The sequence below is a fragment of the Myxine glutinosa genome, chromosome 6 (assembly GCF_964187855.1).
Source record: "Myxine glutinosa chromosome 6, kmMyxGlut1.1, whole genome shotgun sequence".
Classification (NCBI taxonomy): Eukaryota; Metazoa; Chordata; class Myxini; order Myxiniformes; family Myxinidae; genus Myxine; species Myxine glutinosa.
In genome coordinates, this window is record NC_136266.1 from 106,157,296 (window position 1) to 106,229,384 (window position 72,089).

General features: G+C 52.1%; 1 protein-coding gene across 1 annotated transcript; it reads left to right on the forward strand.

Moving 5' to 3' along the window:
* Positions 1-1,808: 1,808 nt before the first annotated feature.
* MRPL34 (mitochondrial ribosomal protein L34) lies at positions 1,809-44,376 on the forward strand. The gene is made up of 4 exons (XM_078780333.1): positions 1,809-1,863; positions 39,465-39,533; positions 39,859-39,952; positions 43,042-44,376. Exons 3-4 carry the CDS (start codon positions 39,912-39,914, stop codon positions 43,235-43,237), a joined length of 237 nt encoding a protein of 78 aa, XP_078636459.1. The 5' UTR covers positions 1,809-1,863; positions 39,465-39,533; positions 39,859-39,911; the 3' UTR covers positions 43,238-44,376.
* Positions 44,377-72,089: the final 27,713 nt, after the last annotated feature.

Below are 72,089 nucleotides of genomic sequence, written 5' to 3' on the forward strand. Positions count from 1 at the left end.
ATCAAAGACAGCCCTATGGTTTCATGTCCTGGTTGCTTTGAAGCAGCAGCAACCATCCCATCAAGCCCTACGCCAGTTTTCTATACTAATTCTTTGCTCCACCGAATTTGATTTGCATCCTGGTGAGCCAGAATAAAGTTTTTGAAAATAACAATCTTGAATACATGTTTTTTCCCTCTAATTTGTTACTAGAGCCTTGTGAAAATATATTATTTAATGGGGTGTGGGTCCATGGGTAATACTTGAGGATCTAGGGAGGGGGGTCCATAGTTTCAAAAAGGTTAAGAGCCACTGATTTAGAGTTTAGACCTTTCATGGTCTTTACAAGGCTCTGCTGGGAAAGAAAACGTGCAGCGAGAAGGTACGAATGCCTTTCCCCAAAATGCTTGATTAGATAGCCAGGTGTGGGGGGTAAGGGGATGGGTGGAGCGGGGGGGTAAGCGGGTAAGGGGATGGGTGGGGAGGGGGGTAAGTGGGTAAGGGGATGGGTGGGGAGGGGGGTAAGGGGATGGGTGGGGAGGGGGGTAAGGGGATGGGTGGGGAGGGGGGTAAGGGGGTGGGTGGGGAGGGAGGAAAGGGGGTGGGTGGGGAGGGGGGAAAGGGGGTGGGTGGGGAGTGGGATAAGGAGGTGGGTGGGGAGGGGGGTAAGGAGGTGGGTGGGGAGGGGGGGTAAGGAGGTGGGTGGGGAGGGGGGTAAGGAGGTGGGTGGGGAGGGGGGTAAGGGGTGGGTGGGGAGGGGGGGTAATGGGTGGGTGGGGAGGGGGGTAAGGGGTGGGTTGGGAGGGGGGTAAGGGGTGGGTGGGGAGGGGGTAAGGGGTGGGTGGGGAGGGGGTAAGGGGTGGGTGGGGAGGGGGTAAGGGGTGGGTGGGGAGGGGGTGAGGGGGGGGGGTAAAGGGGTTGGTGAGGGAAGTAAGGTGGTGGGTGGGGGAAGTAAGGTGGTGGGTGGGGGAAGTAAGGTGGTGGGTGGGGGAAGTAAGGTGGGTGGGTGTGGGGGGGGGGGGATAAGGCGGTGGTGGATGGGAGAGGGGAGGGGGTGGGGGCCACGCCCACAGAAAATGATGCAACCAGCAGCCACACGAACCACTAGGCACTACCTCCGATTAGATTAGCTATAAATCAAAGGGAAACCTGCATGGAGGTGTTGATCAACATTGGAGAGTCAATATTCCATCTGAAACGAGGCAGAGAGTAACTTGGATGTTTACAAAAGGCTCTGCTCCTCTCCCATTGGCTCCTGGCTGAAACTGGAGGTCACTGACGAAAAGTTGAACTCGAGAAAGCTATCTCAGTTATAACTGACATTCAAAGACCTGGCAGTCTTTTGGTCAACTATAGTCAATACTACCTTATCGGTTACAACTCTATTCCCGTATAATTTTACTTATCACTCAAAACTGACGTGTGTTGTCACGCACAATCGTATCAGACCAGTTAGAACTCACATTGCCAACTTGTCGGGACGAGGACGACTAAAAAAAGGAAAAGGCTGCACACATTTGAACAACTCGACTCGCAAAATGTGTCGATATCGAGAGTGCGGACACGAAACTGACGATATGACGAAACGCGTAGTTTAATTCCCGCGCCACGTTCACCACTTCCAATGGATTTCTTGTTTGGGGTTAGAGGTTGCATTGGTAATTTCGTAGTTAACTAATGATTTATATTTTAAGACTAAAACGATTATTAAACAGGAATAAAAGTTACGTCTTTTTTTTGATCCGCAGATTTCGGGAAATAATCATGACAGCGTTTCGAACGTAAACATTTCGGGGCCCTGTTGCTAACTGAACGCCATGGCCACTTTCGGCGGAAGTATCGCTAACGGAGTACGGAGGCGCCCGCGGAACTACGTACCTTCCGGTTAGTGCAACCTTCGCGACAACAGTCACGTGATTGGATCACGGAAGTATATAATAAACCTGGACCCGCAATGCGCTTGCTTGGCTGAAGTCAGAGCGAGTCTGACACAAGTAATACCTTGTCAGTGGACTCACTCCGATTGAGAGGAGTGGTCCAATTGTATGACCATGCATTGTGGTCCTTCGGGGTCACGATGCATGTGTTTGAATGACCATGTGCTTCAGCCTTTGGGTTGAGGTGTATGTATGTGTAATGTTAATGGGACAGCCTTGATAGACGTGGCTTGGCTATGGGGTCAAGGTGCACGTCCAATGCTGTTCAAATGTTTGATTTTTTTACCTTTTTTATTTAAAAAAAACGCAGGCCTTTATTGCTGGCCTCATATTGCAGTAATACCTTGTCAGTGGACTCACTCCTATGGACAAAGTGCACGTCCGAGGCTGTTCAAATGTTTGATTTTTTAAACCTTTTTTATTATAAAAAAAGGCAGGCTTTAGTGCTGGCCTCATAAGCGCCATGTTTGTGTGATACTCGCTTGTAAACAAACCAACGTGATAACGTGGATGCATAGGTCAGGGAAGCATATTTTCTTGCGGCCAACATACTACCACTACAACTAACTACTACTACTACTACTACTACTACTACTACATACTACTGCAACACTACTACTACTACTACTACAACATACTACCACTGCAACATACTACATACTACTACTACAACATACTACCACTGCAACATACTACATACTACTACTACAACATACTACCACTGCAACATACTACATACTACTACTACAACATACTACCACTCAGGGGCGCTGTAAGGGGGGGGGGGGGGGGGGGAAGTTAGGATGATTCCAAGGGCCCTGCACTGACGGGGGCCCTAAAAATTATGAGAACATTAGGTAAAAATGTGCGCGTGTGCTTCATAGGGGCCCATTGTGATATCTTTTCATGGGGCCCAAAATCCCTGGTGGCGCCCCTGCTACCACTACAACATACTACTATTACTATAACATACTACATTACAACATACTCTACTACTACAACATACTACTACTACCACAACATACTACTACCACTACAACATACAACGACTACTACAACATACTACTACTACTATAACATACTACCACGACAACATACTACTACTACTACAACATACTACCACTACAACATACTACTACTACAACATACTACTACTACAACATACTACTACTGCAACATACTACATACTACCACTACAACATACTACCACTACAACATACTACTACTACGACAACATACTACATACTACTACTACTACTAAAACTACAACATACTATGACTACTACAACATACTACTACTACAACATACTACATACCACTATGACAACTTGGCACGACAACTACTACTATTACCACTACATACTACTACTACCACTTCATACTACCACAACATACTACTACTACCTACATACATACTACCTACATACATACTACCTACATACTTACTACCTACATACTTACTACCTACAAACATACTACCTACAAACATACCACCTACACACATACCACCTACATACATAATACCTACATACATAATACATACATACATACCACCTACATACATACGACCTACATAAATACTACCGACATACATACTTCTTACATTCTTACTACATTCTTACTACATACTTACTTACATACTTACATACTACATACATACCACAACATACTTACTATCTACATACTTACTATCTACATACTTACTACCTTCATACTACATACTACCTTAATGCTTACTATCTACCTTCATACTACCTTCATACTACCTTCATACTACATACTACCTTCATACTACATACTACCTTAATATTTACTATCTACATACTTATTACCTTCATACTACATACTACCTTAATACTTACTATCTACATACTTACTACCTTCACACTACATACTACCTTCAAACTACATACTACCTTCAAACTACATACTACCTTCAAACTACATACTACCTTCAAACTACATACTACCTTCATACTACATACATACCACTACATACTTGCTATCTACATACTTACTATTGTAGCGGTTACCGCTGGATGTACATAATCGCCTTGCACCGGCCAGAACACGGCCAGACGCGCCTCTCCCGGGCATGCCCGGACTCACTGTTCCCGGGCACGCCCGAACCTCCCGGGCACGCCCGGTCTCGTCTTTCCCGGGCATGCCCGCTCTCGCCTTTCCAGGGCTCGCCCAGAGCGTCCGGGCATGCCCGCTATCGCCTTTCCAGGGCTCGCCCAGAGCGTCCGGGCATGCCCGCTATCGCCTTTCCAGGGCACGCCCAGAGCGTCCGGGCATGCCCGCTATCGCCTTTCCAGGGCTCGCCCAGAGCGTCCGGGCATGCCCGCTCTCGCCTTTCCAGTGCTCGCCCAGAGCGCCCGGGCACGCCCAGCCTCGACTTGCCAGGCCGCAGCCAAACACGCCCGGGCAGGTCCAGACTCGCCTTTCCAAGGCTCGCCCTTGATACCCGGGCATGCCCGGTATAGCTTTTGCCGGGCAAACTTCCCGACATAAATGTGTATATATATTGTTGCCCGAAAAACGGGCTTGTGAGAATACCTGAGCTGTTTGGTTTCAATAAAGCAACTCGGACGAATTCCGTCTTTGGTCGCGTCAATTCTTTCGACTCGCGTTGGAGCGCAGTTCCTTCATTGGTGACCTACCGACATGGATACGGCAGTGACGCTTAAACTGCCTACCTTCTGGGAGACTCACGCGGCTGTTTGGTTCGCCCAGGCGGACTCCCAGTTCGCCCTGCGAGGCATCACCGCGGACGACACCCGCTTCCACCATGTTGTGGCGGCGCTCGGTTCCACCACCGCGGCCCGCGCCTTGAGCCTCCTCCAGCACCCGCCGGCTGCTGACAAATACGACGCGCTGAAGACGCTCCTCCTCGGCGCTTTCGCCCTCTCACCGGCAGCACGCGCACGGCGCCTGCTTGACCTGCCCGAGCTCGGCGACACGCGCCCGTCCGAGCGCATGGACTATATGCTCTCGTTGCTCGGCGAGCACTCTCCGGCATTCCTGTTCCGGGAGCTGTTCCTCCGTCAGCTGCCTAACCCGGTACGCCTCGCCCTGGCTGGCACGTTGATCACGGATTCCCGCGCCCTCGCCAGGGAAGCCGATAAGATCTCGGCGGGCCAGCACATCGGCGTGGTTACCTGGAGCCCGCCGCCGTCCGAGGCGACGCCCACGACGCCCGAGCGCCCTGCGCGGTTGGAGGCCGAACTACCGGTGCAACTGGCGGCCGCCACGCCGCACCGCCCGCTTCCGACACGACGGCCGGGGCCTCCACCTGACCGGGCGTGGTGTTATTACCACGCCAGGTTCGGACACAAGGCTCGGACGTGCCGGCCCCCGTGCACTTTCGGCAGGTCGGGAAACGGCCGGGCCGGCGTTCATTCCCAGCCATGAGCGCCTGCCACTCGGGCAACTTGCTGTTTATTCGGGACAAAGCGTCTGGACGGCGTTTCCTGTGCGACACCGGCGCCCAACTGAGCGTCATACCTGCCTCCGAGCAGGACAGGCTGGACGCAGTTTGCGGCCCCTCTTTGGTCGCTGCTAATGGCTCGGCCATACGCACTTTCGGCCCACGCGTCGTCACCCTCTGCTTCGGCAGCCAGCGCTTTCAATGGACTTTTGTTACCGCCAGCGTCCCCGTGGCTTTGCTGGGCGCCGACTTCCTCTGCGCGCACGGGCTGCTGGTCGACGTCAAACGACGTCGCCTTGTCCACGCCGAGACCTTCAGCTCCCTGGCGTGCACAATGAGCAGCTCCGCGCCGACCGAACTGGCGTGCGCCCTCCCGGCAACGAACGAGTTCGCTCGCCTGCTCGTGGAATTCCCGGCCCTCACGCGGCCGACGTTTTCGGCCGTCGCGGTGCGGCACGGGATCGAGCACCACATACCCACTACGGGCCCGCCGGTCTACGCCAGGGCCCGCCGCCTCGACCCAGCCAAGCTTGCCGTGGCAAAGGCCGAATTCGACGCGTTGGAGCACCTCGGCATCGTGCGGCGCTCCGATAGCGCGTGGGCCTCGCCACTGCACATCGTGCCAAAGCCGGGGGGTGGATGGCGCCCGTGTGGCGACTACCGCCGTCTCAATGACGCTACCACCCCCGACAGGTACCCGATCCCGCATATTCAGGACTTTTCCGCCCGTTTGGCGGGACGGGTTATCTTTTCGAAAATTGACCTGATACGGGGCTACCACCAGGTACCTGTCCGGGCGGCCGACGTCCCAAAGACGGCCGTCATCACGCCGTTCGGCCTGTTCGAATTTTTGCGGATGCCGTTTGGCCTCAAGAACGCGGCCCAGGCGTTCCAGCGCTTGATGGACGGCGTGCTGCGCGACCTGCCGTTTCTTTTCGTCTATCTGGACAACATCCTCGTCGCCAGCACGTCCCGCGCCGAGCACCTCCTCCACCTCCAAACACTGTTCGGTCGCCTCAGCGAGCACGGCTTAATTGTCAACCCGGTCAAATGCCACTTCGGCGCGACGACCGTTGACTTTTTGGGCCACCGCATCACCAAGACCGGGGCCGTGCCGCTGCCGACCAAGGTCGAGGCCATCACCACGTTCCCGCGTCCCCGTTCCATCAAGGCCCTCCAAGAGTTCCTCGGCATGGTGAATTTTTATCACCGATTCGTGCCCCGCGCTGCTCAGCTCATGCGGCCCCTTTACGAGGCCCTCCGGGGCAAGCCGGCCAAGCATGACATTGTTTGGTCCGCGGCCATGGACGCGGCCTTCGCCAGTGCCAAACGGGCCCTCGCCGACGCAACGCTGCTGGCTCACCCGGTGCTCAACGCGCCCATCGCCCTCACTACGGACGCCTCCAACTACGCGGTGGGCGCCGTCCATGAGCAATGGGTGGACGGGGTTTGGCAGCCACTCGCTTTTTTCAGCCGGCAACTCCGGCCGAACGAGTTAAACTACAGCACGTTCGACCGCGAGCTGCTCGGGCTATTCCTGGCCGTTCGCCATTTCCGACACCTCCTGGAGGGCCGCCCGTTCATGGCTTTCGTCGACCACAAGCCGTTGGTCTATGCAATGGCTAAGGTCACGGAGCCGTGGTCGGCCCGCCAGCAGCGCCACCTCTCCGCCGTGTCGGAGTTCACCACGGACATCCAGCACGTCGCCGGCAAAGACAACGCCGTGGCCGACTGCCTTTCGCGGGCCAGCGCGAACGCGGTCCACCTCGGCGTGGACTTCACGCTCATGGCGGCCGACCAGACCACCGACGCCTCGGTGCAGGCACTCCGCGTGGCGGACACGGGCCTCCGCCTGGCCGACATCCCCTTCGCGGGCACCGTCCTGCTCTGCGACGTCTCCCAGGGCCAGCCTCGCCCCATCGTGCCCGTTTCCTGGCAGCGCCGCATCTTCGCCTCCATCCACGGCCTTTCTCACCCGGGCCGGAAAGCTTCTCAGAAGCTGGTGTCGGCGCGTTTCGTCTGGCACGGCCTTCGACGAAACATCCGCGACTGGGCCAACGCCTGCACGGCCTGCCAGCGAGCCAAGGTCCACCGCCACACCCAGGCCCCGCTGGCACCTTTCGCCGTGCCTGAACGGCGTTTCGACCACGTCCACGTGGACCTGGTGGGTCCCCTGCCCCCCTCGCGGGGGTTCACCCACCTGCTCACCATGGTGGACAGGACCACCAGGTGGCCGGAGGCCATGCCCCTCACCTCCACCACCACCGCCGACGTGGCGCAGGCGTTCATCGCCACCTGGGTCGCGCGCTTCGGCGCACCAGCGGACATCTCGTCCGACCGCGGCCCACAGTTCACGTCTGAGCTTTGGGGCGCGGTCGCCCGTTCGTTGGGGGTCACGCTGCACCGCACCACGGCCTACCACCCCCAAGCCAATGGGTTGTGCGAGCGGTTTCACCGCTCCATGAAGGCCGCACTCATGGCCGGCCTTCAGGACGACGGTTGGGCCGACCGGCTGCCGTGGGTCCTTTTGGGCCTTCGCACGGCCCCCAAGGAAGACCTCCGGGCATCCGCCGCCGAGCTCGTCTACGGCCAGCCACTCCGCGTCCCGGGCGAATTCGTGCCTGACGCTACCAGTCCCTGGTCCGCCGCTCGCCAGCGCTCGGACCTCCAGGAGGCCGCCCGACGATTTGCCCCCGTGCCGACGTCCCGCCACGGTGGCCCCCAGTCCTACGTCCCCCCGGCGCTTCGCACAGCGGAGTACGTCTTTGTGCGTCATGACGCGCACCGGGGGCCACTCCGGCCGCCGTACGACGGGCCCTTCCGGGTCCTGCGACGGGGCGACAAGTCTTTCATCGTCGACTTCGGGCGGGCGGCCGGACCGGATTTCTGTGGACCGCCTCAAACCGGCGCACATGGACGTCGACCGACCACCACGGTTGGCCCTTCCTCCGCGGCGAGGCCGCCCCCCGTCCACAGTTCCCCCCGCTCGACCACCCACCACCACGTCAGACCCCTCCCCACGACCCTCCAGGGGTCGCTTCGGCCGGGTCATCCGGACCCCCCTTAAATTGACCCTGCCGGTGCAGGTCGATTCTGGAAGGGCGTGTGTAGCGGTTACCGCTGGATGTACATAATCGCCTTGCACCGGCCAGAACACGGCCAGACGCGCCTCTCCCGGGCATGCCCGGACTCACTGTTCCCGGGCACGCCCGAACCTCCCGGGCACGCCCGGTCTCGTCTTTCCCGGGCATGCCCGCTCTCGCCTTTCCAGGGCTCGCCCAGAGCGTCCGGGCATGCCCGCTATCGCCTTTCCAGGGCTCGCCCAGAGCGTCCGGGCATGCCCGCTATCGCCTTTCCAGGGCACGCCCAGAGCGTCCGGGCATGCCCGCTATTGCCTTTCCAGGGCTCGCCCAGAGCGTCCGGGCATGCCCGCTATCGCCTTTCCAGTGCTCGCCCAGAGCGCCCGGGCACGCCCAGCCTCGACTTGCCAGGCCGCAGCCAAACACGCCCGGGCAGGTCCAGACTCGCCTTTCCAAGGCTCGCCCTTGATACCCGGGCATGCCCGGTATAGCTTTTGCCGGGCAAACTTCCCGACATAAATGTGTATATATATTGTTGCCCGAAAAACGGGCTTGTGAGAATACCTGAGCTGTTTGGTTTCAATAAAGTAACTCGGACGAATTCCATCTTTGGTCGCGTCAATTCTTTCGACTCGCGTTGGAGCGCAGTTCCTTCACTATCTACATACTTACTACCTTCATACTACATACTACCTTCATACTACATACTACCTTCATACTACATACTACCTTCATACTACATACTACCTTCACACTACATACTACCTTAATACTTACTATCTACATACTTACTATCTACATACTTACTACCTTCATACTACATACTACCTTAATACTTACTATCTACATATTTACTACTGTAGCGGCTACCGCTGGGTTTTCACAATCGCCTTGCACCTATCAAGGACGTGGAGCGATCACCATGCCGGGCTCGTCCAGGACGCCCGGGCAGGCTCGCCCTCAACTTGCCAGGCCGCAGCCAGGACGCTGGGCCACGCCCCCTCTCGCCTTTCCTGGGCAAACGCTCCGGGATAATATGTATATATATTGCTGCCCGATAAACGGGCTTTTCAGAGTGCCTGAGTGTTTGGTTTGATTAAAGCAACTCGGATGAATTCCAGCTTTTTGTCGCGTCCATTCTTCCGATCGACGTGGGAGCCCCAGCTCCTTCATTGGTGACCTACCGACATGGACACGGCAGTCGCCCTTAAACTGCCTACCTTCTGGGAGGCTCACGCGGCGGTTTGGTTCGCACAGGCGGATTCCCTGTTCGCCCTGCGAGGCATCACGGCCGACGACACCCGCTTCCACCATGTGGTAGCAGCGCTCGGTTCGGCCACCGCGGCCCGCGCCCTGAGCCTCCTCGAGAGCCCGCCAGCCGCTGACAAATACGGCGCGATTAAGAAGCTTCTCCTCGACGCTTTCGCCCTCCCATCGGCGGAACGCGCACGGCGCCTGCTCGACCTGCCCGAGCTCGGCGACACGCGCCCTTCCGAGCGAATGGACTACATGCTTTCACTGCTCGGCGAGCATGGCCTCATCGTCAACCCGGCCAAATGCCACTTCGGCACGACGGCCGTTGATTTTTTGGGCCACCACATCACCAAGAACGGGGCCGTGCCGCTGCCAACCAAGGTCGAGGCCATCACCACGTTCCCGCGTCCCCGCACCATAAAGGCCCTGCAGGAATTCCTGGGAATGGTGAATTTTTATCACCGCTTCGTGCCCCGCGCTGCTCAACTCATGCGGCCCCTCTACGAAGCCCTCCGGGGCAAGCCGGCCAAGCACGACATCGCCTGGTCCGCAGCAATGGATGCGGCCTTCCAAAGCTCAAAGCGGGCCCTCGCCGACGCAAGACTGCTCGCTCACCCGGTGCTCAACGCTCCCATCGCCCTCACCACGGATGCCTCCGACTACGCGGTGGGCGCCGTACATGAGCAATGGGTGAACGGGGTTTGGCAGCCACTCGCTTTTTTCAGCCGGCAGCTCCGGCCGAACGAGCTCAAATACAGCACGTTTGACCGGGAGCTCCTCGGTCTACACCTGGCCGTCCGCCATTTCCGCCACCTCCTGGAGGGCCGACCTTTCACGGCGTTCGTCGACCACAAGCCGTTGGTTTACGCCATGGCCAAGGTCACGGAGCCGTGGTCGGCCCGCCAACAGCGCCACCTCTTCGCCATGTCGGAGTTTACCACGGACATCCGGCACGTCGCCGGCAAAAACAACGCCGTGGCCGACTGTCTTTCCCGGGCCAGCGCGAACGCGGTCCACCTGGGCGTGGACTTTGCGCTTATGGCGGCGGACCAAACCACCGACACCACGGTGCAAGCCCTCCGGGCGGCGGACACGGGCCTCCGCCTGGCCGACATCCCCTTCGCGGACACTGTCCTGCTCTGCGACGTCTCCCAAGGCCAGCCTCGCCCCATCGTGCCCGTCACCTGGCAACGCCGCATCTTCGCCTCCCTCCACGGCCTTTCCCACCCGGGCCGGAAAGCTTCCCAGAAGCTGGTGTCGGTGCGATTCGTCTGGCACGGCCTTCGTCGGGACGTCCGCGATTGGACCAGCACCTGCACGGCCTGCCAACGGGCCAAGGTCCACCGACACACCCAGGCCCCACTGGCACCTTTCACCGTGCCAGAACGACGTTTCGACCACGTCAACGTGGATCTGGTGGGCCCCCTCCCCCCGTCACGGGGGTTCACACACCTGCTCACCATGGTGGACAGGACCACCAGGTGGCCGGAGGCCGTTCCCCTCATCTCCACCACCACCGCCGACGTGGCGCAGGCTTTCATCGCCACCTGGGTCACCCGCTTCGGCGCACCGGCGGACATCTCGTCAGACCGCGGACCACAGTTCACCTCCGAGCTGTGGGGCGCGGTCGCCCGCAACCTGGGGGTCAAGCTCCACCGTACTACGGCCTACCACCCCCAAGCAAACGGGTTGTGCGAGCGATTCCACCGCTCCATGAAGGCCGCGCTCATGGCCGGCCTTCAAGACGGCGGTTGGGCCGACCGGCTGCCGTGGGTCCTTTTGGGCCTCCGCACGGCCCCCAAGGAGGACCTCCAGGCATCCACCGCCGAGCTTGTCTATGGCCAGGCGCTACGCGTCCCGGGCGAATTCATGCCCGACGCTACCAGTCCCTGGTCCGCAGCTCACCAGCGCTCGGACCTCCAGGAGGCCGCCCGACGGTTTGCCCCCGTGCCAACATCCCACCACGGTGACCCCCAGTCCTACGTCCCCCCAGCACTTCGCACAGCGGAGTATGTTTTTGTGCGTCACGACGCACATCGGGGGCCACTCCGGCCGCCGTACGACGGGCCCTTCCGGGTGCTGCGACGGGACGACAAGTCGTTCGTCATCGACATCGGCGGCAGGTCGGACCGGATTGCGGTGGACCGCCTCAAGCCGGCGCACGTGGACGTCGACCACCCACCACGGGTGGCCCTTCCGCCACGGCGAGGCCGCCCCCCGTCCACGGTGCCCCCCACTCGACCGCCCACCACCACACCGGACCCCCTCCCACGACCCGCCAGGGGTCGCTTCGGCCGGGTCATCAGGACCCCCCTCAAATTGACCCTGCCGGTGCAAGTCGATTCTGGGGGGACGTGTGTAGCGGCTACCGCTGGGTTTTCACAATCGCCTTGCACCTATCAAGGACGCGGAGCGATCACCATGCCGGGCTCGTCCAGGACGCCCGGGCAGGCTCGCCCTCAACTTGCCAGGCCGCAGCCAGGACGCTGGGCCACGCCCCCTCTCGCCTTTCCTGGTCAAACGCTCCGGGATAATATGTATATATTGTTACAGACGCGGTGGTGGATGTTAGTTTACCGAGCGGTTTGGTATGACCACGTCTGCACAGTTTACCCGATTATGCTCGAACGTTGACTAGTCGCGCTACGCTAGATCAATGAAGGAAAAGGACACAACGGCTGGATTCAAATGACACGACACCAAGGGTTCAGTTCTCAAGACCTCCGGAGGAGGTTATATTCGTTCGGAAGGTTAGATTACAACTACAAGAGGGGCAGCATAGAAAGACAAGCACTTAGACACACTCTTATATTAACCCCAACAGACGACAGATAAACGGGACAAAAGGCTGACTCACACGGGGATTGATGGCAAGGAAAGGCAGGCAGTCGATGGCTCCAGGTGCACCTGGGCTCAGGGCAGAATCGACCCGGTTCGGTCCGGTCCAAAGATGCGGGGAGGTATCGTCGCGCTGGGGGTGGCGGTGGCTTCCTCTGCTCTCCGTAGTGCAGGCGCATCTTACCTCACATCCGGTAAGTCGCCGCGTATATCCGGCGGGGAGTGACACGCCCTCGGCTCATTAGCTCCGCCCCAGATGGAATCGGCACGTTGCTTCTCATTGGGTGCGTGCGGGGGGGTTACCGGCTCCACCCTTGACGAGGGGCTGACAAGGAGCCCCTTCGTGGTAACCCCGTCGGAGCGCATGGTCATGGCGGCTAACCGAGCCGGTGTGAGGACGCACACTCCCCCCGCGCGCCGTTGTTGTAGTTGTTGTTGTTGTTTCATGGGGAAGATGGGAGGAGGTATGGGAAGGTCCTAAACTCACTACTGGTGCCATATAATCACATTCTGGTGCAACGAAGAGTCAGAATTAATGGAAACGAGTCCTTAACTGACATAGACTAAGAATAACTAGCAAGATGTCCGAAAGTTGTCTACGTGAGATGCGGTGGACCTGGGCACGACATTTAATGGGGGAAAAATGGGAAGGTCGGTTCTACAGAGTGTTGTTTACAGACAATGGGACTAGGGAATGGGGGATTGGGGATAGTTGGGGAGTATTGGGGAAATAGGGGAATATTTACAAGCGGATATGGAGGCCAAGTCCCATATCCGCAACATTGCACCCTTCTCTACCCTCGGGGCGTCCCGACCCGATAAATTTTTACCTATTTTAGTGTGGCACTCAGATGTAGTTCCCTCTACTATTAACTCTACCCTGAGTGCGACAGTTTTACAGATATTCACAAATGAGTAAATATGTCCCCCTGCGACGTTGCACCCTTCTCCTCACAGAAACACACGCACAGGATAACCGAATCCGGAAAGAATTCGCAAACTAAACATACAGCCGGTAGGGAGCATTATTTACAAGACTACGCTGATATTTACACTACGATCCAGGACCTGTTTTTGGAGGGACACATGCAGATGTTATGCATAGAGAGCGCACGCATGCCAGCATCGATACACCAACCCACGAGTGCTCTGTGGCCTACGGCCTTTAATAACGTGCAGAGCACCCTTTCCCAGCACGAAAAGCACCACCCCATCATGTACAGTCAGCACCATCCGGTGCACCAATAAAGTGTCGATAAATCACCAGTGGTGTCGCAGCCGGCCGATGTTCTGCCGCTGGTCTTGCCTTCATGTGGTGCACTTGGCCTTCTTACTTCCTTAGAAAAATAAAGAAAGGCGCCAACCGCGTCCATTTCTTTATTGTGGCCGTCAGGGGGCCAACTGTTAGTGGTTCACCTTGTATGGCATAGGTGCCACGTTGACCCATAGGTCCATCCATGGGTGGTGCTTGGCCGCATAAGAACTGCGGTCCATGGTGGGTGGCCACAAACATTGCGGTCCATATGGTGTATCGATCCAGGCAGCAAGCAGCGAAAGTGCAGGCCCACAACTGCGAAGCCAGCACCTCTCTCTCCTCTCTCTCTACCCCAAAGCCAGATCCTCGGAGGTGGGAGACAAAAGAAGAAGACAAGTGAGTAAGGTGGTAAGGGCGCAAAAGTGCACGCAATGTAAGGTAATGCACACTGGGGGCACATGGGAACCAGGTGAGACAGGTACGTTCCTACCGTACGCCCCCCCCCCCCCACCAGGTAACCTACATGGCCCCTCCCTTACCCCTTACTGTATCCACAAAACACAACACTACCCATAAACATCTACTTTACTAATCAACAAACGTCCCTACTGTCTTCCCCGTTCCTCCCATAAACCAAATTCGTCTTCTCTCCCTCCTAACCAATCAAATTTGCCATTTTCAACTCTCATCAAAATTTGCCATCTCCAACTCAACATCATAATTTGCTATCACCAATTCATCATCAGTCCCTCCTAAGGAGGGAGAGATGGAATCACCCCAATGTCTCATCCACGTCGTGATGCGTCTCACCAATCCACACAGCAATTCTCATTTCCTGCACACAGAACAAAGAAAACACAGGTGTGGAGTCCTCATCATCACCACAGGTAAGTGGCTGCGTATGGTGCGACAGGTTCATCAATCCTAACTATCTCCTAAATGACTTTAACAACTTTACACTACCCGGGGTCTTTCTCCGGCCAAACCATTGGCCCTCTTACACTATGGGTTCTAAAAACCAATTCCCATTGGCCAAACTGTGGTGCTTTTCAATTTGGGGTCTCACTCCCCCGATTCATCTCCCGGTGCCCTCGCACAATTTCTGGGCTGTGGCGTGTACCTCTCCTAGCGGGTCTACCCACCTGCACACCTCCACCACTGCAGTTGCCTCCGAGCTTACCTGCTCCTTACCCTAACCTAACTACCTGGGGAAGGCCCTCTGGCGCTCTCCCCACTCGGTGCCCTCTCTGGCACTGGGCTGCCCGATCCACACCCGGGATCCTCAGGCACCCACTCACAACTACCGGCTCCCAGAGCCCACCTGCGGCCTCACCTGGCCGACATCCTCACAGTGGTGGAGTGCCCAACCAACTACACACACTAACAGGCTACACGCCCAGCCATTTCCACGACACTAATGCACCCATCCACAACACCATTCTGCAACCGCACCACAAATGCCAATATCCAACCACAATTTACCTATACCCTCTACCTAACACTTACACTACCCGCCCCGGGTACTCGTGAAAGGGGTCCACTCTTCCCCCATCCACACCTTCGCACCATGCACACCACTCCGTACCACTTACTCCAACTCTCTCCACACCACTCATTCTCTGCTCCATGTATTCCACACACCTGTGCTCTCACACCTGGTGCCACCTGCACCCTTCTCTCCCCAAGCGCATTCGCGCTGATCCACACACTCACTACTCATCCATTGCTCCACACACCCGTCCAGTTGCACACCTGTGCAATCACACCTGTTCCATCCTCACACACACGGCATCATCTCAGCTAACTACTCCCTTCTGAAACTTGCGCTTCCCAGTCGTCCCTTTAAACTATTGCGCTCCCACGTCATTATCATCCACACTAATCTACCTGCGTCCCCACTACAGGTATCAGTCACTAACTAAACTTAACGTTACCTACTGTCATCTTCGCTAGATCCCTACTAATAACCTAACCCACCCGGGCTAGTTTCCACTGCCATCAACCCCATAAGCTATTGCTCCTTTGCCCCCACCATGGGAAGGGTGGCAGGGATGCCAGCCTTACCCACCGGGCCCATCGCTCACTACCAATTTTGCACATCAAATTTCAACAAATCAAAAATTTGCCAATCACTGCCCATCATCTGCCAATCACTACTGCCAATCCTTTGCCAATCATCAAATTTTGTTTTTCTCTAATTTCGGGGCCAAAACACTAACCTCATCACCCAGTCTACTCACTAATGCCTCTCGGTGCGCCAATTCCCGTCCAAAGCCCGGCTTCGTAAAGCCAAGCCATGAATGCGGGTTGTTCTGTGCCAGCGGCTGGATACGTCCCGCATTCGGTGCAGGGAAGGAGGTTTACCCGGGCCGAGATCCCACGCACCATCTCGGCACGGAGCCATCCCATGGCTCGATCTCGACCTGCCGGAATGCCTCAACAAAAAGTGGTCGCCATGACGACCCTTTCTATCGGGCTGCCCGCTCCGCCTAGTGGAGCACGGACACGGCCGTTCCACGCGAGGCCCAGCACGCACCGAGGGCCCGCTTCGGCTAAAAGTCGACCTAACCTCTAACCTGGTTACCGTCGATGCTTCACCTGGATTCTTACACCCCGCAGCCCGTTCCTTGCTCACACATCCAGCCGTCTCCATGCTCCTCGTCGTACCTTTCCTTACACACCCAGGTACTCTCATTCCACTCACAGACTTGGTCACACACCTGACCACCGAACACCTTGGCACACATTCGTTGGTCGCACACCTCACCAACACACCTCTTCGCGCCCCTCCTCTGTCACCTCCTCTGTGACAATCACAGGTGTGCTCTCATTCGCACACCCAACCACGTGCCTCACTACCAATTCCAGCGTGCATTCCCACTCACGCTCCTTGTCACTCTCACTCCTCTCACCACCACTCTTGACAACGCACTCACCCTTACTCATGCACCTGTCCGTCACACACCTTTCTCGCGCACACTCTCCCGTCACACCCTTTGTAACACTTACCACACCGCGCTTCCATGTGCCCCCTCGCACACGCGCTACGACCGACTCACTCTCGCCAGCACCCTCACTCCTTGGCACGCACTTTTTCCTCACACACCCCCAGAGTCGGACTTTCTCGCACACCTCCTTTTTCGCACACCAGACCTGTCGCACACTTCACCAACGGCCTCTCACGAACACCCGGGTCCATCTCGACCCCCAAGCTTCTTAAATCCCCTGGCGCATCATACGCACGACCATATTGGTCACCACTTACACCGGGTCCCCTTCCTCTTCGCTTCTCCTCCATCACCTGCGAATCCCTCATCCGGTTAATGAGCACATCATCACGATCCAAACACAGACTTTGGACCAATTCTTTTACTTCCTCCTTTATCTCCTTCTTATCCCCTCTCCGTCGCTTCTTAATTTCGCTCATCCCTTCTTCCACTTCTTCTAATTTCTGCTTCACCTCTTTTATTCCCCGGTACGTCTCCTCAAGCTCGTCCTCCAAGGCTACCTTGACCGTTTCCATGTGCGTCCTCACCTGCCGGTCCTTCGTCTCCATTACCTCTATCACCTCGTCCAGCCTCGTTGTCAGTCCCTCACGTACCATCTGACATTCCCTCTTCGTCGCTACCAAGTCATCTTTTAGTTCTTTCTGTGTCGCTTTTAAACCTCCTAATACCGCAGTGTTCCTTTGAACCTGCTCCACTAACTCCGTCTGTCCCACCGTCAGCTGCTCCACCTCCTGCGTCAGGTCCTCTATGTCCCCTTGTAACTTTACAGTCCCCTTTCTCACCTCCTTCTCCATGTGCTCCTTACAGTGCCTCACCTCCTCGCGCACTCCTCCGACCTCCTCACTCACTCCTCTTCTGATCTCCTCTCCCATCACTTGCATCTCCTGCCCAGATGCCACCCTCACCTGCTCCATTTCCTCCCTGTGAGCATCCAGTTTGGTTTCTACCCCCATTCTGACCCCCTCTATCTGCTGCCCCATTTGTTTAACTTCCCTTTCCGCTTGGTCCCTCATGTCCCTCAATTTGCCTTCCATGGTGTTTTCTAACCCCTCTAACCCTTTTTGCATCCCTTCCATTTGATTCTCCTGGGCAGCCATTCTATTTTCTACCCCCGTTAACCCATTTCTCACCTCTTTTATCCCGTTGTCTAACCCCTCAAAATTATTGTCTAACTTCCCAAATTTCTTGTCTAACTCCTTAAAATTATTGTCTAACCCCTCAAAATTATTGTCTAACTTCCCAAATTTCTTGTCTAACTCCTTAAAATTATTGTCTAACCCCTCACCGGTACCCCTCGCTTCGTCCCTCATTACCCCCATTTGGTTTCCCATTATCCCCATTTGGTTTCCCATTATCCCCATTTGGTTTCCCATTCGCTCACTCTGAGCCCTCATTTCCTCCCTCATTTCCTCGCTATTCTGGGCCATAAGGGCCTTCATTTGTATAAAAAAAAGGTTCAAATCCACCAGGAGCGCTGCCACGGTCGCGGGCGCGGTGACCAGCGAGGCGCCATTTTGCGCTCCCGCAATGTCGGGCACAACGACGCTATTTTGTGCGTCTGCTACCCTCGCTGCTTCGCTCTCCTCCTGTCCCTCAATTTGGTCCTGGACCGACCCTGCCTCACTCTCCCCTACCGGACCCCAGCTGTCTTGATCCGCCATAGCGCGACTTTCAAAATTCGGGTTTTTATTTTCGTAAAACAAATTCAAATTTCGCCGTTATAATTTCGAGCGGGAAACGCGCTCCGGGTCGAATTCTACCTCTCCAACACCAATTGTTACCCTAGTGGTACAATTGGTGTTCCAAAATTTGGGCCTAATAAATTTAGTCCCGGGTCCGAATCCCACTCCTGACACCAATTGTTACAGACGCGGTGGTGGATGTTAGTTTACCGAGCGGTTTGGTATGACCACGTCTGCACAGTTTACCCGATTATGCTCGAACGTTGACTAGTCGCGCTACGCTAGATCAATGAAGGAAAAGGACACAACGGCTGGATTCAAATGACACGACACCAAGGGTTCAGTTCTCAAGACCTCCGGAGGAGGTTATATTCGTTCGGAAGGTTAGATTACAACTACAAGAGGGACAGCATAGAAAGACAAGCACTTAGACACACTCTTATATTAACCCCAACAGACGACAGATAAACGGGACAAAAGGCTGACTCACACGGGGATTGATGGCAAGGAAAGGCAGGCAGTCGATGGCTCCAGGGGCACCTGGGCTCAGGGCAGAATCGACCCGGTTCGGTCCGGTCCAAAGATGCGGGGAGGTATCGTCGCGCTGGGGGTGGCGGTGGCTTCCTCTGCTCTCCGTAGTTCAGGCGCATCTTACCTCACATCCGGTAAGTCGCCGCGTATATCCGGCGGGGAGTGACACGCCCTCGGCTCGTTAGCTCCGCCCCAGATGGAATCGGCACGTTGCTTCTCATTTGGTGCGTGCGGGGGGGTTACCGGCTCCACCCTTGACGAGGGGCTGACAAGGAGCCCCTTCGTGGTAACCCCGTCGGAGCGCATGGTCATGGCGGCTAACCGAGCCGGTGTGAGGACGCACACTCCCCCCGCGCGCCGTTGTTGTAGTTGTTGTTGTTGTTTCATGGGGAAGATGGGAGGAGGTATGGGAAGGTCCTAAACTCACTACTGGTGCCATATAATCACATTCTGGTGCAACGAAGAGTCAGAATTAATGGAAACGAGTCCTTAACTGACATAGACTAAGAATAACTAGCAAGATGTCCGAAAGTTGTCTACGTGAGATGCGGTGGACCTGGGCACGACATTTAATGGGGGAAAAAGGGGAAGGTCGGTTCTACAGAGTGTTGTTTACAGACAATGGGACTAGGGAATGGGGGATTGGGGATAGTTGGGGAGTATTGGGGAAATAGGGGAATATTTACAAGCGGATATGGAGGCCAAGTCCCATATCCGCAACAATATATTGCTGCCCGATAAACGGGCTTTTCAGAGTGCCTGAGTGTTTGGTTTGATTAAAGCAACTCGGATGAATTCCAGCTTTTTGTCGCGTCCATTCTTCCGATCGACGTGGGAGCCCCAGCTCCTTCACTACCTTCATACTTAAGCGACTACCTTCATACTACATACTACCTTCATACTACCTTAATACTTACTACTTTAATACTTACTATCTACATACTTACTACCTTCATCTACATACTACCTTAATACTTACTACTTTAATACTTACTATCTACATACTTACTAACTTCATACTACATACTACCTTCATACTACCTTAATACTTACTACTTTAATACTTGCTATCTACATACTTACTACCTTCATACTACATGCTACCTTCATACTACATACTACCTTCATACTACAAACACACAAAATATGTCAAAGTACGTTGAACACCTGATGAACAAACTGACTCGTTTCAAGTTTCGCAGGGCGGAGGAGTGTCACACCAACATGGCCGCCAGACTGCTTCCGGTGACTTCATGAGCTTGCATGGGAGAAATAGACGCATTGCGGGTCCAGGTTTATAATATAGACGTCCGTGGATTGGATACGTTGAAAACAAACCACAAAAGGGCACGTGTTACAGCTTACTTCCGGTAGTCTCGCCCTCACCTATTAAAATAAGCCATAAATTCTCAATATTAAATAATGAATTGAGGGAGATAATCAATATATATATATATTTTTGTTTGTTTAATTCATGCCAAAATATGTATTTTGGGGGCGATTCTGTCCAAATTGTCACAAAAAAACTATGCAAATAAAAAAAGTGATTGTGGCGGGCACATGGAGCAATAAATCCGCGCACCAGTGGGTGGCGCGAGCGCCCAGGCGGGGACCGATGGCACATGCCCCGCCCTTCGACCGAGCGGCCACGCCCGGGGACGAGGCGTGGCCTCGGCACATATATGCGGGCTCTAAGCTCGAGCCCGCCCAGTGCTGCAGTTCGAGCTTTGATAATAAAGACTTTTGGTTTTATCAAACGCGTTGTGGCCTACCTCTTTGGCAAGCAAGTTGTGTGCGCAGCACCACACTTCACTGGTGACCCCGATTGGTTCAGCCGTTGCTGACCACCGAACGCGCCATGGCCAACAATGCCGTCGCGGTACAACTCCCAGAGTTTTGGGAGGCACAGGCCGATGTGTGGTTCGTGCAGGCCGAAGCGCAATTTCAGCTTCGAGGCATAACGGTGGACGAGACCCGTTACTACCACGTGGTCGCCGCCCTCGGGCCCGGCACGGCCGCCCGAGTCGTGTCCATCCTGCGGCATCCGCCGGTCGACCACAAGTACGGGGCGCTCAAACGTCTCCTCATCGCCACGTTCGGCCTCACGGAGATCGAATGGGCCGACCGCCTCCTGGACCTTCCCGAACTCGGCGACACACGACCATCCGTGCGGATGGATTATATGCTGTCGCTGCTGGGTGACCAAGCCCCGGATTTCTTATTCCGGGCGCTTTTCCTATGCCAGCTACTTCTACTGGTACGCCTCGCGCTGGCCGGTTCCAACATAAGGGAACCCCGCGGCCCGCGCCGTGGCCGTAGAGGCCGACAAGTTCTTCGCGGCTTGCGACACGCGGTCTAGTTATGGTGCGGCCATCGTGGATCCCGAGGCAGATGCTACTGCGTCCCTCGTGGCCGCTGCCGCACCCTACCCACCACCACCGCCGCCGAGAAAACCGCGGACGCCGCCGCCCCCGCCGCCGCAAGCCTGGTGCTATTTCCACGCCAGGTTCGGCCACAAGGCTAAGAGGTGTTGCCCGCCGCGCTCGTTTGACAAGTCAGGAAACGACCGGGCCGGCGCTCGGTAGCGGCCCTGAGCGTCGGCCATTCCGGCAGCCTCCTATTCATCACGGACACCTTGTCCGGGCGCCGTTTCCTCTGCGATACGGGAGCGCAGGTAAGCGTCATCCCAGCCTACACGTCCGACAAGCGAACCGCAGGCCAGGGCCCCGCGTTGCTTGCCGCCAACGGTACACCCATCCGCACGTTCGGGAAGCGCTGCCTCTCCCTGCGGTTTGGAGGGCAGCGCTTTCAATGGTCGTTCGTGACCGCCAGCGTGCCCATGGCATTGCTCGGTGTGGACTTCCTATGTGCGCATGGGTTGTTGGTCGACGTAAAGCGCAGACGGCTCGTCCAGGCCGAAACCTTTAGCTCGCTCGCTTGTTCGCTGAGCAGCTCGTTGAGCGGCTCACTGAGCGGCTCACCGAGCGGCTTGCCAAGCGGCTTGCTGGACGTTTCCGTCCCGGCGAGTTTGCTTTGCACGCTTCCGGCAGCGGATGACTTTACCCGCCTCCTCGCCAGTTTCCCGGCCCTCACGCGGCCCACCTTCTCAGCGGTGGCTGTTAAACATGGGGTGGAGCATCACATCCCCACGGTCGGGCCGCCGGTCTATGCCTGGGCACGCCGACTCGAGCCCACGAAGCTCGCGGTGGCGAAAGCGGAGTTCGCCACGCTGGAGCGGCTGGGTATCGTGCGGCGCTCCAACAGCGCTTGGGCTTCCCCGCTGCACATCGTGCCGAAGCCCGACGGGGGATGGCGGCCGTGCGGGGACTACCGCCGGCTCAACGATGCCACCACTCCCGACCGCTATCCAGTCCCACACATTCAGGACTTTTCCGCCCGGTTGGCCAACACGACCGTGTTTTCAAAGGTGGACCTCATCCGGGGCTACCATCAGGTCGCCGTCCAACTGGCCGACGTCCCGAAGACGGCCGTCATCGCCCCTTTCGGCCTCTTCGAATTTCTAAGGATGCCCTTCGGGTTGAAGAATGCGGCTCAGGCGTTCCAGCGGCTTATGGATAGCGTCTTGCGTGACTTACCTTTCCTGTTCGTCTACCTGGACGACATCCTAGTCGCGAGCGCGTCCCGGGAGGACCACCTGCTCCACCTCCGCACGCTTTTCGAACGCCTGGGCCAGCATGGCCTGATCATCAACCCTGCCAAGTGCCGTTTCAGTGTCGCCACCATCGACTTCTTGGTGCACCGCATCACCGAGCACGGGGCCGTCCCTTTACCGGCCAAGGTGGAGGCGGTCAGGGCTTTCCCGCGGCCCCGCACGATCAAGGGGCTCCAGGAGTTCCTGGGCATGGTAAACTTTTACCACCGCTTCGTGCCCCACGTCGCCCGGCTCCTCAGCCCCTTGCACGAGGCCCTTCGGGGCAAGCCGGGCAAAGGTGACATCGCATGGTCGGAGCCGATGGCCGCGGCGTTCACGGGCGCAAAGCTGGCTCTGGCCGACGCCACCATGCTGGCGCACCCGGCGCCCGATGCACCGATCGCCCTCACCACCGACGTGTCGGACTACGCGGTGGGCGCGGTGCACGAGCAATGGGTGCGTGGTGCTTGGCAACCGCTGGCATTTTCTAGCCGGCAGCTTCGCCCGCATGAACGCCGGTACAGCACCTTTGACCGCGAGCTGCTCAGGCTCCACCTGGCGGTCTGACACTTCCGCCACCTGCTGGAGGCCGCCCGTTCACGGCCTTCGTTGACCACAAGCCCCTTGTGTTTGCGATGGCCAAGGTCGCTGAGCCATGGTCGGCACGGCAGCAGCGCCACCTCTCTGCCGTGTCCGAGTACACGACGGACATCCGTCACGTGGCGGGTAAGGACAATCCGGTGGCGGATTGTCTTTCCCGGTCCGTCGTGCACGCGGTCCACCTCGGGGTCGACTATGCCCGGATGGCGGAGGCCCAGACCGCCGACCCCGGCATCCAGGCCTTGCGGACCGCCGTCCCGGGCCTCCGCGTCACCGAGGTGCCGTTCGACGCCGCGGGCACGGCCCTCCTATGCGACATCTCCCTCGGCCGGCCTCGCCCCATCGTGCCCGCTGGCTGGCAGCGCCCGGTGTTCGACGCCATCCACGGCCTGTCCCACCCTGGCGCGAAGGCATCCCAGAAACTCGTCGGGGCGAAGTTCGTCTGGCATAGCCTCAGGAAGGACGTCCGCGACTGGGCCAGGACGTGCCTCGCGTGCCAGCGCGCAAAGGTCCACCGCCACACCCAGGCACCGTTGGCCCCGTTTACGGTGCCCGAGCGGCGGTTCGACCACGTGCACGTCGACTTGGTGGTACCTCTGCCCCCCTCGCAAGGGTTCACCCACCTCCTCACCATGGTCGACCGCACCACGCGGTGGCCGGAGGCCGTCCCATTGGCGGCGACGTCTGCGGCTGAGGTGGCGCAAGCCTTTATCGCCACTTGGGTTGCCGGTTCGGTGCCCCCTCGGACATCTCGTCCGACTGCGGCCCCCAGTTCACCTCGGAGCTCTGGGCCGCAGTGGCGCAAGGACTCGGGGTGAAGCTACACCACACCACGGCCTACCACCCCCAGGCCAATGGCCTGTGCGAGCGCTTTCATCGCTCCATGAAGGCCGCGCTCCGGGCCAGCCTCCGCGACGGCGGCTGGGTCGACAGGCTCCCCTGGGTCCTGCTGGGCCTCAGGACGGCGCCCAAGGACGACCTGCGCGCGTCCTCGGCGGAGTTGGTCTTCGGGCAACCACTGCGGGTACCGGGTGAATTTATCCCCGACTCCACGGCTCCTTGGTCCACGGCGCAATAGCGCTCCGCCCTTCAGGAGACCGCCCGGAGGTTCGCCCCGGTGCCAACGGCCCACCACGGTTGCCCGCCTTCCCACATCGCCCCAGAGCTTCGCACGGCAAAGTACGTGTTCATCTGGCACGACGCCCACCGGGCACCGCTACGGTCCCCGTACGACGGGCCCTTCCGCGTGCTGGAGACCGGTGACAAGTTTTTCACGGTCGATATCGGCAGTGCCCCGGATCGCATTTCCGTGGACCGCCTCAAGCCGGCCCACCTCGATCCGGACCACCCCCCGCCGGCAGCGGTGCCTCCGCGTCGAGGCCGCCCCCCGGCGGTCAGACCCCCGGCACCCCCGCCAGCGGCTCTGCCTCCGCGTCGAGGCCGCCCCCCGGCGGTCGGTCCCCCGGCACCCCGCCGGCCCGCTGCCCCCCAGCCCTGCACCCATCGCCAGGGGGCGTTTCGGCCGGGTCATCCGGCTTCCCCGCAAACTCACCCTTCAGGTGCGCGGGAATTCTGGGAGGGCGCGTGTGGCGGGCACATGGAGCAATAATTCCGCGCACCAGTGGGTGGCGCGAGCGCCCATGCGGGGACCGATGGCACATGCCCCGCCCTTCGACCGAGCGGCCACGCCCGGGGACTAGGCGTGGCCTCGGCACATATATGCGGGCTCTAAGCTCGAGCCCGCCCAGTGCTGCAGTTCGAGCTTTGATAATAAAGACTCTTTTGGTTTTATCAAACGCGTTGTGGCCTACCTCTTTGGCAAGCAAGTTGTGTGCGCAGCACCACACTTCATGATAATTGTTTCATTTCACCTTAACATCCATTGCTGGGAAGATTATTTACAGGTGGTACAGCATTTTATTATCATAACATATATGAATACTGAATACCACATACCTTTCCAGGACTTTTAAAACACTAGTGGGTCCGTTGATCGATTGGTGCAAATTTCCATTGGTCTTCGCAGCTTTGTGGCATACCTGCCTGCCTATACTGCTTGAGCGTAAGCTTACCTTTCACTGAACCCAGATGTGCTTGGGCCAGGGCAGGGATTATCCGTTCGTTATTATTATTCCCAAATTACACGACTCTTATTATTGTTTTTTTTATATTATTGATATTCTTAACATTAATTAATAAATGTTTTGTTACAATGTTATCATTGTTTTTGTTATTACCCTCGCTAGAGAAGAGGGTATTGCATTTCAGTCCGTTTGTTACTTGGCAAAAAAAAAATTTTTTGCAAGTATGTTGATCAATCCGGTGTGTGTGTGTGTGTGTGTGTGTGTGTGTGTGTGTGTGTGTGTGTGTGTGTGTGTGTGTGTGTGTGTGTGTGTGTGTGTGTGTGTGTGTGTGTGTGTGTGTGTGTGTGTGTCTGCTCGCTTATACTTGCCTACAGGACACAATTTTAAACCGATCTTCACGAAACTTTACCAAATGGTAGATAGTTCGTGGTCTGAAAAAATCCTATATATTTTTGGGGTCAAAAGGTCAAAAGGTCAACATAGGCCAAAGGTCAACCACTTTTTTCAAATTTCTAAAATCCTCAATTTTCATCCGATTGACTTGAAATTTGAATAGGATATACATATCGGCAAACTGAATTCAACCACCAACTATTTTTGAGATCAGCATACGCCAAAATGTCAACATAGGCCAAAGGTCAACAACAATTTCACATTTCTAAAATCCTCAATTTTCATCCGATTCACTTGAAATTTGAATGGGGTTTACATATCAGGTCACTGAATTCAACCACCAATTATTTGTGAGGTCAAAAGGATGCTCTACTAGTCTACTGAGTGCCATTCTGCTTTGTTTTATTTTGCCAAGTGTCGCTCTATGAGTGATTTTTCATCTGTTTGTTTGTCCGCACAGAATAAATATGATTTTCTCTGCAACCGTTGGTCCGATTGACAGGAAATTTTCACCATAGGTGCAACTCCACCTGTATATTCTTTCATGATAATTATGACGTCATTGGTCAAGTGGTTCGGCCACCATATTGAAAAAACCGAAAAACGTTGCACCTCCATATCTCAAAAAGCCCTGAATAGAAAAAATTGAGACATGGCTCATTGTAAAGAACTCTCCATGGGGAATAAAATATGTTAATGATGTCATAATTCGACAAGTACAAAACTTCATCCAATCAAGATGAAATTTCTTGAGCATAATCTAGGAATAAATTAGTTTAGGAAAAAAATAATGATGACGTCATCGGTCACGTGGTTTGGCCGCCATATTTGTTTTAACACAAAAACCTTAAAAACCACTGAAAATACATCCTGGTGAGGGTTTGATCTCTGATTGCTCTTTCTTGTTTATTTTCTAATTGGAATGCCGTGCTGTGGAAGGACCTATTTAGCTGTTCTATACACCTTACCATGGCGTGCGTTTAAAACACGGGAATTCTTCCGGATTATTTATAGTTAATTAGCCTAATCAACTCAGGAGATTATGACGATCATTTAGTTGCATCACATTTCACATCAGAAAGCTCTAGTAGAACTCCACAAAACGCATGCCTCACACACACACGCACCACAAACCATCAAAACATACACGCTCTCTCTCTCCCTCTCTGGGGAGTGTCATGCGTCACATACTGGAGCGGTTCCCTGACACTTAATGTGGTGGTGGTGGTGGTGTAACACAGGAATGATGAGCGAAATGGCCTCCTCTTGCGTCAGAGCTCCTTGTTTAGAAAACATGAGGTAGTACATGTAAGTCAAATTAAATGGTACAAACATGTTTGAACTTCCATTTACTAGTACCGACTGCAAAGCCGCAATGAGCCGGCGAAGCCAAAGCCTCTTGCCACTATTTTACCCATCACTATGGCATCAGTAGGTTAGGTAGTTGGTAGTAGGTAGGTGTAGTAGGTACCGTACCTGGTAAGACTTGGTAAAAGAGAAGAGCAGAGAGTCCTCCCCAATGGCAATACCTGCATACAATAAATGTCACAAGAAGCTTAAGGAAGTAACTATACGATGTGCTAGCTTCGGGCCTATTTTAAGAAATTTTAACTGGGCTTAACATACGTTTTCACAGTACCGTATGTGTGTCGTCTTCTAACTTCAGTCGCTGTCAGGCGCCAGGGCTGGTTCTCTGACTCTCCGGGCACGGCAGCTTCCTCCACCAGAAGACGTTAGCTTGCAGTGATTAATTCGGTGAATTCCGTCTCAACTTCGGATATTTCCGGCCGTGAAAAACGATCCGTATTTCTAAACTAAATATGTAAACCGCTTATACCATATTTCTGGCCGTGAAAAACTATCCCATACGGCCGCGAGATTTCTAAAAAATAATTATTCGTCAATGTTAGAATATTTGACGCCTTTTTCACCCTCCGAAACGCGTAATAAGCTTTAAAAAATTTTTTTTTTCAAATGCTCGAATCTCATTGGTTCTTGTGTTTGATGACGATTTTCGTTGAAGATAACGAGGTTGGTCTTAACGTATTTTAATTACTAATGAGAGGTTTCATTAGATTGTGAATCAAAGAACGACGGGTGAAACAAACTCCTATTGAACTTTTTCGCAATTGTTTTATGCAAACTTCCGCATCCGGTCTATGGCACCCACCATTGAGCGCTTTCATTTTAGAAATATTTTTGCAAATGCTTGACTCTCATTGGGTCCGGTGTATGGTGACGCGTTTTGTTGAAGATAACCAGGCCCGTGCGGGCCGATGTTGGTCTTAAATTATTTTATTAATACATCGGAGGTGCATAAGATTGTGAATCAAACGACGACGGGTGAAAGAAACTCCTAATGAACGTTTTAAATTTGTTATGCATACTTCCGCATCCGCAAGATGGCTGCGCCCACTGCGCTTCGGATTCTCGAGCCAAGGCATAATCAGGTTTTCAACATAATACGTACTCGTTTATTGACAACACCGGCTTCGCCGGCTATAATTACTGGCACTAATTTCCATTGATGTTTGGCAAGCAAAATATGACTACACCCAATGATTTGTAAAAAAAAAAAAAGTTTCCCATCATGACCAGTTCTGAGACATTTTCACTCAATTATGAAACAACAGATACTAACTAGGACGGCACTCAGTAGAGAGCATACCTCCGCCTGGTTGGCCATATCACTCAATAGTGAAGAACCACTTAAAAAATTAAATAATTCTCAGATCCGAATCCATATTCAGATCTTCACCAAAATCTAATCGATTCGTTCTTGTCACAAACACAACCTGTCCAACAAGTTTCGTCCAAATCCATCCATAACTTTTTGAGATATCCTGCTATGTATCGTTTTTGGCCCTATCTCCCAATGGTGAAGAATCACTTAAAAATTAAATAACTCTCATATCCGAATCCATATTCAGATCTTCACCAAAATCGAATCTATTTGTCCTTGTCAGACACCCAACCGGTCCACCAAGTTTCGTCCAAATCCATCCACAATTTTTTGAGATATCCTGCTATGTATCGTTTTTAGACCTAACTCCCAATGGTGAAGAATGACTTTAAAAATTCTAGTAGCCGGATCCGAATCCGGATCTTCACCAAAATCTAATCATTTCGTCCTTGTGACATACACTACATTGCTGCCAAATTTCGTCCGAATCCGTCCACAACTTTTTGAGATATTTTGTTCACAAACAGACGGACAAACAGACAGGGGTGAAAACATAACCTCCATCCACCTTTGGTGGCGGAGGTAACAAGACTGACGTCACTTAGCATATTTAGTTGATTAAAATAAGAGGAAAAGTGTATTTCCGGGGTGTGTTCCGTACTTCTGTTAGCAAGCAGCTTACTATCGCTTGCCAAGCGGCTTGATTGATTGAAAACCCTTAAACAAGCAGTCCAACACAACAGAGCGCTCGGCATCGCTTCATGTCGTGCCGTGTACGGCCGAGTGAGGCCTATGTTTCCGTTGCCTGGAATAAAGATGGTGCTTGATCCTATCTGCGTGTCCGCATCTTTACAACGAAATGGTGACTCAGAAGGAGGAAACCTTACCGAGCTTATCTACCATTGTGCGTTTTGGGAGGGGGGGAGGGGCATTTTGAATCAGACTATGGCGGCCATTTTTGCTATCATAACGAAGCACCTCTCGTAATCGCTTGCTCCACTTGCCAAGCGGCTTGCAAAGCGGTTGATACAGCTTAGAAAGCGATAGCAAGGTGCTTGCTGGCGGAATACACCCCAGACTACAGTCATTGCTGTGTTTTCACATACAAGTCCTCTCCATAGTACTACTGTATTGAAGGAACTGCGCTCCAACGCGAGTCGAAAGAATTGACGCGACCAAAGACGGAATTCGTCCGAGTTGCTTTATTGAAACAAAACAGCTCAGGTATTCTGACAAGCCCGTTTTTCGGGCAACAATATATATACACATTTATGTCGGGAAGTTTGCCCGGCAAAAGCTATACCGGGCATGCCCGGGTATCAAGGGCGAGCCTTGGAAAGGCGAGTCTGGACCTGCCCGGGCGTGTTTGGCTGCGGCCTGGCAAGTCGAGGCTGGGCGTGCCCGGGCGCTCTGGGCGAGCACTGGAAAGGCGATAGCGGGCATGCCCGGACGCTCTGGGCGAGCCCTGGAAAGGCGATAGCGGGCATGCCCGGACGCTCTGGGCGTGCCCTGGAAAGGCGATAGCGGGCATGCCCGGACGCTCTGGGCGAGCCCTGGAAAGGCGATAGCGGGCATGCCCGGACGCTCTGGGCGAGCCCTGGAAAGGCGAGAGCGGGCATGCCCGGGAAAGACGAGACCGGGCGTGCCTGGGAGGTTCGGGCGTGCCCGGGAACAGTGAGTCCGGGCATGCCCGGGAGAGGCGCGTCTGGCCGTGTTCTGGCCGGTGCAAGGCGATTATGTACATCCAGCGGTAACCACTACACACGCCCCTCCAGAATCGACCTGCACCGGCAGGGTCAATTTAAGGGGGGTCCGGATGACCCGGCCGAAGCGACCCCTGGAGGGTCGTGGGGAGGGGTCTGACGTGGTGGTGGGTGGTCGAGCGGGGGGAACTGTGGACGGGGGGCGGCCTCGCCGCGGAGGAAGGGCCAACCGTGGTGGTCGGTCGACGTCCATGTGCGCCGGTTTGAGGCGGTCCACAGAAATCCGGTCCGGCCGGCCACCGAAGTCGACGATGAAAGACTTGTCGCCCCGTCGCAGGACCCGGAAGGGCCCGTCGTACGGCGGCCGGAGTGGCCCCCGGTGCGCGTCATGACGCACAAAGACGTACTCCGCTGTGCGAAGCGCCGGGGGGACGTAGGACTGGGGGCCACCGTGGCGGGACGTCGGCACGGGGGCAAATCGTCGGGCGGCCTCCTGGAGGTCCGAGCGCTGGCGAGCGGCGGACCAGGGACTGGTAGCGTCAGGCACGAATTTGCCCGGGACGCGGAGTGGCTGGCCGTAGACGAGCTCGGCGGCGGACGCCTGGAGGTCTTCCTTGGGGGCCGTGCGAAGGCCCAAAAGGACCCACGGCAGCCGGTCGGCCCAACCGTCGTCCTGAAGGCCGGCCATGAGTGCGGCCTTCATGGAGTGGTGAAACCGCTCGCACAAACCATTGGCTTGGGGGTGGTAGGCCGTGGTGCGGTGCAGCGTGACCCCCAACGAACGGGCGACCGCGCCCCAAAGCTCAGACGTGAACTGTGGGCCGCGGTCGGATGAGATGTCCACTGGTGCGCCGAAGCGCGCGACCCAGGTGGGGATGAACGCCTGCGCCACGTCGGCGGTGGTGGTGGAGGTGAGGGGCACGGCCTCCGGCCACCCGGTGGTCCTGTCCACCATGGTGAGCAGGTGGGTGAACCCCCGCGAGGGGGGCAGGGGACCCACCAGGTCCACGTGGACGTGGTCGAAACGCCGTTCAGGCACGGCGAAAGGTGCCAGCGGGGCCTGGGTGTGGCGGTGGACCTTGGCTCGCTGGCAGGCCGTGCAGGCGTTGGCCCAGTCGCGGATGTTTCGTCGAAGGCCGTGCCAGACGAAACGCGCCGACACCAGCTTCTGAGAAGCTTTCCGGCCCGGGTGAGAAAGGCTGTGGATGGAGGCGAAGATGCGGCGCTGCCAGGAAACGGGCACGATGGGGCGAGGCTGGCCCTGGGAGACGTCGCAGAGCAGGACGGTGCCCGCGAAGGGGATGTCGGCCAGGCGGAGGCCCGTGTCCGCCACGCGGAGTGCCTGCACCGAGGCGTCGGTGGTCTGGTCGGCCGCCATGAGCGTGAAGTCCACGCCGAGGTGGACCGCGTTCGCGCTGGCCCGCGAAAGGCAGTCGGCCACGGCGTTGTCTTTGCCGGCGACGTGCTGGATGTCCGTGGTGAACTCCGACACGGCGGAGAGGTGGCGCTGCTGGCGGGCCGACCACGGCTCCGTGACCTTAGCCATTGCGTAGACCAACGGCTTGTGGTCGACGAAAGCCGTGAACGGGCGGCCCTCCAGGAGGTGTCGGAAATGGTGAACGGCCAGGAATAGCCCGAGCAGCTCGCGGTCGAACGTGCTGTAGTTTAACTCGTTCGGCCGGAGTTGCCGGCTGAAAAAAGCGAGTGGCTGCCAAACCCCGTCTACCCATTGCTCATGGACGGCGCCCACCGCGTAGTTGGAGGCGTCCGTAGTGAGGGCGATGGGCGCGTTGAGTACCGGGTGAGCCAGCAGCGTTGCGTCGGCGAGGGCCCGTTTGGCACTGGCGAAGGCCGCGTCCATGGCCGCGGACCAAACAATGTCATGCTTGGCCGGCTTGCCCCGGAGGGCCTCGTAAAGGGGCCGCGTGAGCTGAGCAGCGCGGGGCACGAATCGGTGATAAAAATTCACCATGCCGAGGAACACTTGGAGGGCCTTGATGGATCGGGGACGCGGGAACGTGGTGATGGCCTCGACCTTGGTCGGCAGCGGCACGGCCCCGGTCTTGGTGATGCGGTGGCCCAAAAAGTCAACGGTCGTCGCGCCGAAGTGGCATTTGACCGGGTTGACAATTAAGCCATGCTCGCTGAGGCGACCGAACAGTGTTCGGAGGTGGAGGAGGTGCTCGGCGCGGGACGTGCTGGTGACGAGGATGTCGTCCAGATAGACGAAAAGAAACGGCAGGTCGCGCAGCACGCCGTCCATCAAGCGCTGGAACGCCTGGGCCGCGTTCTTGAGGCCAAACGGCATCCGCAAAAATTCGAACAGGCCGAACGGCGTGATGACGGCCGTCTTCGGGACGTCGGCCGCCCGGACAGGTACCTGGTGGTAGCCCCGTATCAGGTCAATTTTCGAAAAGATGACCCGTCCCGCCAAACGGGCGGAAAAGTCCTGAATATGCGGGATCGGGTACCTGTCGGGGGTGGTAGCATCATTGAGACGGCGGTAGTCGCCACACGGGCGCCATCCACCCCCCGGCTTTGGCACGATGTGCAGTGGCGAGGCCCACGCGCTATCGGAGCGCCGCACGATGCCGAGGTGCTCCAACGCGTCGAATTCGGCCTTTGCCACGGCAAGCTTGGCTGGGTCGAGGCGGCGGGCCCTGGCGTAGACCGGCGGGCCCGTAGTGGGTATGTGGTGCTCGATCCCGTGCCGCACCGCGACGGCCGAAAACGTCGGCCGCGTGAGGGCCGGGAATTCCACGAGCAGGCGAGCGAACTCGTTCGTTGCCGGGAGGGCGCACGCCAGTTCGGTCGGCGCGGAGCTGCTCATTGTGCACGCCAGGGAGCTGAAGGTCTCGGCATGGACAAGGCGACGTCGTTTGACGTCGACCAGCAGCCCGTGCGCGCAGAGGAAGTCGGCGCCCAGCAAAGCCACGGGGACGCTGGCGGTAACAAAAGTCCATTGAAAGCGCTGGCTGCCGAAGCAGAGGGTGACGACGCGTGGGCCGAAAGTGCGTATGGCCGAGCCATTAGCAGCGACCAAAGAGGGGCCGCAAACTGCGTCCAGCCTGTCCTGCTCGGAGGCAGGTATGACGCTCAGTTGGGCGCCGGTGTCGCACAGGAAACGCCGTCCAGACGCTTTGTCCCGAATAAACAGCAAGTTGCCCGAGTGGCCGGCGCTCATGGCTGGGAATGAACGCCGGCCCGGCCGTTTCCCGACCTGCCGAAAGTGCACGGGGGCCGGCACGTCCGAGCCTTGTGTCCGAACCTGGCGTGGTAATAACACCACACCCGGTCAGGTGGAGGCCCCGGCCGTCGTGTCGGAAGCGGGCGGTGCGGCGTGGCGGCCGCCAGTTGCACCGGCAGTTCGGCCTCCAACCGCGCAGGGCGCTCGGGCGTCGTGGGCGTCGCCTCGGACGGCGGCGGGCTCCAGGTAACCGCGCCGATGTGCTGGCCCGCCGAGGAGATCTTATCGGCTTCCCTGGCGAGGGCGCGGGAATCCGTGATCAACGTGCCAGCCAGGGCGAGGCGTACCGGGTTAGGCAGCTGACGGAGGAACAGCTCCCGGAACAGGAATGCCGGAGAGTGCTCGCCGAGCAACGAGAGCATATAGTCCATGCGCTCGGACGGGCGCGTGTCGCCGAGCTCGGGCAGGTCAAGCAGGCGCCGTGCGCGTGCTGCCGGTGAGAGGGCGAAAGCGCCGAGGAGGAGCGTCTTCAGCGCGTCGTATTTGTCAGCAGCCGGCGGGTGCTGGAGGAGGCTCAAGGCGCGGGCCGCGGTGGTGGAACCGAGCGCCGCCACAACATGGTGGAAGCGGGTGTCGTCCGCGGTGATGCCTCGCAGGGCGAACTGGGAGTCCGCCTGGGCGAACCAAACAGCCGCGTGAGTCTCCCAGAAGGTAGGCAATTTAAGCGTCACTGCCGTATCCATGTCGGTAGGTCACCAATGAAGGAACTGCGCTCCAACGCGAGTCGAAAGAATTGACGCGACCAAAGACGGAATTCGTCCGAGTTGCTTTATTGAAACAAAACAGCTCAGGTATTCTGACAAGCCCGTTTTTCGGGCAACAATATATATACACATTTATGTCGGGAAGTTTGCCCGGCAAAAGCTATACCGGGCATGCCCGGGTATCAAGGGCGAGCCTTGGAAAGGCGAGTCTGGACCTGCCCGGGCGTGTTTGGCTGCGGCCTGGCAAGTCGAGGCTGGGCGTGCCCGGGCGCTCTGGGCGAGCACTGGAAAGGCGATAGCGGGCATGCCCGGACGCTCTGGGCGAGCCCTGGAAAGGCGATAGCGGGCATGCCCGGACGCTCTGGGCGTGCCCTGGAAAGGCGATAGCGGGCATGCCCGGACGCTCTGGGCGAGCCCTGGAAAGGCGATAGCGGGCATGCCCGGACGCTCTGGGCGAGCCCTGGAAAGGCGAGAGCGGGCATGCCCGGGATAGACGAGACCGGGCGTGCCCGGGAGGTTCGGGCGTGCCCGGGAACAGTGAGTCCGGGCATGCCCGGGAGAGGCGCGTCTGGCCGGTGCAAGGCGATTATGTACATCCAGCGGTAACCGCTACAGTATATGATTTTGACAAGATACATCAATTTAAATTATTTCTTGGATTTTTAAAGGGTTATTCCTGATATCAATCAGTCAAATTGTGGTGTAACATCGGGGGACGGATGTTGGACTTGTGCAAAAAGAGGACAAAATATAGCGAGGCCTATTTTAAATTGTGTGTTACTGTGGTGCTGTGCACACACGACTCGATTGCCAGAGAGGTAGGCCACAACGCATTGGTACAAACAGAGTCTTTATTAAGAGCTCGCACTTCAGCACTGGGCGGGCTCGAGCTTAGAGCCTGCATATATGTCCCGAGGCCACGCCTTTTCCCCGGGCGTGGCCGATCGGTCGAAAGGCGGGGCATGCGCTTTCGTTCCCCGCCTGGACGCTCGCGCCACCCACTGGTGCGCGGAATTATTGTCCCTTGTGCCTGCCACACGCACCCCCCCAGAATTCCCGCGCACCTGAAGGGTGAGTTTGCGGGGAAGCCGGATGACCCGGCCGAAACGCCCCCTGGCGATGGGTGCAGGGCTGGGGGGTAGCGGGACGGCGGGGCTGGGAGGTGCCGGGGGTCCGAACGCCAGGGGGCGGCCTCGACGCGGAGGCAGAGCTGCTTGCGGGGGGTGGGCCGGATCGAGGTGGGTCGGCTTGAGGCGGTCCATGGAGATACGATCCGGGGCACCGCCGATGTCGATGGTGAAATATTTGTCCCCGGTCTCCAGCACGCGGAAGGGCCCGTCGTACGGGGGCCGTAGTGGTGCCCGGTGGGCGTCGTGTCAGACGAAGACGTACTCCGCCGTGCGAAGCTCTGGGGCGACGTCGGAAGACGGGCAACCGTGGTGTGCCGTCGGCACCAGGGCGAACCTCCGGGCACTCTCCTGAAGGGCGGAGCGCTGTTGCGCCGTGGACCAAGGAGCCGTGGAGTCGGGGGTAAATTCGCCCGGTACCCGCAGTGGTTGCCCGAAGACTAGCTCCGCCGAGGACGCACGCATGTCGTCCTTGGGCGCCGTCCTGAGGCCCAGCAGGACCCAGGGGAGCCTGTCGGCCCAGCTGCCATCGCGGAGGCTGGCCCGGAGCGCGGCCTTCATCGAGCGATGAAAGCGCTCGCACAGGCCATTGGCCTGGGGGTGGTCGGCCGTGGTGCGGTGTCATTTCATGCCGAGCCCTTGCGCCACCGCGGCCCAGAGCTTCGAGGTGAACTGGGGGCCGCGGTCGGACGAGATGTCCGAGGGGCCACTGAACCGGGCAACCCAAGTGGCGATGAAGGCTTGCGCCACATCAGCCGCAGACGTCGCCGCCAATGGAACGGCCTCCGGCCACCGTGTGGTGCGGTCCACCATGGTGAGGAGGTGGGTGAACCCCCGCGAGGGGGGCAGAGGTCCCACCAGGTCGACGTGCACGTGGTCGAACCGACGCTCGGGCACCGCAAACGGGGCCAACGGGGCCTGGGTGTGGCGGTGGACCTTTGCTCGCTGGCACGCGAGGCACGTCCTGCCCCAGTCGCGGACGTCCTTCCTGAGGCCATGCCAGACGAGCTTCGCCGCGACGAGCTTCTGGGAGGCCTTCGTGCCCGGGTGGGACAGGCCGTGGATGGCGTCGAACACTGGGCGCTGCCAGCCAGCGGGCACGATGGGGCGAGGCCGGCCGAGGGAGACGTCGCACAGGAGGGCCGCGCCCGCGGGGTCGAACGGCACCTCGGTGACGTGGAGGCCTGTGACGGCGGTCCGCAAGGCCTGGACGACGGGGTCGGCGGTCTGGTGCTCCGCCATCCGGGCATAGTCGATCCCGAGGTGGACCGCGTGCGCGACGGACCGGGAAAGGCAATCTGCCACCGGGTTGTCTTTACCCGCCACGTGACGGATGTCCGTCGTATATTCGGACACGGCAGAGAGGTGACGCTGCTGCCGTGCCGACCATGGCTCGGTGACCTTGGCCATCGCGAACACAAGGGGCTTGTGGTCGACGAAAGCCGTGAACGGGCGGCCCTCCAGCAGATGGCGGAAGCGTCGGACCGCCAGGTGGAGCCCGAGCAGCTCGCGGTCGAAGGTGCTGTAGCGGCGTTCGTGCGGGCGAAGCTGCCGGCTAAAAAACGCCAGCGGTTGCCAAGCACCACGCACCCACTGCTCGTGCACCGCGCCCACCGTGTAGTCCGACGCGTCGGTGGCGAGGGCGATCGGCGCATCGGGCGCCGGGTGCGCCAGCATCGTGGCATTGGCCAGGGCCAGCTTTGCGCTCGCAAACGCCGCGGCCATCGGCTCCGACCAGGCGATGTTACCTTTGCCCGGCTTGCCCCGGAGGGCCTTGTGCAGGGGGCGGAGGAGCTGGGCGACGTGGGGCACGAAGCGGTGGTAAAAATTTACCATGCCCAGGAACTCCTGGAGTGCCTTGATCGTGCGGAGTCGCGGGAAATCCCTGACCGCCTCCACCTTGGCCGGTAAAGGGACGGCTCCGTGCCTGGTGATGCGGTGCCCCACGAAGTCGATGGTGGCGACGCCGAAACAGCACTTTGCGGGGTTGATGATTAGGCAATGCTGGCCCAGGCGTTCAAAAAGCGTGCGGAGGTGGAGCAGGTGCTCCTCCCGGGACGCGCTCGCGACTAGGATGTCGTCCAGGTAGACAAAGAGGAAAGGTAAGTCACGCAAGACGCTGTCCATAAGCCGTTGGAACGCCTGGGCCGCATTCTTCAACCCGAAAGGCATTCGCCGGAACTCGAAGAGGCCGAAAGGGGTGATGACGGCCGTCTTCGGGACATCGCCCGGTTGTACGGGGACGTGGTGGTAGCCCCGGATGAGGTCCACCTTGGAAAACACGCTCGTGTTTGCCAACCGGGCGGAAAAGTCCTGGATATGCGGGACCGGGTAGCGGTCGGGGGTGGTGGCATCATTGAGCCGGTGGTAGTCCCCGCACGGCCGCCATCCCCGCCGGGCTTCGGCACAATGTGCAGAGGAGAAGCCCAAGCGCTGTTTGAGCGCCGTACGATCCCAGCCGCTCCAGTGTGGCGAACTCCGCTTTCGCCACGGCGAGCTTTGTGGGTTCGAGTCGACGTGCCCGGGCGTAGACCGGCGGCCCTACCGTGGGTATATGGTGCTCCACCCCGTGCTTAACGGCCACCGCTGAGAAGGTGGGCCGCATGAGGGCCGGGAAACTGGCTAGGAGGCGGGTAAAGTCGTCCGCTGCCGGAAGCGTGCAAACTAAACTCGCCGGGATGGAACCTTCCAGCAAGCCGCTCGGTGAGCCGCTCAGTGAGCCGCTCAACGAGCCGCTCAGCGAACAAGCGAGCGAGCTGAAGGTTTCGGCCTGGACGAGACATCTGCGCTTCACATCGACCAACAGCCCATGCGCACAAAGGAAGTCCTCGCCCAGCAGGGCCATTGGCACGCTGGCGGTCACAAACGACCATTGAAAGCGCTGCCCTCCGAACCGCAGTGAGAGGCAACGCTTCCCGAATGTGCGGATGGGTGTACCGTTGGCGGCAAGCAAAGCGGGGCCCCGGCCCACAGCTTGCTTGTCGGACGTGGAGGCGGGAAGGACGCTTACCTGCGCTCCTGTGTCGCAAAGGAAACGGCGCCCGGACAAGGTGTCCGTGATGAACATGAGGCTGCCGGAATGGCCGACGCTCAGGGCCGCTAATGAGCGCCGGCCCGGTCGTTTCCCGGCCCGTCAAAAGAGCACGGCGGGCGACACGTTTTAGCCTTGCGGCCGAACCTGGCGTGGTAGTAGCACCAGGTTTGCGGCGGTGACGGCCGCGGTGGTGGTGGCGGCGGCGGTAGTGGGCGGGGCGCAGCAGCGGCCACGAGGGCAGCCGGGGGCGCTGTAGCCTCTGCCCCGGGATCCACTACGGCAGCACCGTAAACCGACCGCGTGTCGCAGGCCGCGAAAAACTTGTCGGCCTCTCCGGCCAGGGCGCGGGGTTCCGTGATTTTGGAACCGGCCAGCGCGAGGCGCACCTGTATCGGTAGCTGGCGGAGGAAAAGTGCGCGAAACAAGAAATCCGGGCTCTGGTCTCCAAGCAGCGACAGCATGTAATCCATCCGGACGGATGGTCGTGTGTCGCCGAGGGCGGGAAGGTCCAGGAGGCGGTCGGCCCATTCGATCTCCGTGAGCCCGAACGTGGCGAGGAGGAGATGTTTGAGCGCCACGTACTTGTTGTCGCCCGGCGGGCGCCGAAGGATGGACACGACTCGGGCGGCAGTGCCGGGCCCGAGGGCGGCGACCACGTGGTAGTACCGGGTCTCGTCTGCCGTGATGCCTCGGAGCTGAAATTGAGCTTCGGCCTGCACAAACCAAACGTCGGCTTGTGCTTCCCAAAACTCCGGGAGTTTGACGGCGACGGCGTTGGTAGCCATGGCGCGTTCGGGGGTCAGCAACGGCTGAACCAATTGGGGTCACCAGTGTGGTGCTGTGCACACACGACTCGATTGCCAGAGAGGTAGGCCACAACGCGTTGGTACAAACAGAGTCTTTATTAAAAGCTCGCACTGGGCGGGCTCGAGCTTAGAGCCCGCATATATGTCCCGAGGCCACGTCCCCGGGCGTGGCCGATCGGTCGAAAGGCGGGGCATGCGCTTTCGTTCCCCGCCTGGACGCTTGCGCCACCCACTGGTGCGCGGAATTATTGTCCCTTGTGCCCGCCACATTACCATACATGAAGATCTGTATTAAATCTACTTTAATCCAGATGTTCATGTTGATTTTAAAGATTACTGAGAGGGACAATAAAGTGGCAGTCTGTATATTACATGAAGAAAAGTGAAATTGAAATGCAATATAAATAAATAACCAATCAGGAGCTTTTCACCCAAAGCGCGAGAAAAGCGATCGCTGAGTACTGTGAAGTGTGAACAGAGGTTTGACGGAGGCCTGACACAATCAGGTATCGAAAACCTTTGGTATTTCCCATTGTGTTTAATTAATTGTTAAACATATCACTCGGTTTTTTCCATATTTGACATCATGGACATTTTCTGTATCGTCATTTCCATGATTTTAATAGATCGACTACAATATAATTTAAGGTGTATGTCGGAGTATTTGAGTGTTATGCTGGTCCTCCCCACAATTTTATTAAAATTACATATTGCTTCTCCAACTAAACGTAAACATAAAAATTCGAAGGTTGAATATGTTCTTATGTAATAATAATAATTATTAAAACTCATTGTCTATTTGACAAACGTTGCTCGTCTCTGTATGTACAGTACACTCGTACAGTGCAACCGCATCCAGGAGTATCGGGCAGGAGAGGGTGGTCATGTCGGCAAGCTTGCTGAGCTTCTTCAGATCGACAACCAGGTGATGTAACTGCTTGTCTGCAGACCCACCCAAACGGAATATAAAGATTAAAGGTCAACGTTGGTGGGGACTGGGCACTTTGAATTGTCACGTCAGACTTTTGGGTAAGAATTCCATTAAATCGTGTGAATTGTCAGAGTTCTGCAGTGACGTTAATGTTGGTTAAAGTATATGGATTGTCAGGGTTAGGTTAAAGTATATGGATTGTCAGGGTTAGGTTAAAGTATATGGATTGTCAATGTCAGGTTTAGGTTAAAGTATATGGATTGTCAGGGTTAGGTTAAAGTAGATGGATTGTCAGGGTTAGGTTAAGTAGATGGATTGTCAGGGTTAGGTTAAAGTAGATGGATTGTCAGGGTTAAGTTAAAGGCGGTGGATTGTCGGGGTAAGTCGGTGGATTGTCGGGGTTAGTCGGTGGATTGTCGGGGTTAGTCGGTGGATTGTCGGGGTTAGTCGGTTTATTGTCGGGGTTAGTCGGTAGATTGTCGGGGTTAGTCGGTGGATTGTCGGGGTTAGTCGGTGGATTGTCGGGGTTAGTCGGTGGATTGTCGGGGTTAGTCGGTGGATTGTCGGGGTTAGTCGGTGGATTATCTGGGTTAGTCGGTGGATTGTCTGGGTTAGTCGGTGGATTGTCGGGGTTAGGTTAAATTCGGTGGATTGGCGGAGTTAGGTTAAATTCGGTGGATTGTCGGGGTTAGGTTAAATTTGGTGGATTGTCGGGGTTAGGTTAAATTTGGTGGATTGTTGGGGTTAGATTAAATTCGGTGGATTGTTGGGGTTAGGTTAAATTCGGTGGATTGTTGGGGTTAGTTGGTGGATTGTCGGGGTTAGGTTAAAGTTGGTGGATTGTTGGGGTTAGGTTAAATTCGGTGGATTGTTGGGATTAGTTAGTGGATTGTCGGAATGTCGGGGTTAGGTTAAAGTTGGTGGATTGTCAGAGTTAGGTTAAATTCGGTGGATTGTAAGGGTTAGGTTAAATTCGGTGGATTGTTAGGGTTAGGTTAAAGTAGATGGATTGTCAGGGTTAGGTTAAAGTATATGGATTGTCAGGGTTAGGTTAAAGTAGATGGATTGTCAGGGTTAGGTTAAGTAGATGGATCGTCAGGGTTAGGTTAAAGTAGATGGATTGTCAGGGTTAAGTTAGTCGGTGGATTGTCGGGGTTAGTCGGTGGATTGGTGGGGTTAGGTTAAAGTCGGTGGATTGGTGGGGTTAGTCGGTGGATCGTCGGGGTTAGGTTAAATTCGGTGAATTGTTAGGGTTAGGTTAAATAAGTGGATTGTCAGTTAGGTTAAATTCGGTGGATTGTAAGGGTTCGGTTAAATTCTGTGGATTGTTAGGGTTAGGTTAAATTTGGTGGATTGTCGGGGTTAGGTTAAGGTAGGTGGATTGTTTGGGTTAGGTTAAATTCGGTGGATTGTTGGGGTTAGGTTAAAGTAGGTGGATTGTTAGGGTTCGTTTAAATTCGGTGGATTGTCAGTTTACGATAAAGTAGGTGGATTGTTGGGGTTAGGTAAAATTCAGTGGATTGTCAGGGTTAGGTTAAATTCGGTGGATTGTCGGGGTTAGGTTAAAGTAGGTGGATTGTTCGGGTTAGGCTAAATTTGGTGGATTGTCGGGTTTAGGTTAAAGTAGGTGGATTGTTTGGGTTAGGTTAAAGTAGGTGGATTGTTAGGGTAGGTTAAATTCAGTGGATTGTCAGGGTTAGGTTAAAGTAGGTGGATTGTCTGGGTTAGGTTAAAGTGGGTGGATTGTCGGAGTTAGGTTAAATTTGGTGGATTGTCGGGGTGAAAGTAGGTGGATTGTCGGGGTTAGGTTAAAGTCGGTGGATTGTTGGGGTTAGGTTAAAGTTGGTGGATTGTCAGGGTTAAGTTAGTTGGTGGATTGTCGGGGTTAGTCGGTGGATTGGTGGGGTTAGGTTAAAGTCAGTGTATTGGTGGGGTTAGTCGGTGGATTGTCGGGGTTAGGTTAAATTCGGTGAATTGTTAGGGTTAGGTTAAATAAGTGGATTGTCAATTAGGTTAAATTCGGTGGATTGTAAGGGTTCGGTTAAATTCTGTGGATTGTTAGGGTTAGGTTAAATTCGGTGGATTGTCGGGGTTAGGTTAAATTCGGTGGATTGTTAGCGCTTAGTTTAAATTCGGTGGATTGTCGGTTTAGGTTAAAGTAGCTGGATTGTTCGGGTTAGGCTAAATTTGGTGGATTGTCGGGGTTAGGTTCAAGTAGGTGGATTGTCTGGGTTAGGGTAAAGTCGGTGGATTGTTCAGGTTAGGTTAAAGTCGGTGGATTGTTGGGGTTAGGTTAAATTCAGTGAATTGTCAGGGTTAGGTTAAAGTAGGTGGATTGTCTGGGTTAGGGTAAAGTCGGTGGATTGTCGGGGTTAGGTTAAAGTCGGTGGATTGTTCGGGTTAGGTTAAAGTCGGTGGATTGTCGGGGTTAGGTTAAAGTACGTGGATTGTTAGGGTTAGGTTAAATTTGGTGGGGTTTGGTTAAGGTCGGTGGATTAGTGGTGTTTGGTTAAATTCTGTGGATTGTTAGGGTTAGGTTAGAGTAGGTGGTGTTAGGTTAAGGTCGGTGGATTGTTGGGGTTAGGTTAAAGTCGGTGGATTGTTGGGGTTAGGTTAAAGTCGGTGGATTGTTAGGGTTAGGTTAAAGTCGGTGGATTGTTCGGGTTAGGTTAAAGTAGGTGGATTGTCAGGATTAGGATAAAGTCGAAGGATTGTCAGGGTTATGTTAAAATAGATGGATCGTCAGGGTTAGGTTACAGATTGTGAATTGCTTAAGGTTCATTTGAAATGGTGAAGAATCACTTAATTTTTTGAGATATCCTGCTCACAGACAGACAAACAGGGATGAAAACATAACCTCCATCCACCTTTGGTGGCAAGGTAATGAAGGTAAAAGTTCAAAAACATTCTTCTGCTCGAAGGGAACTTTCATATGGGTCCAACATTAGCAATTTAAAATGTTTCTATCCACCCTCTCCCCCACACATTCCATCTCCCCTCCATAAAAGTCCTTAAATTATTGCTCTTTAGTTTTTATTTTTAAAACCGAGCCGAACGCTAACCCTGTCTTTTCTCCTGTACAGCATTCTGAGTCCAGCATTTGGAAGTCGTGCATGGCTGACGGTGTCGTTGCGGGGGCGCACACGTGGCAATGAGTACCAACCCAAACACATAAAGCGCAAACACACGCACGGCTGGATGAAGCGCATCTCGTCTCGCAATGGCATCGAGACCATCCTGCGGCGTATGCTCAAAGGACGGAAATCTCTTTCGCATTGACCTTCGTCGAGGGTATTTGATCAAGCCCCACAAAATAAATGGCCGTTTGGACCGTTGTGCCCATGCTGCCTTTGAGCACTTGTGATGCCATATGGATCGTTCATGGCCAAACTGATTTTGAATAACCAGCTTGATTTGTGGATATCTGCATCAAGTACATTGGAGTCATGTTAAAAGTATTTATACACTTTCATTATGCTCCATTGCATGTTTTGTGTGATGGGATTTTTTATATTTTCTCCTCTCCCCCCCATTTGATGAGTTTGTTGCCCCGGGCTGTGATGATATTGACACCATCATGGGATTTTACTTTTATTCTGCAGCTTACCTGAAATACAGGCCACATGTTTGATGTTTTAAGGTAAATATGCGGTGGAATGGTTTGAAGATGGAAATGTAGCGTCCAGCTTAATGGAAACGAAAGAACGAACCTCGTATAACACGTAACTCAAAATGTTGAATAAACTTCAGGTTACCCATTTCTCATAATCAACACTAAAATATACTACATCATTATCCCCATGATGTATTCATGATTTGTGTGACTTGACCTTGCCTTCAGCGAACACACAGACTGCTGTTATTATCCTCCATTGTTTTGAATGGTTAAAACCTCTCATGACTTCACCACCATCCTCACTTTCTGCAATTTAACCATAAATGGCCTAATTGACCTGACATACAGTTAAATAATCAGACCATGCATTCGAATTGCCTCTCCCACTCTTCCACTTCCGGGATGTTTCGATTGTAGCGCGTGTGCAGATACCTGCCAACCTCGGTGTCCTGTAATAAGAGTACAGCACCAGGAGGGGGCAAATGTAGTCAAGTTACGTTTCAGAACTGTTTACACGAGTTGGTTAAGTAAGCATTCTGGAATTCAGTTCTGGTCTGGCTGTCAGATATCCAGAGTTTTTGATCATTTGAAAACCCTTTTTTTTTAAATCCTTGTGTATATCACTTGATAACTGCAGTGACGTATTAAAGTTCGGGGCACAGTACAGTGCTGACCAAATGAGAGCTGCAAGTCAGCATTCGGATTCGATCATGGATTCATGATAACATTGCAATTTACAAACATGATAAACAAACATTGCAATTCTAAGCTGAAATAAAAATCGTTTGTTATTTTCTCTCTATATCTACTTCCTATCTCTCTCTCGGTGATCAGAACATCTTCTGACATAGCTCAGGTTGTAGACCCCCTGTTCGGAGAGGTTCAGGGATCGAAGGGTCGAACCTCTGGACGGTGTCCAGCTGATGATCCTGATCGTCATTGAATCAGGCACTCGACCTGTCATAGTCTCTCTCTCTTGGATTCAGTAGTTTGATTTATACATTTCAAATCCTCAAAACTCTTGCTCTAGCAGTCACACTCATAAAGCCCCATTGATTAGGAAACGTTATCCTATTACTGTTGATTCAACCTATAGAGAAAGCTGCCCTGTACATCACATCGCAGCCTTAACCCCACCATCCACCCTCATTCCTCCGGGAAAACCAGATAAAATGTTTTCCTTGTCAATCTGACCTGCGGACAAAAACGATTCCGCGATCGATGGATTGTGAGAAGCTTCATTCCTCCTGATAGTTCGTTGGTGAGTAACAGGAGAAATTGAGGTCAACGTGGCCGCAATAAAGAAAGATGGTCCATACGTGAGCCGACCATTTGAATAATGTTAAACAAGAGAGCATATTCATCGAGAGGCTCAGAACAACCACAAACCAACAATGTTCCTGGTTCATCGTCTGTTGGAGGTACCACAATGTAGGTGAACCCACAGGGATGTTTATTTCTGAGAGACAGGATGTGATGGCTCTTTGGTGTCCTATAGTATTGGTGAACACATGGGATATACAGCTTGTATAATATATATATATATTGTTGTGGATATGAGAATGTTTTTTATTTTTATTGTTGTGGTAAAATGTTGTAAAAGGTTGTTGTAAAATATCACCCCTCCTCCCTCCGTTTGTGGTTGTATAAAGGTCAAAGGGCGTTCCCGTAGTTAGTCCATAAAACATACATGCAGGACACGATATATCTTTGTTGACAGTTATATCCTTATTATGTGTATTAGTGTAAGGCTGTGTCTTCCATTAATTGAAATACTCCATTGCACCAAGTGAAATAAGATAGATTCCCTTTCATTCCCATTCCCAAAACCTCCATTTCCAACTGCGTCATTGCCATTCGCATTGCCAACTACATTTGCCGCCATCACCCGAGGTAATCTCGGAGAAGAAAGGCGTGTCTCCACCTCGTCATAGAGGGGAGGAGTGAGCCTGCCCCGAACAACCAACCAAGTACAAGGGGTTTGGCTTGAGAGGGCGGAGAGAGAATGCTCGGGGAGGTTCGCGAAGGTTCGAGGGTGTGGCCTATATAACCCGCGGCCCCGACGCCCCCAGGAGTAGAGTTGAGTTGAGAGGAGAGTTGAGTAAGGGATCCCTGAAAGAGCAGCTTCAGCCACTGCAGCTTCAGCCACAGCAGTTTCAGCCACCGCAGCTTCAGCCCCAGCAGCTTCGGGGCCTTGACGGCAGTTTCGAGTGGGGCCGCGAAGGAACGGCGGCTGCTAAACGCGCCGATCGAGAGAGGGCGGCGGCTGCTCATCCCCGACCCGACCGTGCTGCGGTTCCAGCTGGACCTTCCTCCCCCTCCAGCCATCCACCTCCTGCCATTCCTGTCATCATTCCCCACGTGAGTCTGTCTTTTGTTTGTTCTGTCCCAGGGTATTAATTAAGACTGTAGGTAAGCTAGCATTGCACTGTGTCTCTGAGCTCTTCTGTAAATTATTTTATTATCTTTCCTTCTCCTTCGTTTTTTTGGTCCTGTAAATAGTAAATAAATTATATTTGTATTCCTTACCCTTTGTCTTTCTTCTTCTTCACATCCTTCGCTTTAGTCTTTTCCCCATTGAATATCTGTGGAGCGATTCGGCCAACGTTCAGGAATCGGGTTAGTCGGGGTAACTGTTAGGGCCGCGGTGCCATCCGCTCGGCAAAACAACATCTTATCCGCGGTCCGTAACAATTGGTATCGGGAGCGGGATTGGACCCGAAGCGCGCTTAATGCGCTCAAAATTACGAGCTGCCGAAATTTGTTTTGTTTTCAAAAAAAAAACCCGAACTTTGAAATCGCACCATGGCTAGTCAAGGCGATCGGATGCCGGTGGGGGAACTAGAAGAGGAGTTAGGGGTAACCCAGGATCAGAGGGAAGAAATGGAGGAGAGCAATGAGGAGGTGGTTGAGGGAGTATCAGGCGCACAAAATGGCGCCTTTGCGCACGTGGTTACAGCGGCACCAAATTTAGCGGCGCCCGTGACCGTAGCAGCACCGGTGGATTTGAACCTTTTTATGATACAAATGGGGACCCTTATGGAAAAAATGGGTGAGCGATTGGAGGGCCAAATGGGGGTAATGAGGGACGAAGCGAGGAGTACCGGTGAACGGTTGGACAGTAAATTTGAGGGGTTAGACAATACTTTTAAGGGGTTGGACTAAATTTGAGGGGTTAGACAATAATTTTAAGGGGTTGGACAGTAAATTTGAGGGGTTAGACAATGGGATAAAAGAGGTGAAGAATGGGTTAACGGGGGTGGAAAATAGAATGGCTGCCCAGGAGAATCAGATAGAAGGGGTGAAAAATGGGTTAAGGGGGTTAGAAAACACTGGACGACAAATTGCGGGAAGTCGGGGAGCAATCCGCCCGGGAAATCAAACGGATGGGGAACCAGATAGAGGAGGTGAAAATCGGGTTAGAAGGTAAATTGGATGCTCAGAGGGATGAATTGGGACAGATGAGGGTGGCATCTACAAAGGAGATGAAGGAGGAGATACGACGAGGTGTAAGCGAGGAGGTCTCGGGGGTACGCGAGGAGGTAAAGCGAGGTGAGAAGCGTATGGAGAAAGAGGTGAGGAATAATACGGCTAGGTTACAGGGGGGCATAGAGGGTCTGACGAGGGGAGTAGAACAGCTGACAGTGGGACAAAAGGAACTCGTGGACCAAGTGGAAAAGAACACTGCAATAATCGGGGGGTTAAAAGCGACACAAAAAGACAGCAAGAACGAATTAATAGCGACACAGAAGGAATGTCAGATGGTACATGAGGGGTTGACGAAGAGGTTGAACGAGGTGACAGAAGTAATGGAGACAAAGGACCGGGAGGTGAGGACGCACATATAAACGGTTAAGGTGGCGTTAGAGGAAGAGATAGAGGGGGCGCACCGGGAAATGAAGGAGGTAAAGGAAAAATTAAGAGGAGGTGGAAGAAGGGGTGAGTGAAATTAAGAAGAGACTGAGGGAAACTGAGAAAGAAATAAAGGAGGAAGTAATGGAATTGGTACAAGGTCTGTGCTCAAATCATGATGGTGTGCTTGCTAACCAAATAAAGAGTTTGCAGGTGGCAGAGGAGGTGCGGAGACGAGGTGTCAAGGTGAGTGGCGATGTATATGATGTGAGGGGAGCTTCAGTCGGCTTGGGGGTTGCTTTGGATCCGGGTGTTCGTGAGAGGCCGTTGGTGAAGTGTGCGACAGGTACGGAGTGCGAAGGAGGAGGTGTGCAAGAATGTCCGACTCTGGGGTGTGTGAGGAAAAAGTGCGCGCCGAGGAGTGAGTGTGCTGTCGAGAGTGAGTTGGTCATAGCGCGTGTGCGAGGGGGCACATGGAAGCGCGGAGTGGGGAGTGTTACGGAGGATGTAACGAGAGAGTGTGCGCAAGAGGATGCGCGAGAAAGGTGTGTAACGGACGGGTGCATGAGGAAAGAGTGCGCTGTCAAGAGTAAGGGAGAATGCACACCTGTGGTGAGTGTTACGGAGGGTGTAACGGGAGAGTGTGCGCAAGAGGATGCGCGAGAAAGGTGTGTAACGGACGGGTGCATGAGGAAAGAGTGCGCTGTCAAAAGTAAGGGTGAGTGCGCGACCGAGTGTGGAGGTGAGAGTAGTGAAAGTGACACGGAGCGTGAGTTGGTTGTGGCAGGTGAGAGAGGATGTACACCTGGAATGGAAGGATGCACACCTGGAATGGTAGAGCGCGTATGGGAATGCACGCTGGAATTGGTAGTGAGGCACGTGATTGGCTGTGCAAGTGAGAACACACCTGTGGTTGTCACAGAGGAGGTGACCGAGGAGGGGGCGCGAAGAGGTGTGTTGGTGAGGTGTGCGAACGGACGAGTGTGTGCAAAGGTGTGCGGTGGTCAGGTGTGTGACAAAATCTGTAAGCGGATTGAGTGTATCTGGGTGTGTCAGGGAAGGTGCAATGACAAAGAGCATGGAGACGGCTGGATGTATGAGCAAGGAACGGGCTGCGGGGTGTGAGCATGCAAGTGGAGCATCGACCCTAACCGGGTTAGCGGTTAGAGCGACGTATAGCCGAATCGGGCCTTCGGTGCGAACCGGGCAGCTTTGCGTGCCGCGGGGATCCGCGGCGGTTTCGAAAGAACTGCCGTGCGAGATCCACGCCGGGCCGCGCTTTGAACGGCCGCGTCCGTGCTCCACTAGGCGGAGCGGGCAGCCCGATAGGAAGGGTCGTCATGGCGACCCCTTTTTGTTGAGGCGTTCCGGCAGGTCGAGATCGGGCCATTGGACGGCTCTGTGCCGAGATGGAGCGTGGGATCTCGGCCCGGGTAAGCGTCCTTCCCTGCACCGAATGCCGGACGTATCCAATCGCCGGCACCAAGCAACCCGCATTCATTGCTCGGCCGTGCGAAGCCGGGCTGTAGAAGTGAATTGGCGCACCGAGAGGCACTAGTGAGTAGACTGTGATGATGAGGATAGTGTTTTGGCCCCGAAATTAGAAAAACAAAATTTGATGATTGGCAAAGGATTGGCAGAGTGATGATTGGCAGATGATTGGTAGTGATTGGCAAATTTTTAATTAGCTGGAATTTGGTGTGCAAAATTGGTAGTGGAAGATGCCCGATGTGGTGGGATGGCAACTTTGCCATCTCTCACAACGGGGGCAAAGGAGCACTAGTTTTATGGGGTTTGGCAGTGAAAACTAGCCCGGGAGGGTTAGGATATTGTGTGTAGGGACCTAGAAGACGACCTTAGGTAACGTTAAGGTTAGGTAGTGACAATGATACCTGTAGTGGGGACGCAGGTAGATTAGAGTGGATGATTAATGACGTGGTATGTGCTTAGTTTAAAGGGAAGCCGGGGAGCACTAAGTTAGCAGGGCAACAGGTAGATGAGATGATGCCGTGTGTGTGAGGATCGAAAGTGTATTGAGCAGGGTATGAGTAAATGATTGTGAGTTGTATTGTGATTGCACAGGTGTGCAACTGAACAGGTGTATGGAGCAGTGTTTGAGTGAGTGATAGTGATGTGTATTGTGCTGACCAAATGGTCCAGGAAGGAAGGAGGGTGCAGGTGGCACCAGGTGTGATTGCACAGGTGTGCAACGACAGGTGTATGGAGAATGGTTGCGTGGAATAAATTGTCTGGAGAATATGGAGTATTGAGATGGATGGTCGTGGAGTGAGTATGGTGGAAACTGTGGAGTGGAGTGGATGGTGCGAAGGTGTGGATGGGGGAAAGGAGGATGGACCCCATCACGAATACCCGGGGAGGGTAGTTAAGAGTTAGGTAGAGGGTACAGGTAAATTGTGGTTGGATATTGGCATCTGTGGTGGGAGGTGAAAGAATGGTATTTGGATGGGTGCATTAGTGTTGTGGAAATGGCTGGGCGTGTAGCCTGTTAGTGTGTGTAGTTGGATTGGGCACTCCGCCACTGTTAGGATGTCGGCCAGGTGAGGCCGCAGGTGGGCTCTGGGAGCCGGTAGAGTTGTTGTGGATGGGGCCCGAGGATCCGGAGGGCGGACCCGGGTAGCCCAGTGCCAGAGGGCACCAAGGGGTGACAGAGCCAGGAGGGGCCTTCCCCAATTAGATAGGTTAGGGTGAGGAGCTAGGTAAGCTCGGGTGGCAACTACAGTGGTGGAGGTGTGCAGGTGGGTAGACCTGTTGGGAGAGCTGCACGACCCAGCCCGGAAATTGTGCAAAGGCACAGGGAGTTGCATCGGGGGAGTGAGACCCCAAATTAAGGAAGCACCACAGTTTGGTCAATGGGAATTGGTTTTTAGAACCCATAGTGTAAGTTGGCCAATGGATTGGCAGGGAAAGACCCCGGGTAGTGTAAAGTGTGCTAATGTCATTTAGAGGATAGTTAGGATTAAGAATCTCCTCGCACCATCTGCATCCACTCACCTGAGGTGACGTAACTCCACACCATGCCAGGTTGTTTTGTTATTTTTATTGTGCAGATGTTTGGAATGTGAGACGCATCATGACGTGGGTGTGACATTGTGCTTGTTGTTCCATCTCTCCCTCCTTATGAGGATTGATGATGAATTGGGTGATGGCAAATTTTGGATAGAGGGATTGTGGAGACGAATTTGGTATAGGGGAAATATGGGGAAGACGTGACATTAGCGACGAATTTGTAATGTGTAGATTTTGTAAATATGGGGTAAGGGCAAGGGTAGAGTAGGTGACAGGGGGGGGTGACGTACGGTAGGGACGAGCTTCCTCACTTCGCTCTCCGTACGCACTTCGCCTTGCATTGCCTTATTGATGTGTACCCTTGTGACCTTACCCCTCGCTCATCTGTTTTTTCCCCCCCTTTGTCTCCCACATGAGGACCTGTGCGCCACTGGGCGCCGAGGGGAGCGTGCGTGAGTCCGCCATTGTGCGCCCGAAACTCCCGGAACCACAGCTGTCTGCATCGATGCACCACCTTATGGACCACATGTCTGTGGCTGAGCACCACTTATGGACCCCATGGGTTGGGGCATGGCCCCTCTGCTGGAACCGGCCCTGAAGGCCCGAAATCTTGCTGGCGGACCTTGGCCACAGGGCACCGATGCCCCACAGGTGAACCATACATAGTCGGCCCCTGTGGGCCATAAATTTAAAAAAATGGACACGTTGGGTGCATTTTATTTCCACCAATAGGCCGCCAGTAAGAAAATGAAAGAAAGACAACATCTGGAAGAACAAATAGCCAGCAGAGGGAGCCGAAGAGCAAGAGACCACCAGCAGGGTTAGGGGTTGTTTGGTTATTTTTATTCATGAATAGTGATGACTGTGCACCGATTGGTGCTTGAGGGTGCTTTGGTGCGTTTTTGGGTGCTTGCATGGTGCATCGATGCAGAGCAGACTGTCTCCCCCCCCCCCCCCCCCCCCCCAAAAGAACGATCACAGGTCCTGGGTTGCGTTTTGTAAATAAAAGCAGAGTCATCTATCTATAATTCCATTAATCTCTGTGTGTATGTGTGTATGTGTGTTTGTATGTTTGTCTGTGACCGCTGTTTCTCGACAACCACGGGTCCGATATACTTTAAACTTGCCAGGTATATTGCTGGGGACCCGAGGATGTGCCTTTTCAAGGTTTGAAATTAATCGGACAAGTACTTACCGAGCTATGGCGATTTAGCCGTTCGCCGTTCGCTTTGGCGTTGCGAATGGACCAAACCATTGCATGTAAATAGAGGGGGGGGTTCTGTGGTCGTTGCGAATGGACCAAACCATTCATGTAAATAGAGGGGGTGGGTTCTGTGGTCGTTACTGCCACGTGGTTTCAAAGTTTTTTTTTGTTGTTGTTGTTTGCACGCATGTTTTTTTGCACCCACGTACGGGCACGCCCTAGGATGTTTACACACACACACCCCTACACAAATTTTTTTTTTTTTTTTTTTGGGCAAGGAACGGGCACCCATGTACGGGCACGTCCTAGCTTATATATAGTACGGGCATGCCCTAGTCTATCTATAATTCCAGTAATCTCTGTGTGTGTGTGTGTGTCTGTGTGTATGCGACCGCTGTTTCTCGACAACTACCGGTCCGATATACTTGAAACTTGCCAGGTATATTGCTGGGGACCCGAGGATGTGCCTTTTCAAGGTTTCATATTAATCGGACAAGTAGTTACCGAGCTATGGCGATTTCTTTACCAAACGCCGCAAGCCGTTCGCTTTGGACCAAACCATTTCATGTAAATAGAGGGGGGGGGGATTGTCACCGTACTCGCAAGCCGTTCGCTTTGGACCAAACCATTTCATGTAAATAGAGGGGGGGGGGGGGGGGGGGATTGTCACCGTACTCGCAAGCCGTTCGCTTTGGACCAAACCATTTCATGTAAATAGAGGGGGGGGATATAATTTTGTACGGGCATGCCCTAGTTGTAAATAATGCGCCCCCACCGTAAATGTATAGTTTGAAGACCATTCCGCAATTCGGTTAGCTGTGGGCGTGAATCTGTTGGGCAGGGTGCAATGGAGCAGCGGGACATTTATTTATGTTTTAAAACTGTCACACTCAGGGTCAGGTTAAAAGTAGAGGGAACTACACCTATGTGCCACACTAAGGTAAAAGTTATAGGCCCGGGACGTGCCTAAGGGGAGGAGGGTGCAGTGTTGTGGATATGAGAATGTTTTTTTTTTTAAATTGTTGTGGTAAAATGTTGTTGTAAAAGGTTGTTGTAAAATATCACCCCTCCTCCCTCCGTTTGTGGTTGTATAAAGGTCAAAGGGCGTTCCCGTAGTTAGTCCATAAAACATACATGCAGGACACGATATATCTTTGTTGACAGTTATATCCTTATTATGTGTATTAGTGTAAGGCTGTGTCTTCCATTAATTGAAATACTCCATTGCACCAAGTGAAATAAGATAGATTCCCTTTCATTCCCATTCCCAAAACCTCCATTTCCAACTGCGTCATTGCCATTCGCATTGCCAACTACATTTGCCGCCATCACCCGAGGTAATCTCGGAGAAGAAAGGCGTGTCTCCACCTCGTCATAGAGGGGAGGAGTGAGCCAGCCCCGAACACCCAACCAAGTACAAGGGGTTTGGCTTGAGAGGGCGGAGAGAGAACGCTCGGGGAGGTTATAGGGTGTGGCCTATATAACCCACGACCCCGACGCCCCCAGGAGTAGAGTTGAGTTGAGAGGAGAGTTTAGTAAGGGATCCCTGAAAGAGCAGCTTCAGCCACCGCAGCTTCAGCCACCGCAGCTTCAGCCACAGCAGCTTCGGGGCCTTGACGGCAGTTTCGAGCGGGGCCGCGAAGGAACGGCGGCTGCTAAACGCGCCGATCGAGAGAGGGCGGCCGCTGCTCATCCCCGACCCGACCGTGCTGCGGTTCCAGCTGGACCTTCCTCCCCCTCCAGCCATCCACCTCCTGCCATTCCTGTCATCATTCCCCGCGTGAGTGTCTTTTGTTTGTTCTGTCCCAGGGTATTAATTAAGACTGTAGGTAAGCTAGCATTGCACTGTGTCTCTGAGCTCTTCTGTAAATTATTTTATTATCTTTCCTTCTCCTTGGTTTTTTTGGTCCTGTAAATAGTAAATAAATTATATTTGTATTCCTTACCCTTTGTCTTTCTTCTTCTTCACATCCTTCGCTTTAGTCTTTTCCCCATTGAATATCTGTGGCGCGATTCGGCCAACGTTCAGGAATCGGGTTAGTCGGGGTAACTGTTAGGGCCCCGGTGCCATCCGCTCGGCAAAACAACTTCTTTTCCGCGGTCCGTAACAATATATAATAATATATCCATGCACAAGTGAACAAACCTCCTAAAAGGAAAGGCAGAATTTCCTCCAAGGGTTTTTCACCACACCCATCCATGGAGGCTGGAGAGGAATTTGGACTTTAGCCTACAATTGGCACAAAGGTCTATTCTTGAATAATACCCTCAGCAGACTCTTGGGGTCGTGTAGTTTATTTTACAAAATAAAAATACTATTGGGAATATTCTTAACGTTTACCGGCAATTAAATTTTGAACCAACTCTTTTATAAAGTGTGCTTCAGAATGTCGTTCCCTTTGCTGGAATTTCATTAAAAATGCGGGTGGGCAGGATAGCCTAGAGGTATGTACATTCGTCCTTGAGCTGTCCAGCCTGGGTTCGAATCCCGGCCCAGATATAAACTGCCATCCTGGTGTTTCACAGGCTGGGTGGCTCATCAATGCATCTCCAGGATGCCGATCAAATTACAAATTCCTGCCTTGACTGCAGGCAGCAAGTGATCTTGTTGTCTCGGATATTTTCTGACACACCCTGGTACACTGCTTGCCATGTCGGGAGTGTGGTTGTTGTCTGCTCCAGCTGCTGCTGCACTATGAACACCTTCATGTACCCAAGTTGCTTGCACTTTGCATATGGATGGCCTGCTTTGGCTAAAGGGAACCCATGTTGATATTATGGGTGTGAGTGAATCATTCGTGGAGCATTTTGATCAACAATAATTTTCATACAAGCTCCGCCATGATGTAGAAATGTAAAACTGCACTCTCACACAATACACAAGGACACGAGGAGGCAATGAACAAATCAACACAGTATATGGGATTTGATCCTCAGATGACAACATCACGAGTTGCACGCTCAGATGGGAACACCGAAATTGGCTCACCAAGAGATTCATTTGATGCCTTTTGTCTCGTCTTTGGCCTGTGAATTTTTCAGGCATCTGTTGAGTTGAACCCTGAGACTCTTACACACTCGCCAGTTGTAAATTTATGAAATTCCCAGCAGTGACCTTTGTGGTGTTCGCAATAAATCTGAGAGATTTGCATCAACCCAAGTCTGAAGCAGAAATGTTTACATATTTTGTCTATTATTTATTATTTTTCTCAAAGCCATGCCAATAACTCCTGTTTATGGAAAACATGTTTTTTTTTAAGTCAAAAGAGAAAATGAATGCCGACATTGAATTGTCACTTTGTTTAAATGGCCAGGTTGCCACCTTCCTGCGGCCCACATCACATCCACACGACCAACTTTCTTGTGCCACCCATATAGGAAGCCTGAAAGCATTGAGCTTTAGTTGGTGGGTAAAACCATGCATTTTCTGTGGACAAACACGTCATTGCATATTCCAGAAAATTTTCTCACATCCAGAGCAATAATTGAAAAAGGTTGGGATTTATTCAACGAGTTTAAGCAGCAGTATCTCAATAGCAATGTCTATTAGTACTGTACTTTTTTATTCTCTAACGACCAATTGATTCCTACCTTCTTGTTTGGTCGGCCAGGGGGACGATTTTCCTGCCTAAGACTTTCACGAACTGGTTGGTCATACCTGATGTTCAGCTGGAGTTGAATTATGCAGGAATTTTGTTTTTGTTCAGGAATCAGGTGGGATTTACATTACTCATTTGGACAATGGGTTCAAGAGAATCAGCTTTCCAATTATGCAGATGAGGGAAAGCTTGGAGGTAAGGGAGATAGCGGACAGGGAGGTGATCCGATTCAGGAAAGTCGAAATACTTTCATCGATTGACAGATGTAGTTTAACATGAGGAAATGTGAGATGCTGAGGATGGGTAAAAAAAATTGAAAATAGAGATTACATGATGGAAGAGGCAGTCTTGGAGCGAGTGACACAGGATAAGGATCTGAGGGTGGTACTACCCACTACCCAGCCAGCATGTACAGTTGGGGCCCAGCTGGGAAATAGGTGGTTTTGATGGGCTAAGGTGGTATTGGGTTCTGGGTGGGTTTTTTAACTGGGTTCCAGATCGGTCTTATCTGGGCCGCCGATGTCATTCTACAACTAGAACGACACTCTTTGATGTCATATCCCACCTTACTAAGCTGGCTGGGGCCCACATGGGTTTTTGTCGGTTAGGTGGGCTGAACTGGGCCCTATGTGGGTCCCAGATGGGCCAAGCCAATGTTAATTTGAGAAGTTTAAAGAAATGGCACCGACAGTAGCTGGCAGCCAACGTGTTATCCAGACCAGTGTGTGTGTGTGTGTGTGTGTGTGTGTGTGTGTTTTGTGTGTGTGTGTCGCCATTTCTCTCGGGGATGGGTGAACGGATCTTATCTTCGTCACACTTTCAGAGGTTCACACCCTTGGTATTCTGGAAGCAGGAATTCCACGGCAAGATGTTCCAAGACATTTCAAATACCACAGGAACACCATTGAATTATTAAATTATTTACCATTTTTACCTTGTTTTGACAAATCCAAGTTAGGATTTTCTTTAAGATAACTTCAAGCAAAAGCCTCTCTAAAAGTACACCCATTATATATCTCTACTGACAGTTAAAACAGATTGATTTACACCCCATTTACATTCACCTGAGCCCCAGAAAAAATCCATGTATAACCCATGCAAATCCGATGTCCAGCCTATATGTGGGGTAGCCCATGAAAAGCCCATGCACTGCCCACGTGGACAACCCAGTTGGCCCCCAGGTGGAGCCTATGGACAAATCCAGCCGGGGCCTACGTGGGGGAACACACTTGGGACCCACAAGTTAGCCCACATAGGACTCATATGGGCCCCAGCTGGACATGCTGGCTGGGTATATACGGGGGTAAGCAAACAGGACAGTGCCAGTCAGCTATATGTAAAACTAATAGGGTTTTAGATTATATTCGCAAGGGAATTTATATTATAGAAGGAGGCGTGACTGTCAATCTGTCTGTTTGTCATGTTATAACTTGAGAGTGGATTAAAGGATTTCAATAAATCCAACTACGGTGGATTTAGGGAACTCCTGGGAAGGTTTGTGACGCAATATAAAAAAATAAATAAGGGTCGGTTTGCGTTTATGGGTACATGGACATGCGTGTCGAAACTGCAAATGCCAACTTGCGATGCAGCTTATCCACGCATGGAGGGCAGGATCTCCCAGGAATCCTTTTTTTGTCTTGTCCCATAGATTAGTCATCACAGCAAAGCGACGGGTCTTATATTCTACTAAAATATAAATCAAGAAGCAGTATTAACACTGTATAGGAATTTAGTGAGGCCTCATCTAGAATATTGTGTACAGTTTTGATGACCACATATGAGGAAGGATATATCTACTATAGTTGAGGGTTTGGAGTAGAGCTACGAGACCGTTTCTGGGCCTAGCTGGACTCATCTATGAAGAGTGACTGAAGGAGACAGAACTTTATCCATTAGAAAGGAGGCGGTTACAAGGGGATATGATGGAGATGTTTTAGATAATGAAGGGTTTGGACAAAATAGGTGCAGAAGTTTTTCAGCAGGATGGAGAGTGACCAGACCAGTGGCCACAGCCAGAGTTCAAAAAAGAAAGAAAGGGCATGGCCTCTGGTGCCAAAATTCCTTGTGCATCCTTCACCAAAGGCCAGTGCTGCAGGCAGATAAGACCGCTTAATGTCTATCTGGCAGACGACCCAAACATTGATGCCTCACCCTGCACGCAAAACACCAGAATGACAGTTTATAGCACCAGGATGACACTGAGCTGTCTAGCCTGGGCCGACATTTGAACCCAGGCTCAGAGGCGAGTAACGTACACCTCTTGGATATCTTTCCAGCTTATGAATTGAGGACATAAACAACAATATAAAACCAGCTCCGTGGAAGATTCAGCTTCAGTTAATGGAACCGTGAATAGCAATCACCAATCGTACATATAGCAGCAGTAGTAGCTCTCTTGGCTCCTCTTGAAGTTTTCACATGCTTCCCAGGAGCTGTCCTAAACCCCACGGCATAATTTCTTGTTGGCAGCTAAGTCTCTCACTTTGAAACACTCGCAGAAAAACTTATTTGCATCACAAGTCTAACCCCAACAACTATCACAGTTGGAACCGCACTGATTGGCTACTCAAAGCACCGCCCATAATAATAGTTAGGTTCGACATTCTACACCAAAAACTGCTGATGCAGGACAATCCCCTCGTGATGTCATAAGGCCACTCAATGGCACCATCAGAGAACCTTCACCTTACATTTACAAAACAGACAAACTCTTTAACTTCCTTGTCCCTGATGAAAACCCCTAAGGAACGAGGTTCCAACATACAATCACATTAGCAATTTATTTATACTAGCAACGGTACCCACCCTACTTTAAAGTAGGGCGGGTACCGTTGCTAGTTTAAAGTAGGGCGGGTACCGTTGCTAGTTTAAACTAGCAACGGTACCCACCCGACTTCAAACTAGCAACGGTACCCGCCCTACTTCAAACTAGCAACGGTACCCGCCCTACTTTAAACTAGCAACGGTACCCGCCCTACTTCAAACTAGCAACGGTACCCGCCCTACTTTAAACTAGCAACGGTACCCGCCCTACTTTAAACTAGCAACGGTACCCACCCTACTTTAAACTAGCAACGGTACCCGCCCTACTTTAAACTAGCAACGGTACCCGCCCTACTTTAAACTAGCAACGGTACCCGCCCTACTTTAAACTAGCAACGGTACCCGCCCTACTTTAAACTAGCAACGGTACCCGCCCTACTTTAAACTAGCAACGGTACCCACCCTACTTTAAACTAGCAACGGTACCCGCCCTACTTTAAACTAGCAACGGTACCCGCCCTACTTTAAACTAGCAACGGTACCCGCCCTACTTTAAACTAGCAACGGTACCCGCCCTACTTTAAACTAGCAACGGTACCCACCCTACTTTAAACTAGCAACGGTACCCGCCCTACTTTAAACTAGCAACGGTACCCGCCCTACTTTAAACTAGCAACGGTACCCACCCGACTTCAAACTAGCAACGGTACCCGCCCTACTTCAAACTAGCAACGGTACCCGCCCTACTTTAAACTAGCAACGGTACCCGCCCTACTTCAAACTAGCAACGGTACCCGCCCTACTTTAAACTAGCAACGGTACCCGCCCTACTTTAAACTAGCAACGGTACCCACCCTACTTTAAACTAGCAACGGTACCCGCCCTACTTTAAACTAGCAACGGTACCCGCCCTACTTTAAACTAGCAACGGTACCCGCCCTACTTTAAACTAGCAACGGTACCCGCCCTACTTTAAACTATCAATGGTACCCGCCCTATGGGCTTCAATTGGGAGGCCCAAGAAAAGGTAAAATATCAGAAATTTAAGGCTTTTTTATTTTAAACGATTTATATAAATATCCGTTAAATCGTATCACACGCAAATCATCAAAATATAAACAGTATTTGTAGAATTCCAACAAAAACCACATCACTGTTCATATCGGTAAATATTATTCCATCGTGTTTGGAAAAACTGGAAAATTGGAAAACTTGGAAAATGTGGAAAAACAATATAGCCTATTTTACTCCCAGGGGTCCCAGGATTATCCACCCAAAATATCTTTGCGATCGGTTCAGCCGTTTTTGCGGTACCTGGGAACAGACAGACGGACATTTGGTGAATTATAGTAAGATGCCACAATCTTACCAATACGCTTGATTTCAAAGAAATGTTGGGATGTTGCCTCAATCAAAGGGTACGGGGATGACACGTTGAAAAATGTCATTAAGAGAGCCAAACGGTTTGTGTAACTGTGAAAACTTTCCTTTGGCACAAAGTTATTTAGACAATTGAGACCATATGTGCTGTATTTATCAACAGAAGCATTCTGGGGGATTGGAATTGAGCTTTGCTTTAATTTGAAATAACAACAATGTGCACGTCATGCACATCAATTGGGCCTTATAGCTTATACTAATAACGTCTTTGCGCGAGTTCTGACAATGCAGGCAACTGCTTTGCGTGAGGAGCCATGTCTGTAAATCAAAATGATACCTTCTTTGATTGCCATGTTTTTCTTTGTGTCAAAGGCTCATAGAGGAGGTTGTGCATATAGTTGAGCCTCGGTGTCTCGTTATAATTAAATGATGTGTACCTGTGGACTGATCCTTGTATGGAAAATGTATATCCCGACAGTGCCTCCACTGCCACTTCCCCACCCCAATTCTTAACGTACCCCATCCCCACACCAACCCCCCAAGTTCAGGGCAGACAAACATGACATACCTCCATGGCATAGCTCAAAAAAAACCTAATAATAAGAAATATAACTACAAGCAGGGATGCCAGGGCCCAAGCTGCCCGTTCCAGTGATGATGCCATCCTACGATTTCCTTTTATCAAACTCAATTTCCCATGAATAGGCAACCACATATTTAAAGTTTTGCATTGATCGGTTAAGCAGTTTTAGAGAAGATAAATTTTAAAGGTTTTCCTTCGATCCAATATGGCTTCTTTTTTTTTTTGTATACAGAGTCGAGGCTCGTGAAAGAGCTAACATTTATCAAACAAACAAATCAAACAAACAAGTCAACAAAGTATATAAAAATGGGAGCGGTCGACAAGATGGGGAGAGAAGGGGAGGAAGCACACAAACACAACATTTGAGGGCAAGGACATCGGGAAATGTGTGGGAGGCAGAGGGCCTGGGGGGAGGCAGGAAAGGTATAAAACGCAAGGACACCAAGGACTTCCAGGAAAGAAGACAAAAGTCACCTCAAAAAAGTGGATTTGGGGTGAAATTAGCGGGGGTAGAAATGATCAAGGTTTTGGATTGGGGAAGATAAGAGATGGTGGTGAACAGCCGTTTTAAAGACCTGGAGGGAGGAGTGGGATTGAAGAGAGTGAGGGAGTTTGTTCCAGAGGTGGGAGAAAAGAGGCATGAAGGAGTGAAGGTGAGCAGAGAGTCTTGATTTTGGCAGTTTAACCATAAGAGGGTTGCAGGCAGATCTTGTGCGACCTGCAGGAATATTTGGGGGACAGAGCCAAGAGAGAGCTCGGGGAGCAAGGCCGGAGAGGAGTCGGTAGAAGACAGAAAGACCACCAACCTGCCTGCGGTGAGTAAGTGAAAGGCCCTCGGAGATAGCGCCATCGCGGGAGATTCCAATGATTCTGAACGCTTTGGTTTCAACAGCGTGAAGACGAGCTAGGTGTGACGCAGGAGCACAAGCCCAGAGGGGAGACCACTATTCCATTGAGCTGCGGATGAAAGCCTTGTATGTGGTGAGGAGCTCAGGTGTGCCAAGGAAGGACTTCGCACGACGGAGGATGCCCAGTCGGCGACTGGCTTTGGAGGCCAGCTTGGAAATGTGGTTTTCCCAGGAAAGATCATGGCAGATAGTGAGACCCAAAAGCTTGAGTGACAGAACTTCTTGGAGAGGATTATTCAGAAAGTAGATGGGAGGGTTGTCCAGTCGGTCTTTTCGGAGAGACATCGTAAGAGTGTGAGATTTGTCAGGATTGAAAGACATGTTCCACTTGTTTGCCCAGTCTGTGATTTTGTCCAGGTCTGCAGAGAGTGAGGAGGCTGCAGACTGCCGATCTGAGGGATGAGGAATGGAGCGGCAGAGAGTGGAGTCATCAGCAAAGAGATAGAGAGGATTTTCAAGAGAGTCAGAGAGATCATTGATGAAGACCAGAAAAAGCACAGGGCCCAGAACACTGCCTTGGGGAACTCCAGCCTGAACAGGAAGAGGAGATGAGAGAAACCCATTCAGGGCCACACGTTGACTACGACGAGAGAGGAAGTCCGCCAGCCATGCGTGGAGATTTCCATGGATACCAAAGGAGGAGAGTTTGGTGAGCAGAGTGGGGTGCCAGACCGTATCGAAGGCACGTGATATGTCGAGGGAGACAGCTCTAATTTCCTGTTTGGCATTGAGGACCTCCATCCATTGTTGAGACAGCAGAAGCAGCATGTCCAGAGTAGAGTGACCTGGTCTGAAACCAAATTGATGATCAGAGATCAAGCCATTGGAGAAGAGGAAAGATTTCATATCCGAAGCAATGATGGAATTCCATGACTTTGCTGATAATTGGGAGAAGGCTGATTGGTCTGTAGTTGCTAGGATCTGTTTTTGCACCTTTTTTGTGCAAAGCGGTGATGTTGGCTGATTTCCAAGCAGATGGCAGTTGACCTTGAGCAAAAGAGAGGGTGAAGAGAACAGAGAGAGGGAGTGAAAGAGCGGAAGAACAGGATTTTAGGACTCGTGGGCTGATGCCGTCAGGTCCAGTTGCAGAATCAGAGTCGAGGGTTGACAGAAACTTTTCCACCCTGTCAGGAGGAAAGGACACAGAGTCCAAGAGCAGCTGGGTACGACTGGGTACGGTGGGTACAGAGAGGGATGGGTTTGGGACACAAGATTTAGAGGCAAACACAGAGTTGAGGTATTCAGCCTTTTCACATGCGGAGTCAGCTGTGCAGCCGTTTGAGGTAAGGGAGGGGATGGAGGGGGAACAAACACCAGAAACAGATTTGACCAGACGCCACCAGGGGTTGGAAGAGGGGGACAGAAAAGAGAGTTCGGTCTTGAGAACGGAGAGATATTGTTTCCTGGCTCTCCTGAGGGTGGACACACACTTGTTTTGGGCTTTGTGAAAGGAAATGAGATTTCCTTCCATTGGATTTGCTTTCCAGGAGATGAAGGCAAGTTGTTTCTGGGCAACAGCCTCACCACAAGATTCCGTGTACCATGGACGGGAGGAAGGGTATGACAACTGAAGACGAGATGGGATAAATCTGTGCATGAGAGAGAGCAATTTACTTTGGAAGAATTCCCAGGATGAGTTGATGTCAGAGGTGGTAGAGATGGGAGACCAGTCCAGATGATTGATGGCTGCTTGAAGACCGTGCCAGTTGGCCTGAGTGAAATGCCAGACTCGTTGACGCTGAGGAGGCTCCCTGAGAATGGTCAGAGAGATGTCCACTTTAACAAGCACATGATCAGATGAGCCGATTGGAGCAGAAGAAGAGCAGCAGACATTTTCAGGGAAGTTAGTCATAACCAAGTCCAGAAGAGAAGATGCTTCGTTGACTGAGATCCGGGTCGGGAAATTGACAGATTGTGTCAGTCCCAGTGAGTCGCAGAGGTCCTTTGCTGAGGAGCCATGGCTGGTGAGAGGGTACCCACACCCAGCCAACTGGCATGGTGACGATTGAAATCACCACATATGAGGAAGAGAGAGTTAGGATGAGTAGACAGAAGTTGGTCCATATTATCAGACAGCGAGATGTAGATGGAGTCATCACTGTTTGGTGGACGGTACAACACACATATGAACAAGAGGTGGGAGCGAAGGGGAAGCCGTAGCCAGAGGTATTCCTGGGGGTGAGGTGGAGAGAGTGCAGTGCAGGGCGAGTGAGGAAGAGAGTTTTTGATAAAGATAGCAACCCCACCTCCAGGACGAGGCTCAGCTCTATCATACCGGAGGAGGGAGTAACCCGGGAGAGATACTAAGGAATCATAGATATGAAGGAGGAAAGTTTCTGTTAAGCAGATCACGTCTGGTTTGACAGAAGCAACCTGCATGGAGAGATCAGTTGAGTTTGAACGAAGGCCCCGGATGTTTGAGGTCCATACCGTTAATGAAGAGGAAGGGGGAGCATCGGATACAGAACAGGGGGGAGGAGGGGTAGGGTAAGATGTGGAAGAGGTGGAAGAGGTGGAAGAGGTAGGGAGAGCTGTTGAAGGTGTGTCAGAGATTTCAGAATAGCTCGGAGAAAGGGAAGGATGGGGCGGACAAAAGGTTTGATGGTGATTGGGTGAGGCACAATTAGGCGTTATTTGAGGAGGGGGAAGAGCGAGGCAGAAGGTTGGGGGAGATGGAGGTGAGAGTTGGAAGAGGGAAGAAGTGGGGAGGACGCTTTGTGGAGGGGGAGTGAGAGGGGGGAAATTGAGAAGAAATGAGGGTGGGGAGATTTGAAGGGGAGGGGCGAGGGGGGAGTTTAGGAGGGAAGGGACAAGGGGAGGGATTTGAAAGGGATGGGATATGGGGGAGATTTGGAGGGGAGGGGGGAGTCAAGGAGGGGAGGGGCGAGGGGGAGTCTTGGAGGGGAGGGGTGGGGGGGGAGCTTAGGAGAGAAGGGGAAAGGGGGGAGATTTGAAAGGGATGGGTGATGGGGAGGATTAGGAGGGGAGTGGCAAGGGGGAAGATTTGGAGGGGAGGGGTGATGGGGAAGATTTGGATGGGAGGGGTTATGGGGAAGATTTGGAGGGGAGGGGTGAGATTGGATTTTAGAAAGTGTACGATTAATGGGAAACGAACATGTATTGCAAATTGAGTTTGTTGTGACCTTCGAGTCAAAAATACGTTTAAGGACGCTGGAGGGAGGATGGAGTGCAGGAGAGCTTAGGGAATGTAGAAAAGAGGCACTGAAAGAGATGGATTTTTTTTTTGGGGATGAATAGATTTGGTGAGCAAGTCGAAAGCAACCTTTTAAAGAAGAAGAAGAAAAAGGTGTTATAATATATGACGGAATACAGAACTTGAGGGGAAAGTGTAAACATTATATTTATAGTTAATAACAGTGAATGTTAACAGTGAACAGTAATAACTGTTATTACAGTAACAGTAATAACAGTGAACATCGTTCGAAGAACGAACGAACGAATAAGAACGAATAAACGAATGAGAACAAAGAATAAGAACAGAGAAGGAAATGTATATATATTTTTTTGAGTTGATTTTAAACAAGGAAGTAGCTATGGGGTGAAAAGACTGGGAAAAGCAGAGAACGAAAGTTATTGGAGCACAAAAGACGGACTGCTGAGAGGAAAACGAAGCCTCAAGGTTGTACACTGTTCAAGGCCTCAAAAGACATGGCACGATTTAACACGATTTTCTATACAGGTACGAAAGATTTGCACCGAAAATCTTCCTCGGGACACACGATACGTACAACCCCATAAAATAAATACAGTTATAACGAAAATACAAATGGGAACAATTACTTAACTTCGATTTCGATGGAGAGTGTGGACAGCTGCGAATAAACGAAACCTCGCCGGCAAGACCGGAAGCGGCAGCCTGACAGACCACGTGATCTATGGCTGACAGACCACGTGATCTATGACGTCATAGTTATCAAATATTTGCTACCCATCCATACTCGTTCATTTATTTAAAGTTTAGCATCGATCAGTTAAGCGATTTCAGAGGAGAGGAATTTTTAAGGTTTTCAGCGTAGCGAAGAATAACAATCGGAATGGAATTAATAGGGTACCAGCCAGGATGACTTAGTACCATAATAATAATAATAATAATAATAGAACTGTACATGTTTAGCCTGCCGGGTATGGTATGTAACACAAAAAAAGAAAATATTTCAATCATGCTGTAACACGCCTCTGCTTTTGCTGCTAAACTTAGCAGTTCACATCGTGAATTTCCCTGGCAAGGCACTTCCCTTTCAGTTAGGATTCTTTCATAGTCAATCACTCTTAGATATTGATAGTTTTCACCATCAGAAGCCATTATTCGGTGTGTGTGTGTGTGTGTGTGTGTGTGTGTGTGTGTGTGTGTGTGTGTGTGTGTGTGTGTGTGTGTGTGTGTATATGTCAGTGATTGAAGTGCAATGCTAGCGAACAATATAGGGCACGACTGCCAGCGATGCACGACTGTACATATGAAATCGTAACTTGTATTGTAAGTACAGTACAGTGTGTACACGATAAGCAATAGTGAATGAAAGTGCACGTTCAGTCGTCTTGCACATAAACTCGATTGGAAGTATGCAAGACGACCAAAGCTGGTAAAAAAAACACCTGTAAATGCGCCACCTGTGGCGGCGATTTGGCTCTTTAAGATATCCTCAATTATAACAAGTGGGAATGAAATAAAATACGATCATCTATCAAAAGTGCCATTTGTTAGAATGTACATGTATGTTATTTGAAGTGCAAGGACATAAGGTAACGTCAATGTATTTTTACTCGTGGCAATATAGGTGAATACACTCACACACCTGGTCATAATGACGATATTCTCTGCAGCTCTGTTGCAAATATAAAAGAGAGGTAATCTATGTTAGGATTATTAAGTGCAATGTCACCAACGAACTTATCCTCTGGAGGTGATCGACTCAATTTGTGCGGGAATGGAATGGGCAATGAACCACAATAAGTACCTGTTATGCAAAGGACACACAAAACTTGTGAAACAATTTCAATTCATTATGTACAGGACAATTATTCAGGGAATAAAATCAATATATACAAGGTTTCAACACGATTAAAAGCTGGAAAAATAAATTGATCCAACTCTGCAACAAGCCTATCAACAATTAATATGTGCAGGGATTTTTTAAAAATGGAAATCACCCCAAACAAGCCGTAAAGCCACTCCAGGTAAAGGCTAGGGAACGTTAGAAAAAAAAATAGGGATAAAGCAAAATAAAATAAAAAGAAATAAAGAAAAAACAAGAACAAGAAAGAGCAATCAGATTGCAGACCCTCGCCAGGACGTGTTTTTGTGTTTTTAAGGCCTTTGTGTAAAAACAAATATGGCGGTTGAACCACGTGACCGATGGCGTCATCAATATTTTTTTTCTCCACCAATTTATCCTTTGAAAACGCTCAATAAATTTCATCTTGATCAGATAAATTTTGTACTCGTCGAATTATGACGTCATAATGGAGGCACCTATGACATCATCATTAACATATTTTATTCCCCGTAGAGAGTTCTTTACAATGAGCCATGTCTCAATGTTTTCTGTGCAGCGCTTTCAGAGATTATAGAGGTGCAACATTTTTCGGTTTTTCCAAGATGGCACCCATAGCATGTGACCTATGACGTCATAATTATCATTGAAAAAATTATGCAGGAGTAGGTGCACCTATGGTGGAAATTTCCTGTCAATCGGACCAACGGTTGCAGAGAAAATCATATTTATTCTGTGCGGGCAAACAGACAAACAAACAAAGGGACTCAAATGCAACACCATCTCATCTGGCGAGGGTAAAAAGGCATAAACCCCGCCGTGGTTTTAGTAATTTTGCTTTACGGAGTTGAAGTCTGTCAGTCGGACATCTTTGGTCGTATGAGAAAACAAAATCTTCTGCATATGTATACTCATGTATTGGCTTTGTGCCAAGTTTGAAGAAAATCGATCCAAGAACGTCCGAGAAATGGATGGGGACACTTTTAAGTAACAAAATGGCCGCCAATCAGCCACCTTGTATCTGATCTTGAAATAAAATATGACGTGCATATGTAACCCATCATTCATTATATGTGTGCCAAATGTGAACAAGATCGGTAAATGCATGTCCGAGAAATGGTTGAGGATGTGGTCAATATGGGGGTTTTTTTTACAACTAAAATGTCCGCCAGTTTACGAGCCGACCATCTTTGATCAATCAGAAAATAAAGTGATCCGAGTCTCACAATGTCAAGTTTGAACAAAATCGGACCATGCATGCTCAATAAACGGTTGGGGACATGTTTAAAAAACAAAATGGCCACCAGTCAGCCATCTTTGATTGAATCGCGAAACAAAATGATATGCATATGTATACTGTCATGTATTGTCTTTGTACCAAGTATGAACAAAATCGGTCCATACATCTGCGAGATATGGTTGCGGACACACGGATGGATGGACGGACGAACAGATGAGACCAAATCCATAAGCCCCCGTTTTGGACTAAGTCCAACGGGGGCTAATAACAAGAAAATATCCAAGACATAGGAAGTAGCAGAAGTCAGGTAAAATGTGATTAAACATCAACAATGAGCTGTAATGAGCTGTGCTTTAAAGGTTAAACATAAATATCAAATTAAATATTTCCCTTCACTGGAACTAAGTGGCCTAGCCCGAACCATGAAAAACAGCCCCAGACCATTATTCCTCCTCCACCAAACTTTACAGTTGGCACGATGCATTCGGGTAGGTAGCGTTCTCCTGGCATCCACCAAACCCAGGTTTGTCCGTCGGACTACCAGATAGTGAAGCGTGATTCATCACTCCAGAGAACACGTTTCCACTGCTCCAGAGTCCAATGGCGGTGAGCTTTACACCACTCCAGCCGATGCTTGGCATTGCGCATCGTGATCTTAGGCTTGTGTGCGGCTGCTCGGCCATGGAAACCCATTTCAGGAAGCTCCCGACGAACAGTTGTTGTGCTGACGTTGCTTCCAGAGGCAGTTTGGAACTCGGTAGTGAGTGTTGCAACCGAGGACAGATGATATTTACACGCTTTGCGCTTCAGCACTCAGCGGTTCCGTTCTGTGAGCTTGTGTGGCCTACCACTTCGTGGCTGAGCTGTTGTTGCTCCTAGACGTTTCCACTTCACAATAACAGCACTTACAGTTGACCGGGGCAGCTCTAGCAGGGCAGAAATTTGAGGAACTGACTTGTTGGAAAGATGGCATCCTATGACGGTGCCACGTTGAAAGTCACTGAGCTCTTCAGTATGGCCCGTTTTGCTGCCAATGTTTGTCGATGGAGATTGCATGGCTGTGTGCTTGATTATATATACCTGTCAGCAATGCGTGTGGCTGAAACAGCCGAATCCACTAATTATAAAGAGTGTCCGCATACTTTTGGTTAAGTATATATAGTTAAGTATGCTTGCTCTCCGCTGCGCCATCTAGCCTGGATTTGAATTTCAGCCCAGTTATACACTGCCATCCTGGTGTTTCACAGGCAGGGTGATACATCAAAGTGTGCCTGCCGTCCCTCGGGGGGACGTTAAACTAGATGTCCCGTCCACTGGCTTTAGTTAGGCATGTTAAAGATACCCTGGTGTCCTTCGCGAAGAGTAGGCGAGCTATCGCTGGTACCATGGACAAATTCCGAATTCTTGCCCCAACCTACAGAGGGTGCTGCATTCACAACGCAGCCACACCCTCAGCCAATGATGCCACTCACAGTCATGCAGTGCTGCATACAAAAGAAGAAGACGACTAAGAGGATGAAGAAGAAGACTTCCTGTTAATTCCATTGCACGTAAATTTCCCCAATTTGCACCCCCACATTGCTTCAAGTGTTTCTTCCTATAACACTGAGCTCTGGTTTGAGTACTGGAACATCCTGTGAGTTCAACGTCAGTTTTTGAGTTTGAAGTAGTCTCGTGCCAGGGCCTGCAGAGACTATTAAGCTTAATGATATCTATCTGAGGCCTAACAAGCAGCAGTTGGCATTCAGCTCCATTCCCCAGATGTTGTTGCGGCTTGTGAGATGATTTATTTCGCTTGATACCGAGATTATTCACAAATGCAACATTTTTGGGGAAGATAAACATTGGCACTCTCATTTACTTCCATGGACATAGGTTGTGTCAAAAACAAGCTCAGGTAAAGAGGGTTCCATCTGCACGAGATAATTCCAGTGACATCTTTGCGATCACCTGACGTTGCCCGTATCAAGCCACCTTATTGTATTGTTGCCATTTTGCTCTAGTGAACACCCAGGATGTTGTACTGTTTGTGTGTGTGTGTGTGCCGGGGATTCCCTAATCCCTTCGCCTCCAGAAGAAGCACCTGCTGAAGAAGAAGAAGCAAAGCACTCGGACCAAGTGTACAAGAGATTTATTGAACTAGATTAAGATTAACATGCATGGGATTGGGGATTGGGCCTCGGCTCACACAGTCAAGCCCCAATGTCATCTCAAGGAATCACAATTTGTATTCTGCTTCATATACTTTTCTTCAAAGGACAAGGAACTCAAAACATGTCCCCAGTTTCACAGATTGTAGCAAGGAGAAAGACTCGGCAAGAGGGAGCTCATCAGGAAAGAATGTTGATGCAAGGTCAAACAGAGATTTTGTCAACCGCTTCTCAAAACCAGACAGTCAGACGCCAGTGAGCCATATGGGTCATATTGCCCCCCATTAGCCTGAGATTCGAATGAAATCCCGTGTGTGTGTGTGTGTGTGTGTGTGTGTGTGTGTGTGTGTGTGTGTGTGCATCTCCAGCTTTGTGGGACTTATCTGTACATTGCAATGTAATGTGAAGGCAACACGATATCTGTGTCCAGTTCATCACGAGATCAGTCTCTGGCTATATGCTTTCATTCCCTTATTTATTATTTATTTTATTTTTACGAAATCAGCATCTGTATTTGAAAAGCCATGGATCTGCAAGATTAGCTTTTGTAGTAAACATTTAAATACTCTTGCGAGAACAATTTCAGTTTTGGCAGCAAAAACTACAACACCGAGTCAAGTACATTGAGCGTTTTTCTTGGCGTTTGATTGCCTTTAAAATGCTAATCCTGGCACGTGCCTACGCCCATGCAGACCAGGCCTTTGGGTGCACGAATGAAATGCTGACATATCTATATAGCGGTGTTGATACAAACTTGTGAAAATCCACGTGACCACTGCACACTGCTCTTGGTGAGTGCTTGTGCATGGTAACGCCCTTTGGCGAGCTTCTTCTGCCTTTGCCAGTTTCTGTGCCACCTTTGCCACCTTCTTGTGCCAGTTTCAAACTTTTTGCCTAGTTTCAGTTTAATTTAAATACTTTCGCATTTTCGCATATTTCGCATATTCGCATATTTAAGGCCTTGCATATTTATCTGCTTCCAGCCTCGTTATTCTCGTCAAAATTGATATATTTTTCCATACAATGTGGCTCCGATGCGACAAATGCTTGCCAAAGGCTGAAAATACATTGAGAAGTACTGTGAATACCACTTTGGTGAAATATATAGTACAAGCCTGTTTGTTAGTATAAGTCCAGGTCAAATTTGAAGTACCCTGGTATATGGGTGGCTGAAACAGTTTATGATGCACAGAACGATTCGCTACTTAGACCACTTACCCTGCTCAAATTACCCCTTGTTGTTCAACTTCAAACCATACATTGTAAATAGCAGATTGTAATCAAAAAAAGTTTTATAATGGGCTTTCCTTTTGGGTATGGTTACCTAGTTTTTGAAGTTTTACCTTACAGGGTAAATATGTTGGGATGCTTCATGGAATATTTTGTTGTACAGTATTTTCTCTCTTTTTGTTCTTATTTGGCATGGATCCACGAAATGAAAAGTGGGATTGGGGGGGAAGAGTGCTGCAAACTTAAGTGAGGGGCTAATGATAGATAATGGGAGGGGGGGGGGGGTTACACACAAATAACATACAATGTGAGGATGGCTAAACAATGGGATAATAGGAGGGATGGCTAAGTAACAGTCTGATACCTACAGTGCCTTCAGAAAGTATTCACACCCCTTGACTTTTTTCACATTTCACCGTGTTACAGCCAGAATTTAAAATGGATTAAATTGAGATTTTTTGTCACTGATCCACACATAATACCCCATAATGTCAAGGTGGAATTTTTTAAATAGAGATTATTACAAAATAATTAAAAATGAAATACAGAAATGTCTAAGTGAAATAAAAAAATTAAAAATTAAATACAGAAATTTATACAAGTATTCAACCCCCCGAGTCAATACTTCATAGAAGCGCCTTTGGTAGAGATTACAACTTTGAGTCTTCTTGGATATGTCTGTATCACCTTTGCACATCTGGATTTGGGGGGCTTCTCCCATTCTTCCTTGCAGATTTCCTAAACCCCTGTCAAGTTGGATGAGGAGCATCAGTGAACAGCAATCTTCAAGTCTTTCCACAGATTCTCAATGGGATTCAAGTCTGGGCTTTGCCTGGACCACTTTCACGTTCTTATCCTGAAGCAATTCCAGTGTTGCTTTGGCTGTATGCTTGGTGTCATTGTGCTATTGGAACGTAAATCTTTGGCGCAGTCGAAGGTCCCTTGTACTCTAAACCAGGTTCTCATCCAGTATTTCCCTGTATTTGGCTCCATTCATTGTTCCTTCTATCCTTAAATCTCCCAGTCCCTGCCAATGAAAAACATCCCCATAGCATGATGCTGCCACCACCACGTTTTTTTTTTTTTTTTTTTTTTTGTGAGCTGAGCTGTGAGCTGTGAGCCCCCTCCCACCAAAGCTGTGCTCGGTTTCCATTCAGGCCAAAGAGTTAAGTTTTTGTCTCATCAGACCACACAACCTTTTGCCTCATGCTCTCAATCTTTCACGTGCCTTTTGGCAAACTCCAGACGTGCTGTCATGTGCCTTATTCTCAGGAGTGGCTTCCGTCCAGCCACTTTCCCATAAAGCCAAGATTTGTGAAGTGCTGCAAAGACTGTTGTCCTTCTGGCAGGTTCTCCCATCTCAGCCAAGTAACTCTGCAGTTACAGTATGTCAGAGTGGTCATTGGATTATTGACCACCTCCCTGGCCAAGGTCCTTCTTGCCCGGTTGCTCAGTTTGGTCGGAAGGCCAGCTCTAGGAAAGGAAGAGTCTGGGTAGTTCCATATTCTTTCCATTTTCCAATGCTAAAGCTTAATGCCCTCTTGGGAACTTTCAACACTCTAGA

Coding starts and splice junctions, on each gene's coding strand:
- MRPL34 (XM_078780333.1), top strand. CDS start 39,912: ATGTCGGCAAGCTTGCTGAGCTTCTTCAGATCGACAACCAG. Junction 39,953..43,041: donor TTCTTCAGATCGACAACCAG/GTGATGTAACTG, acceptor TCTCCTGTACAG/CATTCTGAGTCCAGCATTTG.